We start from the raw sequence: 72,089 nt of genomic DNA on the forward strand, positions 1-72,089 counted from the left end.
AGAAACAAGATTGTCTGGACTGATGAAACCAAGAGTGAACTCTTTGGCCTGAATGCCAAGTGTCACGTCTGGAAGAAACCAGGCACCATCCCTACAGTGAAGCATTGTGGTAAAGGCATCATGCTGTGGGGATGTTTTTCAGTGGCAGGGACTGGGAGACTAGTCAGGATCGAGGGAAAGAAGAACGGAGCAAAGTACAGGGAGATCCATGATCTCAGCCTTTAGAATAAGGCTGTAATGTAAGAAAATGTGGAAAAAGTCAAGAGGTCTGAAAACCTCCTGAATGCACTGTAGCTAGTTCGAGCAAAGCGTTACTGTATCATCATCTGTTAGAGTCATGATAGCTTGCTCATTAAAGTAGCACTCCACTTTCTCCCTTGAACCAAGAGATAGAAGTCAAATAAGAGCATTTTAAGCCCACAATTACAGTAAGTTATTGCTTGATTATGTCTTAAAGTGATATGATCCAGAACAGATAAAACACTGTTAGTAATAAAGCTACAAACATTTTACCAGGAAAAGGATAGCACATGTTGGGCAAAACAGTAGTAGCCAATCGTCATCTCCACACCGTGCCAGATTAGAAGCCATTCATGAAAAATTATGAAAATACTCCATATTAATGTATGTACCCTTAGAAATAAGGTTAATAAAACAGAGAGGTCTACATTCTTGGGGACCAGAATATTGACTGGTTTTCATCAAGCTGTCCACTCAAGAGGAAGCTTCTCACTGTAACCAGTTCCTGTAATCTGGTTCAGAGTATTAATCAACCTACCAGGGTGTTTACATACACTACAGGAAGAAGATCATCCACATGTATCGATCACATTTTTACTAATACTTCAGAACTTTGTTCTAAAACTGTATTCGTACCCATTGGATGCAGTGATCACAATATAGTGGCTATATCCAGGAAAGCTAAAGTTCCAAAAACTGGGCCTAAAATAGTGTGTAAGAGATCATACAAAAGATTTAGCGGTGACTTTTATGTGGATGATGTTAAACATATTTGTTGGTCTGAGTGCATCCAGACGCTGCACTTGATGAATTTATGAAATTGCTTCCTCCAATTATTGATAAACATGCACCTGTTAAGAAACTGACTGTTAGAACTGTTAAGGCTCTATGGATTGATGAGGATTTTAAAAACGGTATGGTTGAAAGAGATGGGGCAAAAGGAGTGTAATAAGTCTGGCTGTACATCTGACTGGCTGTCTTACTGCAAATTGAGAAATTATGTGACTAAACTCAACAAAAAGAAGAAGAAACGGTATTATGAAGCCAAGATCAATGATATAAAGAATGACGGAAAATGAAAATGATGGGCAGAAAGACAAATTCAACTCCATCTTTCATCGAATCAGATGGCTTATTCATTACAAAACCATTTGATGCTAATTATTTTATTTATTACTTTATTGACAAAGTGGGCCTACAGCTTGCTGCCAGCTCTTAGCAAACTGTTGGAGAAAAATGTGTTTGACCAAATATCTCTGTAAACAAATTAAAAACATACTTTAAGCATGCTTATAGAGAAGGGCACTCAACATGTACTGCACTGACACAAATGACTGATGACTGATTGAAAGAAATTGAGCATACTGTTAAATTTCAGTGCAGCCTTTGATATTATTGACCATAACCTGTTGTTGAAAAAACCTACAGTTGAAGTTGGAAGTTTACATACACTTAGGTTGGAATCATTAAAACTTCATCATTTAAAATGTCTTGTTAACAACTATAGTTTTGGCAAGTCTGTTAGAACATCTACTTCGTGCATGACACAAGTAATTTCTCCAACAATTGTTTACAGACAGATTATTTCACTTATAATTCACTGTAATTCCAGTGGGTCAGAAGTTTACATACACTAAATTGACTGTGCCTTTAAACAGCTTGGAAAATTCCAGAAAATATGTAATGGCTTTAGAAGCTTCTGATGGGCTAATTGACATCATTTGAGTCAATTGTAGGTGTACCTGTGCATGTATTTCAAGGCCTACCTTCAAACTCAGTTCCTCATTGCTTGACATCATGGGCAAATAAAAAGAAATCAGCCAAGACCTCAGCAAAAAACATTGTAGACCTCCACAAGTCTGGTTCATCCCTGGGAGCCATTTCCAAACACCTGAAGGTACCAGGTTCATCTGTACAAACAATAGTACCCAAGTATAAACACCATGGGACCACACAGCCGTCATACCGCTTAGGAAGGAGACGCATTCTGTCTCCTACAGATGAACGTACATTGGTGTGAAAAGTGCAAATCAATCCCAGAACAACATCAAAGGACCTTGTGACGATGCTGGAAGAAACAGGTACAAAAGTATCTATATCCACAGTAAAACATGTCCTAATATCGACATAACCTGAAAGGCCGCTCAGCAAGGAAGAAGCCACTGCTCCAAAACCGCCATAAAAAAAGCCAGACTAACGTTTGCAACTGCACATGGGGACAAAAATCGTACTTTTTGGAGAAACGTCCTCTGGTCTGATGAAACAAAAATAGAACTGTTTGGCCATAATGACCATCATTATGTTCGGAGGAAAAAGGGGGAGGATTGTAAGCCGAAGACTACCATCCCAACCGTCATGTTGTGGGGTGCTTTGCCGCAGGAGGGACTGGTGCACTTCACAATAGATGGCATCATGAGGGTGGAAAAGTATGTAGATATATTGAAGCAGCATCTCAAGACATCAGTCAGGAAGTTAAAGCTTGATCACAAATGGGTTTTCCAAATGGACAATAACCCCAAGCATACTTTCAAAGTTGTGGCAAAATGGCTTAAGGACAACAAAGTCAAGGTATTGGAGTGGCCATCACAAAGCCCTGACCTCAATCATATAGAACATTTGTGGGCAGAACTGAAAAAGAATGTGCGACCATGGAGGCCGACAAACCTGATTCAGTTACACCAGCTCTGTCAGGAGGAATGGGCCAAAATTTACCCAACTTATTGTGGGAAGCTTGTGGAAGGCTACCTGAAATGTTTGACCCAAGTTAAACAATTTAAAGGCAATGCTACCAAATACTAATTGAGTGTATGTAAACTTCTGACCCCCTAGGAATGTGATGAAAGAAATAATAGCTGAAATAAATCATTCTCTCTACTATTATTCTGACATTTGACATTCTTAAAATAAAGTGGCGATCCTAACTGATCTAAGACAGGGAATTTTGGATTCAGAGCTATTTATCTAATAGAACTAATATGTTTTTCTTTCTCTCTAATGCCAAATATATACAGTGTGGTGTACTGCAGAGCAGCTCTCTAGGCCCTCTACGCTTTTCTATTTTTTACCAGTGACCTGCCACTGGCATTAAACAAACCATATGTGTCCATTTATGCTGATGATTCAACCATATACGCATCAGCAAGCACAGCCATTGAAGTCACTGAACCTCTTAACAAAGAGTCGCAGTCTGTTTTGGAATGGGTGGCCAGTAATAAACTGGTCCTGAACAGCTCCAAAACTAAGATTATTGTATTTGGTACAGATCATTCCCTAAGTTCTAGACCTCAGCTGAATCTGGCAATGAATGGTGTGGCTGTTGAACAAGTTGTCGAGACTAAATTGCTTGGTGTTACCTTTGATTCTAAACTATCATGGTCAAAAACATATAGATCCAATGGTTGTAAAGATGGGGAGATGTCATGCCTACTCTCACTCTCCCTCTCTGGTGGTCGAGGGTGCAAGGTTGCCCTTCATTATGCACACCTGTCACCATCATTACGAGCAGCAGCACTCATTGGACTCATCTGGACTCCTTCCCTTTGTTGATTGCCCCATCTGTATGTGTCTGCTCCATCGTTTGTTCTCTGTGTCTGCATTCATGTCGTTATGTGTTCATGTCCAGACGCTGTTCTGTCCTGTTCCATGTCCGTTGCCATTAAATGTTCACTCCCTGTACCTGCTTCTAGTCTCTACCAACCATCGATCCTTACAGGGAGAGGTCTGTCTGTACTAAAGAGATGCTCAGAGTTTTGAACACCACACTCCAAAAAGCAAATCCTGCAAGCTTTTGTTTTTTCTTATCTTGATTATTGTCCAGTTGTGTGGTCAAGTGCTGCAAGAAAACGACCTAGTTAAGCTGCAGCTGGCCCAGAACAGAGTGGAACGTCTTGCTCTTCATTGTAATCAGAGGGCTGATATAAATACTATGCATGCCAGTCTCTCTTGGTTAAGAGTTGAGAGAAGAGACTGACTGCATCACTTCTTCTTTTTATAAGAAACATTCATGCGTTAAAAATCCCAAATAGTTTGCATAGTGAACTTAACACACAGCTCTGGCACACACACTTACCCCACCAGACATGCCACCAGGGGTCTTTTCACATTCCCCAAATACAGAACAAATTCAAGAAAACACACAATATTATATAGAGCCATCATTATTGCATGGAACTCAATTCCATCTCATATTGCTCAAAGTAACAGCAAACCTGCTTAAAAAAAACAGATAAATCAACACATCACAGCACAATGCCTCTCCCCTACTTAACCTCGATAGTTTGTGTGGATATATTGATATGGGATCATGAGTGGCGCAGTGGTCTAAGGCACTGCATCTCAGTGCTAGAGGTCACTACAGACCCTAATTTGATTCCAGGCTGTATCACAACCGGCCATGATTGGGATTCCCATAGGGCGGTGATTCCCAATTGGCCCAGCATCGTCCATGTTAGGGTTTGGCTGGGCTAGGCCGTCATTGTAAATAGGAATTTGTTCTTAACTGACTTGCCTAATTAAATAAAAAATATGTAGGTTGCATGTACCTTTTTTTAAATAGATGTAGTTCTGTCCTTGAACTGTTCTTGCCTATTAATATTCTGTATGATGTCATGTTTCATGTTTTGTGTGGATCCCAGGAAGTATAGTTGCTGCTTTTGAAGCAGCTAATAGGGATCCTGATAAAATACCAAACACCAAACCCTTTACCTGGCCATTCTCTGAATACCACGCGTTGTCTGGATCTCAGGGAACCAATCCCTTGGGTACTAATATCCGTCTTTAAGTTTAACCCACACAAACCTACAGAGAACGGATGCCCTCTGTACCCTCTTAGGATCTCTGACACCAATGAATTATTATGGGACTTTATCCCATCGCGCTCCGTTGACTGGAGTATCATCGGGAGTCATGAATAAATCACACTTTTCCCTCTGTGAAGCGAATTCCAACTCCTCGCCAGCTTAATGAACACATCCTCCACTCACTGTACTGGCCCTCACTAGCTCCCAATTAGGCCAAGAGTTGGCATGTCGAGAATAAAGAACCCTGGCCCTCCTAATTCTCAGGGAACACTCCAACCTCATCCCCTTCATTAATTCCAAAGCGCTCAGTCAGTTCCTCTCCTTTGTCTCCGCACTCCAAGTGCGCACGCCTTCCTGTGTCGTCATGAAGATAAACTTTTAGAAAAAAAGGTGCCTTCTAAAACCATAAAAGCAGAACCCTTTGAAGAACCCTTGTTGGTTCCAGGTAGAACCCTTTTTGTTCCAGGTAGGAAGGTTCTACATGCAAGGTTCTACCTGGAACCAAAAACAGATCTCCTAAGGGGACAGCCAAATAACTCTTCTGCCCACTTGAGAGAGAGAAAAAAAAGACACGATAGAAACGTTGTTGAGGAGATTCAAAGGTAATGAAATATTTTCAAAGAGACCGATTCATCTTTCTGGGTCAGAACAGTGCCAGTTAAATCAGCAACTTGCACATAGGCAGGCTAGCGAATCACCACCGCTGTCTGAGACTGTCCAAGTACCAAGACAGGGTAGTCACGATTTTCAATCACAGCACCAGTTCTTTCATCGTAGAAAAAACAATCACCTCTCAGTCACTGCTGTGACTGCTTTATTAGAGTTGTTTGTTTAATGGGGACCTCTGCTGTTTGTTTTATGGGGACCCTGATACGAAGCAATTATATTTTTTTAGTTAGAATTCTGGCACCAGAACTGTCAGTAAAACTGTAAATATTGCTTTTTGATAGAAATGCCATCTCTTACTGTGTACAATGAAGTATTTTGAGAAACAGTGGGGAGTTGATTACTGTAGCGTGGGCTTACAAAGTGGATTGAAACCGTGAAATGGGAGCTTATGTGTGGCTTTGGGCTTTTTGGCCCACACATACAAGGTTGAAACACAACTCAATAGCCGTAAATGCCTCGGCTGTGGGTTGAGACCGTAACCCATAAGAGTCTAAGCCCGGGGGGACGGTTTAATGTGGATTTTTTCATTATGCTAATTAGATTTCCGCTGGGGCGCCGACATCGACCTTAGGGGGGGATAAAGGCCAAGTCCTGCAAAGAAAAGCACTGGGTTATTTTGTTGAGAATACGTTGTAAAAAGGTGATCCTAATTTATAAAAAACAGTGTACATTTTCCAATGGTGTTAGACATCATTTTTTAAAGAGTTAGTTGAAATGGTGAGACCAGTCATAACCCCAGGAAAATGAAAACAATGATGAGCATAATGGTCGGAAAATGCTGAGCTCACATAAAGTTCAATACTCCATATCAAATCAAATCAAATGTTATTTGTCATATATGCACCGAATACAACAGTGAAATGCTTACTTTACAAGCCCTTAACCAACAATGCAGTTCTAAGAAAATACCCCAAAAAAAGTAAGAGATAAGAATAACAAATAATTAAAAAGCAGCAGTAAATAGCAATAGCCGGGCTATCAACAAGGGGTCAAGGTAATTGAGGTAATATGTACATGTAGGTAGAATTATTAAAGTGACTATGCATATATAATAACAGAGAGTAGCAGCAACGTAGAAGGGCCGGGGGGCAATGCAAATAGTCTGGGTAGCCATTTGATTAGATATTCAGGAGTCTTATGGCTTGGGGGTAGAAGCTGTTTTAGAAGCCTCTTGGACCTAGACTTGGCGCTCCGGTACCGCTTGACGTGTGGTAGCAGAAAGAACAGTCTATGACTTGGGTGGCTGAAGTCTTTGACAATATAAGAAGATGCTGAAGACACATGGAACATTTTATTTGCCAAAGAGAATATGAGAGGAAAAATGTGTAGATCTGCCGAATGACTCCAGCTTTGACGTTAGCATGGAAATGGAGTGTCACTTTGGTCCAGAGGGCCTGTTCAAATTGCTACCCTGTTAGGATTAAGTCATTATTTTGTGAAAAAATGTCAATACCGTGTGGTTCTGTTGGTGGACCATGGCACTTTCAACACCAGGTTTGTGTCTTCAATTCCTATGGGGGACCAGTATAAATAAGAATGTAATCACTACTGTAATTTTCCCTGGATAAGGGTGTCTACTAACATATTAAAGAGAAATAGCTTTTAGATTCGTGCATTCACATACTTATTAAAACCGAAAAGTAGTTGAGTGATGATGTTACGCAAGCCGCAATTTACATTAACACTAATTTTGAAACTTTGTTGTCATGAGTGAGATGCCCTTGTGAGTTACAGAGGCCTAGTTGGAACAGGCACATTAAAGCTTACAAAAAAATGATGTGTTGCAGCCTTTGTATGTCTCTCTGGAATACTAAACTAGCCTTCACTTGACATTTTTAGCTGAGTGCAGTTGCCATACTCTGGAACACAGTGCAATGGTGTTGAACAAAGAAAAGCTTGAACGTTGCGAGCTTTCTAGGTCAAAGAGCAGTGCGTGTCTGCATGACACTCAGGACCTGGGGAAACTAGTGCTGGCAGATGTACACATGAAGAATAGCAAAAGCTAGTCCTAGACATTCCGTCCTGTTGATGTGTTTCATGTGAATGGAGCAGGTAAAGGATTTTCAAGGATCTCGTAAAGGGCTTGTGAGAAAATGGTAAGCCAGAACAGAAAACGGGAGACCTTTCACTATGATTTAATAAAAGCTGCGCTTAGGATTCATGTAATTCTCCCAGACGCAGGGACTCAACTAAGAATGGCAGAATCAAAGGAGGCATAACTGAAGCCTTCTGAGATAACATGACCTGTGTCTCCCCAAAAAGTCTTCAACTCAAATGAAGCTGTTACACTGGTGCATCCCACAGTTGAACAAAAATGGCTCCAACATCCGTTTCAGGCTCCACTTCTATTGCAGAACAACCGTTTACAGACGAGGATTATGGCTTAATTTCATAACACAACCTCCGAAAGGAAATAATGTGTATTCAAAAAGACATTGTCTTCGTAAACGTCACAAACGTTAACTAAGTCAAACGTATGACTTATAGGACCTAGAAGGGTTAACCTGCTGTTCACATTTAGACTATTCAATGGCAAAGGACCTTGTCTATTGTGATTAGTAACTGTTAGTTTCCTGTGTGTTTACATCCATATATCACAAGGCCTTTCCTACTAATTGACTGTCTTTCTGCGTTCCTCTACCGCACATTGAGAGATATAGCTGAAAAACGTATGATTTTGAGATATTTACTACATTTCCCCTCCTTCTACAGTTTGCTGCATTATGTTTTATATTTCAAAACCACCCACAGTTCCATATGACTTTTAACATGGACCAACGGTGCAGAAAATGGTGTCATAAAACCAAATCTGCAGAGGTGACAGACGGACTAAATAGAACAACCGGCGTTACTTAAAACATCCCCCAAAAATGAGAAACGTGTCTGTATGCCGGTATTCAACTCCGTGTTTGACAAATGAGGTCGAAAATCAATGACAACATTTGGCTACTTGTTTCTCTTTTGATACAGTACATGGCAGACAAATAACTGTTTTGTCTGAGTGAGGAAGTACTTTGAAATTGTGAAGGGCTCACAGGCTAACATGTTTGTAGTACGACTCTTTCCTTTACTTGGTTCATTTCCCCTCTAACTGATTGGAGTATTTTTCTAATCTGAACTCCCTTAGCCACCACCAGTTTTAATGCCTTCCTTTGCCTTATTAAGACAGTCCTTATCTCTGCCTCTTTATTAATGTGGGCTAAAATTCACTATATGAAGACAGATAGAGGCAGTGTATCAGCCTGCAAAATACGCATCTAATGACTATGCAGAAAGGGAACTTCATATGGCTGCAAGCTCTAGTGGTTTGTTGCACACATTTACATAGTAGCTTGTGTTATTATTGATAATGTTCCAGTCCCAATAGGAAGCAGCCACTCAAATATTTCCATTGAAGTCTCCGAGGCCCAGATCTCTCTCTCTCTCTCTCTCTCTCTTTCTGTGTAGTCTGTTTCTCTCTCTCTCTCTTTTCCTCTACCTCATTCTCTCTCTCTCTCTCTCTCTCTCTCTCTCTCTCTCTCTCTCTCTCTCTACCTCTCTCTACCTCATTCTCTCTCTCTACCTCATTCTCTCGCTCTACCTCTCTCTACCTCATTCTCTCTCTCTCTCTCGTGCGACTTTTTATGTGTAGCACAACACAAATGGCTGCTTGCAAACTACATATGCCCAAAAAATACATAAAACGTCATTATTGTGGTATCTAGCAGTTGTGACATTTTATTTAAAGCTGTTCAATATATTCTAAATGCTTTATGAGAGAGTTCATGCAAAGTGTGCGTCCATGAAATATGGGCAGGCCAATAACATTTCCTGACAGTGCAGCAGAAAGACAGATGGACTGCTGGACTGAAGATGTAGAAATGAGTCTCTTCGGAGGACTGCATTATTATATGTCACACCGTAGCAACTGCCTATATAAGACACACTACAGACCCTACAGTCCCTTGTGACTAGACAGGCAGGCTTAGAGCCAAACGATATGGCGAGTATCAGTGCATCAAAACTGCCTGGAGAGACTTTGCAGCTGTGTCCGTTATTAAATAAGGAGTTGAATGTCCGTTGGGCAGGCAGATTGAACTGTTCAATAGTAATATAGTGAGAAATAATGACGATCCTTACATTCAATTCCAGGCATGATTTTTCTGGTTTGTACAAAAGAAGAAATCAATTTTAATATGCAAAAGTAGAGGCTTGGGGAGGTCTAATGGTCTAAGCAGCTGCCTCTGGAGCACATGTACAAAGTACAGCTGCCAGCATGGCTTCAAATCCGACCCACTGCTCTTTCAGCAGTCTTTCACCTCTGTCTCTCTCTCTATCCAATAAACATACAAAATCCTTAAATATACAATACCGTTCAAAAGTTTGTGGTCACTTAAAAATGTCCTTGTTTTTGAAAGAAAAGCGATTTTTTTTGTCCAAAAGTTGAGAACTTGTGAGGCATCTGTTCCTCAAAATTAGACACTCTAATGTACTCTCTTGCTCAGTTGTGCACCGGGTCCTCCCACTACTCTTTCTATTTTGGTTAGAGCCAATTTGCGCTGTTCTGTGAAGGGAGTAGTACACAGCGTTGTAAGAGATCTTCAGTTTCTTGGCAATTTCTCGCATGGAATAGCCTTCATTTCTCAGAACAAGAATAGACTGACGAGTTTCAGAAGAAAGTTCTTTGTTTCTAGACATTTTGAGCCTGTAATCGAACCCACAAATGCTGATGCTCCAGATACTCAACTAGTCTAAAGAAGGACAGTTTTTTTCTTCTTTAATCAGAACAAATGTGTTCAGCTGTGCTAACAAAATTGCTAAAGAGTTTTCTAATGATCGTTTAGCCTTTTAAAATGATTAACTTGGATTAGCTAACACAACGTGCCATTGGAACACAGGAGTGATGGTTGCTGATAATAGGCCTCTGTACGCCTATGTAGATATTCCATTAAAAATCTGCAGTTTCCAGCTATAATAGTCATTTACAACATTAACCATGTCTACACTGTTTTTCTGATACATTTGATGTTATTTTAATAGACAGAAAATGTGTTTTTCTTTCAAAAACAAGGACATTTCCAAGAGACCCCAAACTTTTGAACAGTAGTGTACAGTGGGGCAAAAAAGTATTTAGTCAGCCACCAAGTGTGCAAGTTCTTCCACTTAAAAAGATGAGAGAGGCCTGTAATTTTCATCATAGGTACACTTCAACTATGACAGACAAAATGAGAAAAAAAATCCAGAAAATCACATTGTAGGATTTTTAATGAATTTATTTGCAAATTATGGTGGAAAATAAGTATTTGGTCACTTACAAACAAGCAAGATTTCTGGCTCTCACAGACCTGTAACTTCTTCTTTAAGAGGCTCCTCTGTCCTCCACTTGTTACCTGTATAAAAGACACCTGTCCACAACCTCAAACAGTCACACTCCAAACTCCACTATGGCCAAGACCAAAGAGCTGTCAAAGGACACCAGAAACAAAATTGTAGACCTGCACCAGGCTGGGAAGACTGAATCTGCAATAGGTAAGGAGCTTGGTTTGAAGAAATCAACTGTGGGAGCAATTTTTTTTTTTTTTTTTTGTCTGTCATAGTTGAAGTGTACCTATGATGAAAATTACAGGCCTCTCTCATCTTTTTAAGTGGGAGAACTTGCACAATTGGTGGCTGACTAAATACTTTTTTGCCCCACTGTATATATATATAAACAAATCATTTAAAAAAATACATAAATAAGGAGTTGATGCTTGAAATCAGTTGTTGTCGTGATTAAAAAAAAAGAATCTACAGTTGTCATCTCATCAGCCCAAGTTAATAGAGGTTGTTGAAGGTAGTGCTTAGCGTTAATGGCAGCCCCATGGCACTATGGCCGGTTGCTGCTAGTGCCCATGGCCAGGGATGTAACTGGAAGACAGGCGGATTGATCGGAACACCGTTCTTCTCATGACAAGGACATTAAAAGCCATGAGGTGTTTCTGACCATGGCTGCGTCCCAAATGGCACCCTATTCCCTACATAGGACATTACATAAGGAACATGGTGCCATTAGGGGTGCAACCCGTCGCTGTCCTCTCTGTCCTTTGCACCCCCTGGGAGATGGATGAATGTCATATATAAGAAATGGTTCCTTTCTCTCTTTTTTCTTTATTTTCTATTGGCCGATTGTGATTGATTTGACAATCTGTTGGATCATGTGCTTGCTCTGACGTGAACATTTTAACATGTGATTGCTCTGACGTGAACATTTTAACATGTGATTGCTCTGACGTGAACATTTTAACATGTGATTGTTCTGACGTGAACATTTTAACGTGATTGTTCTGACGTGAACATTTTAACATGTGATTGCTCTGACGTGAACATTTTAACATGTGATTGCTCTGACGTGAACATTTTAACATGTGATTGTTCTGACGTGAACATTTTAACATGTGATTGCTCTGACGTGAACATTTTAACATGTGATTGCTCTGACGTGAACATTTTAACTTGTGATTGCTCTGACGTGAACATTTTAACATGTGATTGCTCTGACATGAACATTTTAACATGTGATTGCTCTGACGTGAACATTTTAACATGTGATTGCTCTGACGTGAACATTTTAACATGTGATTGCTCTACATTGCTCTGCATACATAACAGTCCTGACAGCATTATGTCACCTATATAAAGAATGGCACGTATTATCTCAACTACCTCCTTGGTAATATGGCTGTAAGTATTTGGGCTGCTTGATGTACTGTCATCTGTATAGTATTTGATGTGATGACTGCCAAGCACAGTTACTGCAACTGTGGAGGAGCACATTTCTGTCACTGGAAGGAAAACATAGCATTTTCATCATACTTACCAGTGGTGTATAGTGCTTAAGTAAAAACTCAACTTTTTACTCTGTACATTTTACCTGACACCCAAAAGTACTTGTTACATTTTGAATGCTTAGCAGGACAGGAAAATGGTCCACTTCACGCACTTGTCAAGACAACACACGGTCATCCCTTCTGCCTCAGATCTGGCGGTCTCACTAAACACAAATGCATCTTTTGTAAATAATGTCTGAGTGTTGGAGTGTCCCGCTTGGTTATCCATAACTTCTAAAAACAAGAAAGTAGTGCTGTCTGGTATGCTTAATATAAGGAATTTTAAATTATTTATACTTTTACTTTACTTTTGATACTTAAGTATATTTTAGAAATTACATTTACTTTTGATACTTAACTATACTTAGAACCAAATACATTTAGACTTTTACTCAAGTAGAATTTTACTGCTTGACTTTTACTTTTACTTGAGTAACTTTCTATTAAGGCATCTATACTTTTACTCAAGTATGACAGTTGGGTACTTTTCCACCACTGATACTTGCTATACTATTTAAAGACTCCATTCTACATGTTCGAATATTATATGCCAGTCATTGTATTTGTAGGCAAATGCAGCACTCCAGAAAGTTTATTTTAAAAAAGGACTTAAAGACGTCTCCTCATTTCACCTATTTATTTTTCCTCCGGAAATGCGTTTCGTCTGTTACTGTATGCCTTCATCAGAGCATTAAAAAAGTGCCAAAGCCATTGTTTTTTATATTCAGGTGCCTATGTGATAATTACAATTGCCCACACCTGTGGGAGGGCGGTACATAATGGTAATTTTTAAAAAGCATTTGAAAGTATTCAGACCCCTTGACTTTTTCCACGTTTGTTACGTTACAGCCCTATTCTAAAATTGATTAAATACAACATTTTCCTCTTCAATCTTCACACAATACCTCATAACAAAGAAGTGAAAACAAGTTTTAGAAATGTTTTGAAATGTATATAAAAAATAAAAAAACAGAAATACCTTACTTACATATTGATCATCCTTGAGACGTTTCTACAATTTGATTGGAGTCGACCTGTGCTGAATTCAGTTAATTGGACATGTCAATATGCAATCCCACAGTTGTCAGAGCAAAAACCAAGCCATGAGGTCGAAGGAATTGTCTGTATAGCTCTGAGACAGGATTGTGTCGAGGAACAGATCTGGGGAAGGGTACCAAAACATTTCTGGGGCATTGAAGGTCCCCAAGAACACAGTGGCCTCCATCATTCTAAAATGGAAAAAGTTTGGAAGCACCAAGACTCTTCCTAGAGCTGGCTGGCCGCCCGGCAAAACTGAGCAATGGGGGAGAAGGGCCTTGGTCAGGGAAGTGACCAAGAACCCGATGGTCATTCTAATCAGAGCTCCAGAGTTCCTCTGTGGAGATGGGTGAACCTTCTGGAAGGACAACTATCTCTGCAGCACTCCATCAATCAGGCCTTTATGGTAGAGTGACCAGACGGAAGTCACTCCTCAGTAAAAGGCACATGACAGCCGCCTGCTAGGAGTTCACGAAAAGGCACCTAAATGACTCTCAGACGATGAGAAACAAGATTCTCTGGTCTGATGAAACCAAGATTGAACTCTTTGGCCTGAATGCCAAGCGTCACGTCTGGAAAAAACCTGGCACCGTCTGGAAGAAACCTGGCACCATCCCTTCTGTGAAGCATGATGGTGGCAGCATCATGCTGTGGGAACGTTTTTCAGTGGCAGGGACTGGGAGACTAGTCAGGATTAAGGGAAAGATGAGCGGAGCAAAGTACAGAGAGATCCTTGACGAAAACCTCCTCCAGAGTACCCAGGACCTCAGACTGGGGCAAAGGTTCAACTACCAACAGGACAACGACCCTAAGCACACAGCCAAGACAATGCAGGAGTGGCTTCGGAACAAGTCTCTGAATGTCCTTGAGTGGCACAGCCAGAGCCCAGACTTGAACCCAATCGAACTTCTCTGGAGAGACCTGAAAATAGCTATGCAGCGGCGCACCCCATCTAACCTGACAGAGCTTGAGGTGCTTCAACAAAGTACTGAATATAAAGTCTGAATAGTTATGTAAATGTGATATATATATTTGTTTTATATAAATTTGCTAAAGTTTCCTAAAACCTGTTATTGCTTTGTCATTATGGGTTATTGTGTGTAGATTAATGAGGGGGGAAAAAAAACGTTTTAATCCATTTTAGAGCTTTGGTGCATTTAGTTACTTCCTATTGCAAAGTAAAGCCTGCAAAAATAGATGCTTGGGGGAATAAAAAATAGACATCTGGATAGAAAGATTGTAATTGAATTTAGGAATATATATATACATATATATATATATATATATATATATATATATAAGCATTCAAAATACAGCACAGCCATATAATCTACACGTAGGAACCTCTGTAATCCTATGGGACGGTAAAACAGCCTTTTACAGTAGGAGTGGCATATTAGAAAGCAATTGAAATCTTTAGAAAAAGGCTTTACTCGGTTCTTTAGAGAATACTTCCAGTTGCCTTACGTGTGTGCGCGCGTGTGTGTGTGTGTGTGTGTGTGTGTGTGTGTGTGTGTGTACATGTGTTTGTTAACATGCATAAGTATGTGTGTGTGTTTTTTTGTTTTAGACGTGTGGAAAAAGTACAGCCGACTGGAGCATGGTTCTCTAAAGGGGTTTTAGTCTGCACTTTTCAACTTTGTTGAAACACTCATCTGGTCCCTTTTAATCATATACTTTGGTAATACCTGGCATCGTTTGGTAAATATGCACTCTTATTTTCACATGAAATATGAAAACTGACCTTGTGATCCAAGACACCCACTACCTGTAATTGTTGGCATTGTCTCTCAATTGAGGTGTGAATAGATCATTGGTCATGTTAAACTTGTTTCACACCTTTACTTGACAACTTAACTAGCTGAGTGTTGATAAACAACTTGCAGGAATCTCTATCATTGTCTGACTTAATACTATTTGGGACTCCTTAATTAACATATATTTTAAAGATGCAATAGGTCCGTTTTTTCAAAATATTTGAATTTGTGTGATATCCATAGCTGGATAAATGAAAGGTCATGATTTATTTGCTTCATTTTGGATAGCCTATACATCTCCATAAAAAAGTATATATAGATTTTTCCCCACCAATAAGTCAGATTTGTCCGGCAGACTACATAAACTAAAGATAACTGTGTCATTTTAGGAGAAAAAGGCAGTTAAAGAACTAGCCCCGCCTTAATGATACACAGTCTGAATTTCTGCTCCCAATAGTTGGAGCGACTGTTCCACTGTCAGTCTTGAAGGTTACCTCGTGCGTAGTGGGTAAACGGTGCGGAGAGGAGACGGATATTTCGCTGCTCTCACACATAGGCTACACGCCATCAAAGAGGCTGAATTAAGATAGCCTGAATCTTAAGTAAAATATTTAAGTAAAAAAAAAAATCTGGAGTAGGATATGATAAAACCCATGTTTTTGTGAAGAGCGTTCATCAGACCATATGGTAGTGCCTTTGGTGGCACAACTTCTCCTTTGCTTCTGAACAGCCAGAGTCGGTGAACAATTTGAGAACAGTGAGCAAAATGTTCAAGCCAAACAGAGGACATCAAAAGCGGTGAATTTGGATATCGTTGGATTTAAAAGACGGATCCCTATAAGAGCAGTGATTCAATCAAACTTATGGCGTGAAGGTAAGAGCATATCTTGCTCTGACACCTAAACACAGGTATAATTATCATTCAATTGACACGGTGTCCACATTGAAGAGTAGACATAGGCTACCCGATGCCTGCACTATGAAGGAAAGTGTAGACTAGATCCAGTTGCTTAAAGTGATATTTCAAGATCATAATGTAGTTATTCGTTTTTTTTTTTGCATGTAGTGAATGATTCTCCCACTTAAGTTTTCAATTAGTAACCATTTGCGCACGCCTGAATTTGATAAATTGATGAGGTATGGAGTCATTTATTATGTTAGACCAAATGCTGTATGGCAGTGATCATTTCATGATCAACTAAATTATGTGCTCCAGGCTATAACATTTCACGCGTGCGTTTGCATGCGTGCCTGCGTGCGTTATTATGTGTGTGCTTTTGCGAGTGTGCCTGCGTGCATAAATATGGATGAGTCTGCTTACTTAAGTTTGTGGCGTGTGTGTGCATACGTGCGTGCGTGCGTGCCTGCGAGCGCGTGTGTGTGTGTGTTTGTTTGAATGCTCTCTGCATCAATTGTCTGTAGATTTAGGGATCGTTTCTGTGTAATATGTCACAGGTATAAATACAGCATGACAAGGTTGCCTGTTGGTCTTCTTCAAAGGCCTCGACGAAAGGGCAAAGCAAACGGAGGATTGTACACGCACTCACCACTAGTAAGCCATTTAAAGACTTATCGAATGTTTATGGTCTGCCCTGCTCCATAGATGGTGTGTGTGTTTGTGATCCTATGAAGGAACTGCCTGTGCTTCTCAGGCAACTTCTTGTTCATATCAACAGCCTCTGAGAATAGCAGCACCATCTTTAGTGTTTCTTAAATGTGTTTCCTTAGCATATAATCTATTAGTATATACATTATACAGTAGGATATATCTAAATCAATGAGAGTTATACATGTACGGTGTTGTGTTTTGAGTATACTCTATACTATTACCACTTTTGTATTTGTATTTATTATCTACTAGCCAAGGCAGCAGCTACTCTTTCTGGGGTCCATATAATGTACAATACATTTCACAACAGATTTCACAACACCGTAAGTGTGTGCCCTCAGACCGCTACTCTACTACCACATATCTACAACACAAAATCCATGTGTACATGTGTGTAAGTGCGTGTGTTATTGTGTGTGTATGCATGTGGATGTGCCTGTGTGTATGTCTCTTCACAGTCCCCACTGTTCCATAAGGTGTATTTGATTTAGCTAAAACAGTGTTTTGTCCCTCACAAGTAAATGATTAGATGAGCAATGAAAAATAAGGTGTGATCCACAGCCGGCAGTCATACCCGCGACCAAAGATGACAATGATAATGATGATAATAATTGTTATTTTCATGGTTGCTCATTTAATAATTCACTTTTTTTTGTTGCACAAAATGCCAACAGGCTTTTGATACATATTTAAAACAATTACACAATTACTGAGAAATACCAATTAGCCTGAATGGTACCAAAGATTAAAATGACTCAATACTCTCCAACTGCAGAGGAACATCCTTAGATGCAAACTGCGGAGAGACAGGGAATAAATGTACACACGGTGTGCTCCAATTACTTAAGCCACAGAAAATAACAACCATTACTGCTACTGGATTGCAGTGATTTTTGGTCTTAACAAGCTACGTTATGGTTCTTTTATGATTATTTCTGTTTGTGCTGTCCATTGCCTCGCTTACTGGTAGGTCGGAAGCTTATAGCTCCATACCATCTCAATACGATCCTCTTAGCTCTCTGGTTACTCTGTACTGTATCTCACTCTTGTGCTGCTGATGGCAATCCAAGCTGCTGAAATTACCTGGGGGGGGGGGGGGGGGGGCTGAGTTTGGGACACCCTGCGTATAGATGGCCTACCCTAGCTGTTTCTGAACGAGAATGATTCTAAGAAGTAGAACATTCTGGCTTTGTTTACATGCTTGAGTCATGATTGGTTTGTTTGGAGGTAGACTGTAGGCTTCAGCAGATGTCCCCTGACAGATAGCTAGCTGTCTCCCATTATTTACGAAGAGCTCCATTGAATAGTTGAGACATCAACACACTTGTACTATAGTCTGCCAATACACCATGGCTTATGTTATGCATACCTTCAGTTTCGATAACAACAACCTTAAAATAATAGTACATTAAAGGCATAGTTTTCTGGTGTGGTAGTCATTATGTGACATTGAAAGCTCATTTAAATTGGGGTTTTCACATGTCAATCATTTAAATTGTTTTGGAATTGGAATTTGTAACCAACAACTAGAATGATATGGTATAGCTAGAATGATATTCCCACTTCGAGTCCCTTTTTCTGAGTGTGTCAACTGCCAGACTTTTCTTGTGAGCAATAATCACTGAAAGGAAAGGAGATGGAGGAGGCAATTAAGTCCAAAAACCTATAAAAGAGATGGTCCACTTATGATGGTGCAGATTACAGTCTTCTGGTGTATCTGGTCATTAAGGGGCTGTCGATGTCAACATAATGGAGGGGTGTAAAGTGTCCGACCAGGAATGAGCATGATATGTATTTCACGGCATGTGTGATATGTTCAGGCAAAGGAGACAAGGGGAGAAGAGGGAGGATGCGAGGAGTATGCAATTGAGATCTTCCCATGATAACCTTCCCTACTGTGCAAATGCCTGTATAAATCTTCAGTTGGCCCTTAGTCCCTTTGAACTCTTATCCTAAGCTGATCAAAACGTCATACATCTGGCGTCACACTTGATTGAAATGTATCCTGACAAACCTTATTTAAACAAATGGTCCATGGTGAAATCCTCGCCTTATCGTAAGCAAGCAGTCTAGGTTATTTTGGGTGCTTAGAAGCAGAGATCCTTTCTCCCCCTCTATCTCTCTCTCATCCACTGCAGGATTATAAAGAGACAATGCTCCCCTGGGAGACGTTTTACTCCTTTAGTCAGAGTCAGGCTAAATTGTCAAAGCTCTCTCCACACACATATGCACACGCGTGCGCACAACCATGCTCACAGGCATACACACACATTCATGTGGATGTCCTCTATGGTTACTTCTGCATGGCAAGATGAAGTATCACAGGTACAGTAGTGGTACGTGGGTAAAATCACCAGGGAAGCCAAGCCAGGAAAAAACTAATTCCATTGCTGTTTGCTCTATAGCCTGTTAGTTCATATGCCGTGACACCATTATATACACAGTTGAAGTCGGGAAGTTTACATACACTTAGGTTGGAGTCATTAAAACTCATTTTTCAACCACTCCACACATTTCTTGTTAACAAACTATATAGGAAGTCGGTTAGGACATCTACTTTGTGCATGACACAAGTATTTCTTCCAACAATTGTTTACAAACAGATTATTTCACTTATAATTCAGTGTATCACAATTCCAGTGGGTCAGAAGTTTACATACACTAAGTTGACTGTGCCTTTAAACAGCTTGGAAAATTACAGAAAATAATGTAATGGCTTCTGATAGGCTAATTGACATAATTTGAGTCAATTGAAGGTGTACCTGTGGATGTATTTCAAGGCCTACCTTCAAACTCAGTGCCTCTTTGCTTGACATCATGGGAAAGTAAAAATACCTCAGAAAAGAATTGTAGACCTCCACAGGTCTGGTTCATCCCTGGGAGCAATTTCCAAACACCTGAAGGTACCAGGTTCATCTGTAAAAACAATAGTACGTGAGTATAAACATCATACCGCTCAGGAAGGAGACGCGTTCTGTCTCCTAGAGATGAACGTATTGGTGCGAAAAAAGTGCAAATCAATCCCAGAACAACATCAAAGAACCTTGTGAAGATGCTGGAGGAAACAGGTACAAAAGTATCTATATCCACAGTAAAACGAGTCCTATAACGACATTACCTGAAAGGCCGCTCAGCAAGGAAGAATCCACTGCTCCAAAACTGCCATAAAAAAGCCAGACTACGGTTTGCAACTGCACATAGGGAAGATCTTTCACGCCCTGTTTTTACAGTGCCTTGTGAAAGTTTTCGGCCCCCTTGAACTTTTGGGACCTTTTGCCACATTTCAGGCTTCAAACATAAAGATATAAAACTGTATTTTTTTGTGAAGAATCAACAACAAGTGGGACACAATCATGAAGTGGAACGACATTTATTGGATATTTCAAACCTTTTTAACAAATCAAAAACTGAAAAATTGGGCGTGCAAAATTATTAAGGCATTGTATTCTCTATTTTGGTTAGGCCAGGGTGTGACTAGGGTGGGCATTCTAGTTTCTTTATTTCTATGTTTTCTATTTCTTTGTTTTTTTGCCGAGTGTGGATCCCAATCAGAGGCAGCTGTTTATCTTTGTCTCTGATTGGGGATCACATATAAGTTGTCATTCTCCTTTTGGTGTTTGTGAGATCTTTTTTTTGTTAGCTCTGTGCAGCCTGCAGAACGCGGCGTTCGTTATTCTTTTGTTGTTTTGTTTGGTGTTCTGAGTAAATAAATAATTATGAACCCTTACCACGCTGCACCTTGGTCTCTTTCTGACGACAAACGTTACAAGATGGTACTTTTTGGAGAAATGTCCTCTGGTCTGATGAAACAAAAATATAACTGTTTGGCCATAATGACCATCATTATGTTTGGAGGAAAAAGGGGGAGGCTTGCAAGCTGAAGAACACCATCCCAACCGGGAAGCACCTGGGGTGGCAGCATCATGTTGTGGGGGTGCTTTGCTACAGGAGGGACTGGTGCACTTCACAAAATAGATGGCATCATGAGGGTGGAAAATTATGTGGATGTATTGAAGCAACATCTCAAGACATCAGTCAGGAAGTTAAAGCTTTGCAAATGGGTCTTCCAAATGGACAATGACCCCAAGCATACTTCCAAAGTTGTGGCAAAATGGCTTCATGACAAAAAAGTAAAGGTATTAGAGTGGCCATCACAGAGCCCTGACCTCAATCCTATAGAAAATGTGTGGGCAGAACTGAAAAAGCATGTGCGAGCAAGAAAGGCCGACAAGCCTGACTACATCAGCTCTGTCAGGAGGAATGGGCCAAAATTCACCCAACTTATTGTGGGAAGCTTGTGGAAGGCTACCCGAAACATTTGACCCAAGTTAAACAATTTAAAGGCAATCTTACCAAATACTAATTGAGTGTATGTAAACTTCTGACCCACTGGGAATGTGATGAAAGAAATAAAAGCTGAAATAAATCATTCTCTCTACTATTATTCTGACATTTGACATTCTTAAAATAAAGTGGCGATCCTAACTGACCTAGGACAGGGGATTTTTACTCGGATGAAATGTCAGGAATTGTGGAAAAACTGAGTTTAAATGTATTTGGTTAAGGTGTATGTAAACTTCTGACTTCCACTGTATATGCCAGTTCACAGGTAAAAGATGTACAAAAAGATACATGTTCGGCTCCACAAGTAACTACCTACAGGTTCCAGACAACGATTGTCCAAATGACTGACTATTGTGCACAGATTGACAACGAGAGGGGGAAGAAAGGAAGAGAGAAAGAAAGAAGAAAAGTGCTTGAGAGACATGAAATCTCTCAACAATTATCTCAGTGTGCGACATGTTCAGTCAAAGGACCATTAACTGTGAATGTGGTACTAGATCTGGGCGGGTCCCCTTAGACATTTAGTCAGAAATACTAGCTTTAGTTTAAGCCTTGGCACAAACAGATGTTTGGGGACAATGACAGACCTGCGGTGTGTAGGGAACAACATTTTCCCAGCGTTGAAGTACAGAACCTCTCTTTTTGTGATTGTAGTCGAGAAACGCTTCAAGAAGATCTAAATGTTAGACTACACAGTGTGGCTTAGAGTGTGTATAGTTTAAATAGCTTTTGAATTGCAGTTTGGAATTTTTCCCCAAACTGGTACCAAACCTTACTGTATAACCTTTACTGTGGGCTTTGATACAGTAATGGTCCAATCAAAGAAGTTCTTACTAAAGGTTTACATCTGGAAATAGCATGTACCCATTTTTAACATAACGGGCATTCATTAATTAAAAGGTTTATTGTTGTTAAATCAATAATATCTCTGTAATTACTTCTGTGTGTGATTCATAGTCTCTATAGGCTCTCCTTTCATCATTTTGTCCTTGTTCTCTCTCAGATTGAACCGTCCTACACACAGTTTGAGTTTCACGTTTCAAGTTTTAATGTCACAGGGACAGGTACGGTGAAATGCCTTTCTTGCAAACTCAAAACCCAACAATGCAATAATAAATAACAATGTAATACTAGAAAAAAAACACACGAGAAATAAGAAGAAACATAAAAAACACAATAAGTAAGTAAGTAAGCATATTATATACAGGGTAGGGCTGACCCCATTTAGTCGACTGGTCGACACATGATTTGCGCCTGTCTCAGTGGTCTAAATCCATTGCGGAGGCCATTGGGATGGCACAGTCCATCACTCTAAGACATGATACTGAATTGCACTAACTTAATTAGATCTATAATCAATAGCCTCACTGTTAAATGTGCCTGGCTTTATAAATCATCCATATATATCAACAGAAATAAGACAGATCTCGCTTCTGTTGCCTGTTTGAGTGTTTGTTTAATAGCCTACTGATTCCGTGAGCACCAAGCCTTGTGCAACGGAAGAATGTCGAATAAAGCACTTTCACAGATTTGGTTGTTTTTAAATCTTCGCTACGCTGTAATAAAGGCTTTCCATTTTTTTCCCCCGTTAGAACAGACTGGTATTACTTACAATTGATTTAGTGTTGTTTACACTGTTCCAAACAGTCTAATTTTTTTGTAATCTCACAGCACCTGTTTGTCACACATAATATGCACCTTCCTTTTTCTTGATCTCCTTCTTATTGTTATTATTACAATTATTATTATGATCATCTTTGTAATAATAAGTAATGTCGTTATCATTATTAGTTTTTTTATAGTAGCCTTGTATAACCACCATCGAGCTTTTGGCCTTTTAATAGCGTAACTTCCTTAGGCCTATATTTCAAAATATAGGCTACTGTGTCTATCAATCAACCAATCATTAATTAGTTCATGCAATCACACAGCATATGAGACATTCATGTTTTGAAATGCAATGAAGCATTTTAGTTTTAAAATTAAATAACAAAGGGAGCTTTGTATAATTTGCCTGAACAAGAAATAAACCGCAGTTCGCGAAAGCATGCAACTGTTTTTAGTCTGCTGTAATAAAGGCTTTATATACTTATATATTTTTCATTAAAACAGACTCTCTGGTACACTTATTTATTTAGTGTTTACACTGTTCCAAATGGTCAGAAAAATAATCATATTGTAATCTAACAGGAACTGTTTGGCAGACATAATGCTCACGCAGTGCTTGCTCCTATACCCTTCTTTATCTGGATCTCCAGTAGTTTCCACGACTAAGTCAAATGTCTTCCACAGATCTGACTTCCCCTTTCCCCCCTGAGCAACCAGTAAACATTCACCCCTTTTCGAGTTTCTTTGTCACGTCGTCCGCATCCATTTAGCTGTCACGTGTTACTGTGTTCGGAGTTTGTTATTTATTGATGTGATTGTGATAGGCTGTAGGTCCGGCCCTATTGGTCACATGCATGCTGTGCATACATGTCTCACGTAAAGAGAGCATGGGTTGGGGAAATAGGGAATTTCATTCCTAAACAAATTAGGGATTTGTAGGCATACTGTGTAAGAAACTAAATGGCTGAATGTACGTTGCAGCTTCAGCACAGACAGTGCAATAAACACTTGCTGTGCCGTGGTGCCTTTTCACAACAGTAGGGAAGAGAGCGAGACAACGTGCACCAGTCACACAGGCACTCAATGTCATTTTTTTTTAACACTGTGTGACCATCTGACTTTTTCTTGAGTTATTTGCGTGTCTTAATTATTTAATCAAACAGTGTGCTTAAAGCATCAGACAAGATTAGTGCATATGCAGTTGATTTTAGTCAAACACATAGGGTGTGTCTGTATATATACAGTACATATGGAAAAAAATACGTTTAAACATTTCAACCAATCGATTGGTTGAAAGAAAAGGATGACTCTTGGCCAACCAAGTTTTTTTTGGTCGGGGACAGCCCTAATACAGGGTCAGTTCCAATACTGTATATTTGCTATGTGCAGGGATACTGGAGTGATGTACTGTAAGTAAATATGTATAGGGGTAAGATGACTAGGCAACAGGATATGAGATAAAGAGAGTAGCAACAGCTTGTATGTGAGTTGGTGTGTGTGTGGAGTCAGTATAAATGTAAGTGCATATTATGTGTGAGTGAGAAGATGGAGTGTGTGTGTGTGTGTGTGTGTGTGTGTGTGTGTGTGTGTGTGTGTGTGTGTGTGTGTGTAGGGCCCTGTGAGTGTGCAATAGAGACAGTGCAAAATACTGAAATAAAAGGTCAATGAAGATACAAGGTTAACTCAGATAGTCAGTGTAGCTATTTTGTTTAGATCTGAAAGACTACTAATGACCTTTTAGATATGAGGGACTACGCTGTTCAGTTTAAAAAAAATCTTTGGTGTGGAGAGCACCGTGGCATCAAGTATCAAGATTTTTTTTGGGCATCAAGACAATTGGGTGAGTTTTGATGTACAAAGTTGCCAGATGCAATGAATTTACCATAGAATGCTGGGTATTTATTGAATCTGCATTGGGAAAAGTAGAAACAAACACGGCAAAGGGGAAACTTTAAAAGTTAACAAAGGGAAAACCGTCTTAGAAAAGCTCAACTTTTAAAGGGAGATGTATTGTGGCAGCATGACTACATACACAAATTAAACTCTTTAGTTAAAAAATAATAATAATAATATTCACAAACCCATGGCAAACATTTCAAACAGGTTGAAGGCAAAATGTTAAATAAATGTATGTCATTCTCTGTCTGCTTCACCTGGGTCTCCTATGCAGACAGCTGAGTAGGAAAGTAGGCAAAGGACCTCACCAGAGACATGGCTTGTTGTTAGGAAAGAGCATCCTCACAACCTAATGAGGCAATTGGAGGCTTGTTAACGTCCCCCTTCTCTGCTTCCTCCAACAGACAGATGCTCCACAGCTTCCCACATTACTTTATTTGAGTAGCTAGTTGCTAACATCAGTAGAACAACTACCTGGTTTCTAGTACATTCTGATAGCATGTCTGGGCATGCCTAAAGATAGGATTGTTATTGGTTCCCAATGCTTACATAGCAGTTTATGGATGGACATATAATCTGGGTCAGTTCAACTGGTGTGAACTTTGATTGTTGTCTTCTCCAACCCATCTGGAGGTTCGTAAATATTTCATTAGTAGTTTTCTATCAAAAGTGCAGGCCTTTTATTCCTATATTGTCTTCTCACAAATATGGTCAAAATCAAAATGTTGCTGTCAGTGTATAGGAATGTTTACTGTCTTTTACTGGGGCACACGTTGTATCAATCGTGAGTAATGTAAAGCATTCATATGAGCATTTCTCTTCCTCAATGTTTGCAGCATTCACCAGTGTTAGCAACTCGAACAGGTAAACAAACAATTGCCCCAGCTGTAAAATATGTGACCTGCGAATCTCTTCCATAAACATTTTATAGGGTGATGAAGTGATACTTCATGCTCAACATATCAAAGGGAGGTTTGTTGATGTTATGAAACGGTCATTTGAATCACTCCCTCAAAACATCCCCTTAAACAGTTTGCTCACCCATATCACGACCACCTGTACACAGGAATACCTCTTGGATCCCAATCGATCCGTGAGCCATACGCTTTTGGACCTTGGAAGAGCGTCATTGAAATTGCAGGTCGTATTTTAGTTGGAGCCTGAGAAATGCTGAATTATTATCCCCGTCCTTGTGGATATCGGGGCCCTACTGTTTTAGAAAATGTTACGGTGAATTAATTTTGTATCTGGAACAGCTTCTATTATTTGATTAACTTGATCAATTCTCTATTTTTCAACATTTTTCATTTAACATTTTATCTGGGAAAAGTTCCAAACAGAAATAGATTCACATTTAGAGGGCAAGGATGGTAATTATTCTTAGGGGTGTAACTATTGAAGGAAATAATTGCAGTAAGGAGATAAAGAAGAAGATAAAGGGAAGAGACGCTGTAAGTGCTACTGTATGCAGGCCAGGGAGGGCTTTCTCTTCTCTGCACAGTGGAGGTACAATAACCCTGCTTAGAAAATGGCTAAATGATGACTACCTACTCAAAGCATGTCAGTAGGTAGTCAGACCGAGGCAAAATGGGTATATAATGACTATACAGGACAAGGGCGGACTGGAACCAGAAATCAACCCGGTCATTTCTAACACCCATTTCATTACTTGAGGCACTCACACAAGTTCAATTTTTTTTCATTCTGCTGAGAAGAAAAAAAAAGATCAGCCCATATGGCATTTGCCCTAACTGCCCTGCAGCCAATCCGTTTCTGTGAAAAAGACTGCGTTCTGTGTTTGTTTATGCTCTACTGTGAAATTCAAATGTGCATGGGTCAAAGTGTACGGACGCTTCCCTCTCCACATTACCTACAATACTTATGTGTCAGTAGGTACTTGGACCGTGACAACAGATGCCAATCAAGGATTCACAGCCTGTAATTGGCTAGTTGCCATCAAAGATTTCGACCAAGCATCAGAGGCCTACGGCAGATAGAAAACAAATTTAAAAAATAGCTGCTAACACCGAATAAGATCAAACACTTTTACTCCAGATTGACAGAGGTGGTATCTACTGGAGGTTTCTCCCAGTCTCAGACACTTGTATTCCATACACACACACAGACACACAGACAAACAGACAGACAGATATTCCAATCATCATCTTCCATCTAACCTTCAGTCAGCTGTGCTGCTATGGGAGTATGACGTAGGCTATGCAGGGCGTATTGAGGCTTGTGGCTAGATGGGGGTTGTTGAGTGTTCATCCAGGTCTGCACTTCAGGACAGGTCACCTGCTCATGGATGATGGAAGTGAGGGTTATAAGGTCAGCTTATGATTGGATATGGAGTAATGTGACGTCATACAATGCCAGAGAGAAGACACTAATAACCTCTCAGTGAGCTGGCAGACAGGTAGATAATAGGCTATTGTGTAATGTGTGTTTCCTATAAAGGTTTTCAGCAATACAGTTCAATAGGATGTATGATATTGTATCTCTGTGGTTTCCAGCCTGTGTTTTTTAATCATTCTGTAAATCCATGGATTGTCAATCGTCATATCTGACTTGGCTTATTCATTTGAGCTCCTAGTGGAGCATAAGGCCTCAATACCTGGTTATACCTTGACGCAATACAAACTCCACTAGTTTCCCCTGTATGACCTGCAGGAGTATCCCTCCGCCTTCAACTTCTCAGCACACCCCGAGCTCGATATGTCTCCGAAACTTTGTATACGATCGGGCGATAGCTAGCCGTTGCTCCTATCTCGCATCTTGGGATAAAGCGTACGTGACGCACAGTGGGTATAAGGATAAGGCTGGTACAGCCCCAGTGAGTACTGCGAGGACAACCAGTTCCAGCACAAGCTTTCAGGACAGCAGTGAGAACAATCTCACATAAATAAAGAATTGGAGCGGGCAAATAAATGAGCTCAGACATCACAGGGCATCTGCGGGGTAAAGGCACAGGGCCTGTGTCCCCGGGGCAATACTTTCAGATAGGCAGGAGGCTGGAGCACGTGACGAAGGGAGCGAGAGAGGGGAGATAGGAACCCCATGAAGAAAGTTCCTTGTGTACAGTGCACACCGTCTTAGAAACAGACGGCATTCACGCAGACACGAATGCACGCACATGCACACACACTCGCCCCCCCCCACCCCCCAAAAAAACCCGCAGACGCCCATAGAGAGATAAAGACAATCATGTAAATGCACAATCATCAATAATGTATTTTAGCTGACACACACACACACACGCACACACACACAAACACATAGCTCTTGTAATTAAAGCTGAATATGTAAATTCTCTCTCCCTTTTTCTTTGTGTCCATTTCAGGGCCCGTTCTCGGCCTTCGTCACTCACAGCTAATGGATGTCCTCACACAGTATGCCTACAATGAGAGTTTCTGGGACAATGGGAATGGGAGCTTCAATGAGACGGAGAGCGGGCAGAAGCACCCGTACAATTACTATGCCATGCTCCTGACGCTGCTCATCCTCGTCATCGTCTTTGGCAATGTGTTGGTGTGCATGGCCGTGTCCAGGGAGAAGGCCCTCCAGTCCACCACCAATTACCTGATCGTCAGCCTGGCCGTGGCTGACCTGCTGGTGGCCACCTTGGTTATGCCCTGGGTGGTCTATCTAGAGGTAGGTTACCTACACACTCACCCATGCTCTTTCATTGGCAGAAAGGCTTAAAGCTAAAGATACAGTGTAGTTTTTCTTTTTTACCCTACCTGGAGGTAGGCTACCTGTACAGCCAGGCACCTTTGTCATTTCCTGAAAGGCTTAAAGGTGCGGTGTAGTTGACTTTTCCCATGAAGTTGCACAGCAAATTGCGTACATAATCATAGCTGAAGCAAAACAGGTTGTTTGATTACACTTGTGCCAATCAGGGTTCCTTTTACCTTTCCTCTTTGATTTGCCCTTTGCATTGACCCTCTCACTCAGTCCTCCAAAATGAAAACAAAACCGTTAGGGCCACATTGTTGATCTGAAAAAGAATAGATTCAAAGTTCTTCTTTATTAATGGTCTGGTTATGGAACGACTTTCCCAAGGTGTCTGTCATTGAAGCATTTAGCATTATGCAAACAGGAGCCTGATTGTTTTGACAAGAAATTGTAAATGAAAGGATAAAGGCAACAGCTATAAGTGCTGGAACAATGTGAATGCAATGTGTGTCTATTTTCATTGTGCATCTTCTCCACATAACTGGTTAAAGATATTAATTTGAACTAAATTAATTCTAAATATATTTCAATATATATTTAAAAAATGTACGACATGGCTTTAAAGTGCACGAGAAATAATAGCTCTGGCGTAAAGAAATGGTGCCAATTTACCACGCGACAAAATATTCAAGTTTAAATCCATCAAACAGTTTCCCCCTGTCAACAAGGACATATCTTGTAAGTAATTATGGTTCCATGCAATGTAACTGTGGAATTTAATAGATAAGATGGCATCAGCATTAAATTGTGGGAAATAGCATTGCATATTATAACTGACAGTTTAACGAGTCACTCAATAAAAAAAGTAATCGCTCTAGCAAATCGGCCGTAACGTTGATACTGTAGACAGGAGGTCAGACAATTAAGTTTGAGCAAAGTGAGGAAATTAATAAATTCACATCATGAAAATAAATGGCGCTGTACCTACAAAGCTATCTAGCGTAGTATGTGGAGCAGCAGTACTGGCAATGTCAATGTAAAACGTATGTACTCATTCCCCAGCTATACTGTAGCTAGGCTAGACAACATCGGTGAATTATTATGTATTATCTTGTGATGTGACTTTTAAAACTGTCTTGTGTGATCTAGGTGTGTGCTGTGAAGAACCACGTAAGGTTGAATCAATGCCCAGTGACATTTGCGATGTAAAGCAGCAGAACGGTAGCCTTGGGCAGCAACACAATCAACCTCAGTCAAGCAAATCAATTGAGAGCAGGACTTAGAACAGGTTTAGGATGTTATATTTGACCATGGTCTTTGGCCAGTGAAATGAGAGGCCATCCAAGACTGCAGTTAAATAATCATCCTGTGTGTGTATCAATGAGCCTGCCTCCTGATTACCAGGGCTATCAAATTACACTAAAATCTATAAAGTCTGTCATGTGCTTTGGAGAAAAACTGTGACTTGATCTCTTCGTTTAGCATCGAAGAAAACCAGAACGATTCTCCTGCGTTTTATATGCTGTACTTTCATTTGACATTAAAACATATGTTTTTTTGTCATTTAGCAGATGCTCTTATCCAGAGCGACTTACAGGAGCAATTAGGATGAATTGCCTTGCTCAAGGGCACATAGGCAGATGTTTCACCTAGTCGGCTCAGGGATTCAAACCTTCGGGTAGTGGCCCAAAGCTCTAAACCGCTAGGCTCCTTCTGACAAAAGGTTGAGAAATGCCACATACAGTAGGCTAACTCGTTACACAACCTTTCCACAGTGACCCTCAGCTCTCTTCAAACAGGCCTCTCAATTGTATTACAAAGGATACCAAGTTTAAGGTCATGTGTCAATTAGTACACTCTTAACAAGAAGTTAAGGATATAACGAATGAGCTTTGAATGGTTTGTTGTGCACGAATCCCATTCATTTTGTCTTACAGACTAATAGTAGCATAACCAGCCTTTGGAAATGGCACAAATTAAAATATGTGCCTCTTACACAGTAGGCTGCAGCTTGGCAACATTATAAGGGCTTATTGTTAACATGAGAATAAGCACTGCCTTCAAGTGAAATGGGTGGATTTGCGTTTGTTTGGATGATTCACACTCTTGAAACATTCGATTTCTAGCGGAGAAAATAGATGTTATGTAGGATTATGCTATGACACAACAAAAATAAGCACATTGATCTTTTGCTATTACAACGTCATGTTCGGATTATCGTCTCTCTCCCAGGAAACCATTGCAATTTGCTGCGAGACCATTATCTATTTTTTTTCTTCTCATTTTGGTGAGATCTTGTTCAGCTAGTCCAATAACAAGCCGTGGTAATGTGCTGGTCACAGTCTGCTGCAGGAGCACTGTTGCCCTTTCTTGCTAAATGCTAAATTTGCATTAATTATGAATACGTTTTGCCTTCATGCGACCATGCCAAATGTGCTATATTGAGAGCCTCTTCTTGGCATATGCTAGATGACCTTAGGTCTTGAGATGTTTATTGGCTTTGATGAGCAGCTGTGAAAGATGCTTAGCCTCTCTCCTCCCAGCCAGCCTCACAGTATGTTAAACAAAGTGTCTGTGCAGATAGCAAATGAAATGTTGGCATTTCTGAGATAAGTGTGATATCTAATGTACAATCTCAATGCAAAATGAGAAAAACAAAACACCAGCAATTGGGTTTCTTGCCGTGTTGCATTTACAATGTCACCAATGTCAGGGCAGTCCTCCACTAACATCATGGTGGAGGTAGATATATGTTTCCAATAAGCCCTTACCATGATCCATGATGTCTGTGGGTGTTAGCCATGAGCTCCATTCCCACGAGTTAGGGAGGAGTGTTAATAGGCCGATGTGTGGAGCCTGGTATAGAGGAGCTTTCATTAGGCTTGTCAGATCATTCTTTAATCACTGGCAGGGCTGCAGACAGACAACCAGGAGCAAAGACACAACCCTCTTCAAGCCTGAGCTTGGCATTATTGATAACACACTGCCTCAGAACAGAGATTAATCAGACAGGTCTCTATGAGCCCAGCTTCGGAGCTCTGGCTGTTTGAAAAAAAAAGAGGTGAGATGCGGATAACTCTGTGCTTGACGACTCCAATCAAATTCAGTGAGAAACTGAGTGAGAAGCAAAGCACCACTCTCAGTAGTGGTGTAAGGGGAAACGAGGATCTGCCACGATAGGCGGGCTTTGAAGCGCACTGTCAGTCATGCAGGGATGTTATCTAGTAGCTACACCACGGGAGCCCTGTTCTTGTGGAGAGCGGAGGTGGTTTGTTAATAAGAACGGGTTCCTCAGGCTCTTGAGAACGAAGAAGAAGCATATGCTACTCGTTATACGTAAAAAAAATATTTCTCTCTCTGTTGTGAGTGGAAGGGTGAGGGCTTGGTGTATGTGTTTGTAACCAGAGGACGAGGCAAGGCAAAACTCTCGCTAAAATATGTTGAAAATAAAGGCCAATGCGTTTCTATGGGCTTATTGTGGACCTAAGCTTGTCGCCTCTCTTCCCTCCTTTGGGACAACAACTCCCATGGTTCGGGCGGAGACATGTGCATCTCGTCATTATATGCAGCTCTCTGGTGTAAATGGGAAAGTGCAAACAGCACAGAAGGAGCGAAGGAGACGAGACTAAAAAGACAACATGAGAACAAGTGGACATAAAAGCTCATAAAAAAAAATACAAAACGAGGTTCTTGCGATACAGGTATTTGGAATATTGCACAAAAACATAAATTAGAATTAATCAAATTAATTTGATATTTTGCCCAGCCCTAAGCCATGGTTGACACAATAATGGGCAACTTTGCATTGTTATGACCCTAAGCATTATGGGATATTAATTGCTTAACTAACTCATTAACCACACCTGTTTGGAAGCACCTGCTTTCAATGTACTTTCTGTCCTTCATTTACTCAAGTGTTTTCTTTATTTCGGCAGTTCTCTCTCTCTCTCTCTCTCTCTCTCTCTCTCTCTCTCTCTCTCTCTCTATACATACATACAGTGCATTCGGACAGTATTCAGACCCCTTGACTTTTTCAACATTTTCTTACATTACAGCCTTATTCTAAAATTGATTAAATTGTTCGTTTTTTCCCTCATCAATCTACACACTATACTCTGTAATGACAAACCAAAAACAGTTTTTTTGAAATTTGAGCAAATATATTACAAATAAAAAATGGAAATATCACATTTACGTAACTATTCAGACCCTTTACTTAGTACTTTGTTGAAGCACCTTTGGCAGCGATTACATCCTCAATTATTTTTGGGTATGACGCAAAAAGCTTGGTACACCTGTATTTGGGGAGTTTCTCCCATTCCAAGCTCTGTCAGGTTGGATGGGGAGCCTCGCTGACCAGCTATTTTCAGGTCACTCCAGAGATGTTAGATTGGTTTCAAGTCTGGGCTCTGGCTGGGCCACTAAAGGACATTCAGAGACTTGTCCCAAACCCACTCCTGCATTGTCTTGGCTGTGTGCTTAGGGTCATTGTCCTGTTGGAAGGTGAACCTTGGCTCCAGTCTGAGGTCATTACATAGACAGGTGTGTGATTTTTCAAATCATGTCCAGTCAATGGGATTTACCACAGGTTAATAAGGTCCACTTAAGTTGTAGAAACAAGGATGGTCCATTAAAACAGGATGCACGTGAGCTCAGTTTTGAGTCTCATAGCAAAGAGTCTGAATACATTTCCCAAAATTTATACTAACCTGTTTTCGAAGTGTCATTATGAGGTATTGTGTGTGAGGAAAAATGAGGCTGTACATGTTTTTATTTAATACATTTTAGAATAAGGCTGTAACATAACAAAATGTGGAAAAAGGGAAGGGGTCTCATTCCAAAATCGCCCAGCATCCACTAGATGTTGGAACATTGCTGCAAGGACTTGCTTTCATTCAGCTACAAGACTATTAGTGAGGTCGTGCACTGATGTTGGGCGATTAGGCCTGGCTCGCAGTCTGCGTTTCAATTCATCCCAAAGGTGTTCGATGGGGTTGAGGTCAGAGCTCTGTGCAGAGCAGTCAAGTTCTACCACACCGATCTCGAAAAACATTTTCTGTATGGACGTCGCGTTCTTCACAGGGACATTGTCATGCTGAAACAGGAAAGGGCCTTGCCCAAATTATTGCCACACAGTTGGAAACACAGAATTGTCTAGAATGTCATTGTATGCTGTAGCATTAAGATTTACCTTCACTGCCGAGCCCGAACCATGAAAAATAGCCCCAGACCATTGTTCCTCCTCGACCAAACTTTACAATTGGCACCAATGTTCCCTCTCGCGCAGTAGCACGAGACTGTCGTGCAGCTCCCTCCGGGATTGCTGTGCAGAAATATCAGCCCACAGAGACAAGCACGAGATTGAACTTCACTCTAGTTTCTAGAGCAGTGGTCACCAACCGGTTGATCTCCAAGGCATTCCTGGTCGATCGTCAAACATTTCTGTAAAAAACCCAATGATAAAGCCTTGTGTTCCTATCTTTTGTTGTTGTCTCAGGCGGTAGGTGCACCCGATTCAGCTGCCCTGCATCCCTGGTAGGCAAACTGTTGCCATTTCTAACCATTTCATGTGTCTGAAAGCACAAACTCTGCCTTCCCGGAGGGCCTAGAGAGAAAATCAAGCGCACTATAGACCTATAGTTGGCCAATCGGATGGCTGAGATGACCGTGTCTGTAGTAATGTAGCAGGCATGACAGAAAGCTACAGCGAAGTTGATACTGTGATATTTCTCAACTTTAAAACCATGACTAGAGAGAGACTGTCAATGAATACAACAAAGAGTGGCAGTTTTTCCAAGTGAGTGATGTTTAGCTTCTTACTCAGCATTGTCAACACTTTGTATTCATAAACCATCAAATGTGTTTTCTTCCTTTTTCCATGAGTAGGAAAGTAGACTTGCGGAATATTTCACTTTCTCTGTTCATAGGAGTAACAAAATGTATTTGTGCATGAGGCAGAAATAATGAGGTGCGACTCGAGTCAGCTGCTCTCTCCCTCCACTGAGACTGACCATCAGATGCAGGCACCATCAGCCCAATAAAATAAAAATACACTGAACAAAAATATAAACGTAACATTTTTCCCAAATTTCAAGAACAAATAAAAAATCCCAGAAATGTTCCATAAGCACAAAAATAGTATTTCTCTCAGATTTTGTGCACTTATTTGTTTACATTCCTGTTAGTGAGCATTTCTCCTTTGCTAAGATAATCCATCCACCTGACAGGTGTGGCATATCAAAAAGCTGATCAAACAGCGTGATCATTACACAGGTGCAACTTGTGCTGGGGACAATAAAAGTCCACTTTAAAATGCGCAGTTGTGTCACACAACACAATGCCACAGATGTCTCAAGTTTTGAGGGAGCATACTGACTGCAGGAAGGTCCACCAGAGCTGTTAACAGAGAATTGAATGTTCATTTCTTTACCATAGGCACCCTCCAATGTCGTTTTGGAGAATTGGGGCTTAAGGAATTTATTTCAATTGACTGCTTTCCTTATATGAACACTAACTTAGTAAAATCTTTGAAATTGTTGAATGTTGTGCTTATATTTTTGTTCAGTATAAAAATTAAATTATTTAAATGTATGCTCATTCAACTGTGCTTCACAAGTAATACAATAACGGATCTACTACCAGTGTGATCTTATAGTCTACCTCAAATTTTCAGATGTCCCAAACAACAATGCATTGGCAGGGCAATTCAAGCAAAGCCAATATGCAGTGATAATTCATTGGGCCTATAGCTTACTGCACAAACCTCATTGCTATAGCACTGTTTTTAATTGGTTAATGTTGCATACGCTTACGTTTTTAAATCATGTTAAAAAAAAATCTGAGCTGTAGATCTCGGCTTGCATTTTGGCTCAAAGTGATCTTGACTCAGAAAAGGTTTGTGACCACTGTTCTAGAGTTTCTCTGTTAACACTATCAGCGTTTCCCTTGTGATCGAAACAATGCAATATTAGCCACTGTTAATGCAACATACCAAAACAAAATGAACTACGCAAGAGATTTTGTTGTAGGCAGAGCGCATCAGAGTAGGATTCTATTGCATTGACTACTCATCCCGTACTCTACACAGACCCATGCGGCATAAACAATCAGAGCTGCATTATGCATATATGCAAATAGACCATTGCCATATATGGATCTGTGACATTTACTCTGAACTGGACTGTGTTTACAGCATGAGTGGTGTGAGTGGATGCGCTTGTTTTTAGATCAAAGCGAGAGCTGCATGAAGCCACGTGTTCACATTTTGTTCATATCCTTTGCAAGTTAGTGAGTTATTATCCCAGTTATAGATCATTTGTAGTCAGCAATAGGGGTGTGATTGCTTCCTACAAGAGCACAAAACATATACATTTCTAAACATCTTTTGAAAAGGGAGACAGGTAAAGAGCTTTTTATTGTCTTAAAGCGGCAGTGTATTTTGAGACAGTGTTGAATAAGATAAGTAGCCAATAGGCAGAGGATAGCATAATTTGTCTGATTCTCTGTAATAATGTATGGGAATAATGATGCATTTTATTTTGCAAAGTGGTTTCTTGCATCAAACAACACAACAACATTTTCAGTCACCTCCTTGTCAGAAGGACAAGTGGTTAAAGAGGTTAATGTCAAGCCCTGCATGTTTTTCAAAAGTCTCATGGAATATTTGTATTTATTTGTATTTTTATTTCACCTTTATTTAACCAGGTAGGCAAGTTGAGAACAAGTTCTCATTTACAATTGAGACCTGGCCAAGATAAAGCAAAGCAGTTCGACACATACAACAACACAGAGTTACACATGAGGTAAAACAAACATACGGTCAATAATACAGTAGAAAAATACGTCTATTTACAATGTCAGCAAATGAGTTGAGATAAGGGAGGTAAAGTCAAAAAAGGCCATGGTGGCGAGGTAAATACAATATAGCAAGTAAAACACTGGAATGGTAGATTTGCAGTGGAAGAATGTGCAAAGTAGAAATAGAAATGATGGGGTGCAAAGGAGCTAAATAAATAAATACAGTAGGGGAAGAGGTAGTTGTTTGGGCAAAATTATAGATGGGCTATATACAGGTGCAGTAATCTGTGAGCTGCTCTGACAGCTGGTGGTTAAAGCTAGTGAGGGAGATAAGTGTTTCCAATTTCAGAGATTGTTGTAGTTCGTTCCAGTCATTGGCAGCAGAGAACTGGAAGGAGAGGCGACCAAAGGAAGAATTGGCTTTGGGGGTGACCAGATAGATATACCTGCTGGAGTGCGTGCTACAGGTGGGTGATGCTATGGTGACCAGCGAGCTGAGATAAGGGGGGACTTTACCTAGCAGGGTCTTGTAGATGACCTGGAGCCAGTGGGTTTGGTGACAAGTATAAAGCGAGGGCCAGCCAACGAGAGCGTACAGGTCGCAGTGGTGGGTAGTATATGGGGCTTATATAGGCCGAGGTAGTATATAGGCCTACATTGAACATCACACATGTGATACTGTAGGCTAAATGATAGAACAGCTATTTGCATGTTAAAATGCTATGCAATGCATTTTCTCCATTGTATTTGATGGAAGTCCACTCGGGTAGGTCTACATTATGATCAAATAGCCACAGTAGCCTACATGGCCACTATTAAAACTGTAACTTAAAGCGGGTGCAGCCTCACTGTTCACAGTAAACGCACGCTGAAAGTTTCACAGAATTTTCATAAGTTCGAGTTTGCGCTCAGCGGACCTGAAATTTGCTTAGTGCCGAAAAAAAATGAAAGGGATTATTGGTTGGCACATTGCATTGGTGCAGGTTGCATTCTCTTGGCATCCACCAAACCCAGATTCGTCCGTCAGACTGCCAGATGGTGGAGCGTGATTCATCACTCCAGAGAGCGTGTTTCCACTGCTCCAGCCAACACTTGGCATTGCGCATGGTGATCTTAGGCGGTCCTGTTCTGTGGGCTTGTGTGGCCTTCCACTTCGCAGCTCAGCCGTTGTTGCTCCTAGAAGTTTCCACTTAACAATAACAGCATTTAGAGTTGACCGGAGCAGATCTAGTACAGCAGAAATTTGACAAACTGACTTGTCGGAAAGGTGGCATCCTATGACGGTGCCAACGTTGAAAGTCACTGAGCTCTTCATTAAGGCCATTCTACTATCTACTATCTTTGTCTATGGAGATGTTATACACCTGTTGCTGAATTAGTCACATCCACTCATTTGAAGGAGTGTCCCCATACTTTTGTAGTGTATATACACAAATAAAAGTTTTTAAAAAACACACAAAAAACAGGTGGGCCACAGACAGGCAAATAACGGCATAGTAGTGTGCAGAACGGCATCTCGGGACGCAAAACTCATCGGTCCTTGTCACGGGTGGGCTATTGCAGCAGACAACCATTTTACTCTTATCATCTAAAAACAAGAAGAAGCGGCTCCAGTGGGCACAAGATCACCAACACTGGACAATTGAGGAGTGGAAAAACATTACCTGGTCTGACGAATCCCGGTTTCTGTGCGTCATGTTGATTGCAGAGTCAGGATTTGGAGTACATAACCCCATCCTGCCTGGTGGCAACAATAGAGGCTGGTGGCAGTGGTGGGGGGAATGTTTTCCTGGCACACGCTTGGTCCCTTGATAGCAATTGAGCAACGTTTAAATGCCACAGTGTACCTGAAAATAGCATCCATTCCAGAAGAATTCAGGCTGTTCAAATCTAATTTTATTTGTCACATGCTTTCGTTAATAACAACAGATGTAGACTAACTGTGAAATGCTTACTTTACGGGCCCTTCCCAACAATGCAGAAAAAAAATAGTAGAGAAAATTGCATTTTCAGATGGATAAAGGGATTTTCAGATGCCATAAAGGGATGCACGTGATTGGCAACGATGTTCAGATATCCTGTGGCATTCAAATGTTGCTCCACTTTAATCAAGGGGTCCAGTGTGTGTGCCATGAAAACACACCTCACACCATCATACCACCACCACCAGCCTGCAATGTTGACTCACAGTATGATGGATGCATGTACTCATGTGGTTTTCTCTATACCCTTGTCCTCCCATCAGCGTGAAACAGCAGGAACCAGGATTCATCAGACCAGGCAATGTTTTTCCAATTCTCCAGTGTCCAGTGTTTTTGTTCCTGAGCCCACTGCAACCGCAGATTCTTGTTTTCTGCTGAAAGAAGAGGAACTCTGTAAGGTTATCGGCTGCCATTCATATCAAGGTACGACAAGTTGTGCGTTTTTTTTATGGGTCATTAGGCACCAATGTTTTACTGGACTGTCAGTTGACTAACTGCTCTGCCCAATTCGTGTCAGCCTCCTTGGTCCTTTTTCATCAATGACCCATTTTCAACCACTAGCCTGCCTCTGGCTGGATTACCTTTGGGTGGTGAACCATTCTTGATACACACAGGAAACTGTTGAGCATGAAAAACCCAGCAGCTTTGCAGTTCTTGACACACTCAAACCGGTGCGCCAGGCACCTAATACCATACCTCGTTCAAAGGCACTTTAATATTTTGTGTTAACCATTCACCCTCAATGGCACACCTATACAAACCATGTCTCGATTGTCTCAAGGCTTAAAAATCCTTCTTTAACCTGTCTCCTCCCCTTCAGCTACACTGATTTGAAGTGGATTTAACAGGTGACATCAATAAGGGATAATAGCTTTCACCTGGATTCACCTGGTTAGTCTATGCTGTGGAAAGAACAGTGTACACTCAGTGTATACATTATCTACTGTATACACTGTTTTATTTTATTGATTCCGATATAAGTGACAGGGAAATTGTGGTTAATGGAGCAGGCATTGGAAGATTCATGAGAACAGATGAAAATATAAGAAAATCTATTGAGGAATATGTAGGGCGGGATTTTTAATGTCTGACTGAACTGCAACTGAAAAATATTCAGTGCTTGAGGGAGATAAAACTGTTGTCTCTAAATTTTGAAACATCTTTCTTTCAGGTGGTGGGAGAGTGGAGGTTTAGTAAAATCCACTGTGACATCTTTGTCACCCTAGATGTCATGATGTGCACTGCAAGCATCCTCAATCTCTGTGCCATCAGCATTGATCGGTAAGTGCTCATGAAATTGTTGAATCCTGGCTGAATCCTTGTCAATGGATTGAAAATCTTTAAGAAAATTCAGTGCCGTCTGGTCCTAAAAGGCCTTCTTGCAAACCCATCTGATACTTTCTATTGAATACCAATTCCATTATTTATGGACTATGCAGTATGCCACTTTCATTTTGCATGATTTTCCACTTCACTGATTTTTGTGTCACTCAAATGCCTGAACAGAACAAATATTCACCTTGGTTATGTGAATACTTAGCTCAGAGGTAATTTAAATAGTTACTGAAGTGATTTGTATTTAAATACAAAATGTCTGTACGTTTAGTATGTATGGAGAATATCTTTGAGTTGTTTATACTGCAGATGCTTATTTTAGGTTATTAAGATAAGACGCGTGCACGTTTCATCATTAAATCTGTACTATTGAATAAAGAGTACCCTTAAATCTAGAGTCCTTCATTGAAACAATAACAAAGTGGCCAACTGCCTCTCTTTTGGTCAACAGCTGATGGATGGGCCTGGAAATGTAACCACTGTCAAATGCATCGACAGAGCTATGGATGCAAGGACTGTCCATCCAAAATTATAGGGTTTTGAGGCCACATAGTGTTTGTTTTTCAAACGTTGGAGCTATTAAACAAGCTTATAGTTTGGGTTCTGTTTCCTGAATAGCGTTTATGCACCTGTTACGCGAAACTATGATTTTTCTATGCGTTTACTGTGCGTTAGCCGTCTCCCGTCATCTCAAGAGTTTACCCACCCTTTTTTTTTACCCCAGCATCCCTGGTGTCCCTACTAAGAGAATACAGAGAAAGGTGTTTGCTGTCACTACACGTCTAGTCTGCACAGTTGTAAAGCCAGAGTCAAATGTGTGTACAGTTTGTCTAACTCTACAGTATTTGTCCCTTGTCTTTCCTCACCCTCTGCTTCCTTCCACGACAGATACACAGCAGTCGCCATGCCCATGCTGTACAACACGCGCTACAGCTCCAGAAGACGAGTCACTGTTATGATCTCTGTGGTGTGGGTTCTGTCCTTTGCGATATCATGCCCCCTGTTGTTCGGCCTAAATAACACAGGTAATAGCAGCAACTGTGGGCTCCCTTGCTCTGTTGCACTGTGATCTGTGCTATTGCTCAGTGCTTCCACAGTATTTAGGCTTTTATGGGACTAAGGAGTAGACTCCGTATGACAGCGGTAGGTGATACTAAATTGTATGACTGCTGTGAATGGGGTAAACAGTGTGGTGGTGAGTTTGAATGCTCCTTTTTCATACACATTGTATATTCATCCAAAACGGCCCTTTTAGGCATTATGCCCTGTATCGACCAACTCAGTGGCCTTGCGGTTCGTGTCCACGTTGAGGTCGAAAGGTTGAGTAATTGATCCTCGGCCTTAGTCACACTAAAGCCTGTATGAATGGGACCCGATGCTCAGAATTAACGAGGTACAATTGGGGATGAATGGGACCCGATGCTCAGAATTAACGAGGTACAATTGGGGATAAGACTCTGCAATAGACTAGCGTCCTGTCCGGGGGTTGTACTTGTACGTCAAGCTGCGTGTCATGCTACAGAGCATGGCTCCTGCTCCAATGAGCTGTTCCTGCTCACTCGTGCAACTGGGCTACTGGTTTGGCGGGTATTGTTGTTTTCTGTATTGACCGGAGCGCAATTTTGTTTTCCTCCCTAGCGACTCGCGACGAGTCCCTGTGCATCATCGCCAACCCGGCCTTTGTGGTGTACTCCTCCATTGTGTCCTTCTACATTCCCTTCATCATCACTCTGCTGGTCTACGTGCAGATTTATGTGGTGCTTCGCAAGCGTCGGAAACGGGTGAACACAAAGCGCCCGTGTCAAGGGACAGGCGACCACCACGCAGGCGCCACGTTAAAGGTGACTAGGCTGCAAGTCGTGTTTTTCAAAAATGAAGTGCTTGACACACTTAGGGAGAGACAATTCAATTAAATCCATTGTCAACAACATGTCATGTGTTTTTGGAGAATGGAATCAAACATGAGGAAGCTAAATATTGTCCATAAAGTGCTTGCTATTCCCAGAAATGAGATGCCGAACACACAGATAATGATTTTGTGTGAGGGGCAAGAAAAACACAGTAGATAGAATTCTAGCCAGGATTGAAAAGGGCACACGCAATTATCCTAAGGCATTTAAAGAGGGTTCTCTTCGCGTATTGAGATTATTAGCAACATATTCTGCTGTAATTGGTCATTGTTGGCCATTGTTCATTGGCCTACTAGAGCTGAAATGCAACAGTAATTATGATGTACCTTTTCGTGACCTTTTCATTTTCTGGATATTGATGTTAGTGACATTAATGCGGATCAATACAGGAAAAGAAGCCGTGTATCTCTACATTGCTCATGTACATGCATACTTTTTGTCTTGGTGCGGGGAAGGGAGAGAGCAGATGAAATACATTCAGAACGTACTATGCAATTGCAGGGCAAATAGTCCTCATCACTTTTATACTGTGAGACAATAAACTATTTCTGAATCCACATTGTCAGTTTAAGTCCGTGACTTTTTATTTCTGCGCTATTGAGTGTTATGGAGGTAATGATTCGATAACGGCGTACGCTCAATAGAATTACAATTTGTTTAGTTTATTGTTCATTGTTCTTTACAATTGTGCCCTCTCAAAGAGCGACTCGGAGACCTTTTGGTGCCTGTGCAGTGACTGTGTGCTAGCTTCTCTCCCCTGTTGTTGTTTCAGGAGAAGTGCAGTCACCCAGGAGATGTGAGGCTGTGCACTGTGATTGTGAAACCTAATGGGAGCTTTCCTGTCAACAAGAAAAAAGTGGTGTGTCAAGTATTTGTTGTGCTATTTTTACAGAGTAACTCTCAGAAGGGAATGTCTTTACTTTCAAAGGCAGTTAACAAGGTGTCACCTCTATTGTTCCCATTTCTCCCTGTAAGCAAGCTATAGAAGTTACATTACTACTACTACTGCTGCTGCTGCTGCTACTGCTACTACTACTACTACTACTACTACTACTCCTACTACTCCTACTACTGCTACTACTACTACTACTACTACTACTACTACTACTACTACTACTGCTACTACTACTACTTTAACATTGTTGTTGATCTCTGTCAGCAGATCTTCATCAAAGAGGTGGCCCACGAAGGGGACGACATAGAGCTGGACGAGATGACCAACCGCAACCCTCAGAAACAGAAGAATGTGGACAATGCCACCGCCATGCCTGTCAGCCACCAGCTCCTGCTGCCAACCAAGGCCAACGCCAGCCCCATCTCCGTGCCCCCCTCCCCGCCTGGGAGCTCCTTCAAAGTGGAGAAGAACGGCGACTCGAAGGACATATTGGTAGAAGTGCCCAAAGTGACTAAAGCGTTTCAGACCGAGGCCTTACCCAACGGAAAAACCCAGACGTCTATCAAGCAGCAACCCACTCTCATGAGTAAGAGGAAGATCTCCCAACAGAAGGAAAAGAAAGCCACTCAAATGTTAGCCATAGTCCTGGGTAAGTTGTTAGCATGAATACCACTTTGAATGTTTGAAAGTACTGTTGAACTTTTCAGGAGAGAGGAGGGATACAGAGACATTGGGGGTAAAGTCTATTTTACTTTCACACATCATAAGCAATAAGACAACTCAATAAAATGTAGCTGATATCTTTATTTTACTAGCTGTAGTTTTCTGATGGCCTGTATAGGTATATTGTATTCACTTAGTAATCTTTAACTTGAAAATAGCTTACAGGCAGAAAGTCAGACAAGGAAACATTTTTTATTTTCATTGGGGAGAAATTAAGATTTATCAAGTTTATCTTCAGGACATGGTTCAATGTTCACATCAATCCAGTAACATGGTACTAGCTGGTTTCTCCGATCTTTTCACATTTTGTCTTCTCTCTCTCTCTCTCTTTTCAGGTGTATTTATCATATGCTGGCTACCTTTTTTCATCACTCATATATTGAACACCCACTGCACCACATGCAAGGTTCCTGCGGAGATGTACAATGCTTTCACGTGGCTGGGGTATGTGAACAGTGCCGTGAACCCCATCATATACACCACTTTCAATATAGAGTTCAGAAAAGCTTTCATCAAGATCCTGCATTGCTAAGGTTGGCATTTGAGAAGGGAGCTGGAATGAAGAAAAGCATCACTTATAGCCTACTAAAATATACCTCATCCACGTGAGGACAGTGCACATGACCATTAGTCTCAGTGATGATCAATGACAAAATGGAGAGACTGAGTAAAATGCCACACATGAAGTCTTGGGGACTTTTGTGGATTATTTGGTGGACTCGTGTTCTCCCACATGAATGTATATCGAGGAGTAACGTCTTTATCAATGAACTGTTTCTTGGAAACGTCATATTGGTCTTAACCATCTTGCTTGTCACTTAAGAGCCATCCATGTAAAGAAATGTAAAGAAAACACAAGAAGATGTTTTTTTAAATGCTAAAGCAAGCCACCTATTTAATCTGTGTATAAGATGTCTTTTGATACTGGCTGAATCCCGCAAAGAACAACTAGATATCAGCAAATCAGTGTTCATCTCAGTATTAAACCTAATAATATTAAACTGGTCATCCATGAGCTCTGCATCTTTAAACCACCCACAGAATGGAATGTTGTGTCACATAGAGATAAAACATTTTGACTCGTAGTTTTCTCACTGGTCCGCTTGGCAAGAGAGGCAGCCACAGGTTTGTGCTAAATTGAATTATTATTAATAATAGTATGATGATTATTATTATTGTTATTATTATACAAAAAAAAACTCTACAGCCACCACTGGTCAATGGTTCCTGTCTGGCTCGGAAGGACCATGAATAAGGTTTTTGTACAATTATTATTTACATTTCCTGTAGATGCTTTTTATAAACACATTCTATGTGATTATATGCCTGCAATGAAAATGTGATGCATGTTACATTGCTCCTTTACATGGATTCTCATGAAATGTAAATAAAAAAAATAATATGTCCAATAAATTGAGTTATGAGACATGTGCTGTGCCATGTAAATGTCTTATTCTTTGACGCTCTATACATACTGTTTATATACTGTAATACTGTGTAAATCACTAATACAATAGTACAATGCAAAACGTTGTACCACTACTAGGCCGAATACTCTAATATAATTGGTCGAGAGGGTGTTGATAATTATCCTGGTAATACACTGCGAAACAATGATATGGCAATGAGGTAGTTTCAACAAAGAGGTCTAATGGGTTCGCACTCCAAAATATGTTGTATAAAGCTTATTTTTTTAATCTTTTTTTTAACTGCATCAGGGATAGTTTACACAAACGTGTTTGGCTTTACAGCCTTCTTCAGTGTGTAGGTACAATTATCTTCAATTCAAAACAGCATTTGTAAAAAAAAATATATATATATATATATATATATATATAAAGGGCCTCACGCCATTCCATATTGATGTTTTCTGTAAACGATTGGATTGTTCTCTGTGCAGGAAACCACACTAAACATGTTTGACTATTTCTTGATTTCCGTTATAATGGAACATCGCGTACGATATATCCAGTTCAAAAAAGAGAAATCAACAACAAGTCTTTAGTTTTAATGCCCTTCAGGCCCTGCTTATGGTTTATGTGGTATGACACACAGCTTGATAAACAGGCACCATCTCCTAGGATATTATATCATTAGCCCCATGGTAACCATTATCAGAGAATGTGGTTCGAGTCTCTCCACAGAAGGTCAAAGCCATAGGTTCTGATGACAGAGCAAAAATATGTATGTCTTCAGTGTAAAAGGGATGCCACTATTCCCCTAATCATATGTCATCTTAAACACTCCGTGGATTTTCTGCCCCGTAGTTACCTGTTTTGACATATCTAGTACCTCATCACTATCCCATGAGATGTCTCCCCACTTCACTGAAAGTATACCCTGGCTGTCTGGCCTGATACCACCAACAATGGCAAAGAATAGAGCTATAGTAGCTTTCACATACAGAACCCCATTATTGTACAGGTAGGATAGTATGCCAATTACCAGATCCAAATGTACTTACAGTACAATGAGTGCATTCACTTTTAGAATGTCTTTGTCATCCCTGTGGGACTTAAACCCATGACCTTGGTGCTGATGTTTTTTTTTCTGACCAAGTGATGTGCTTTTGTATACCTTGTCTGAATTTGTTTGGCATTCGGACCTATCCTGACGCCACAGTATACGTCTCATCGCAGGCTGTTGGGTAATAACGGGAACTTTGATTTACACTTTAGCCATGGTTCCTCTGTGCCTGAGCCATTTGACAATCTACCTCTCTCTTTCCTCCTGCTTGCTCTGTAGCAAGGTTCCTTTAGAAACGATTTTAAACACTAGACGTTTGCTACAACCAACCCCCTGGCGCCATGTCACATTCCCCAGAGCCCCAATTCAAACAGCACCCTGAGTCTTCAAAATCCTGTTCTTCAGATGCTATGTCACCTTCAATGACCCCAATACCAACCATACATGTACTATCCCCGGTCACTGTCAATCTGAATGTCCTCCCCTCCATCCGTGATGATGACACAGTCAGGCCCCCACAGTGTTGTCTACACTTTAAGGAACCGTCTGTGACATTGATTCTCCTCAAGTTTCCTTCATATCAACTGTAACTTTTGACAAGCACTTACCTCGAGGGACAACTGGAAACACTGAATAATCTCTGCACCGCTCTAATGCAAACCATCAGTGGAGGACAGGGATTGGCCTCCTTCCAGTGTATATCCCTCTTCCTCTGATCTCTGAAGCGACTTTTCTCCTTTTCCTCGCCTGCTATCACCCTAAGGCTTGCCTGAGCCCCGGTGATTGGCATGTTCAAATAAAGTAGTAGTGGTGGTGTGTGTTCCAACACTGGGGCCCTTTAAATGAACTGAGTCAAGATGGCTTGCCAGGCATCGCATTATTGAAAAGCTTCCACACCCGAGCTGTGATCAGGCGGCCTGAAAGCCTCTTAATGGACTTGGTGTCAGAGCTTCCAATGTGATTGTTAGATCATCAGCCATTGCCATTTACCTCCACGGTGAGCTGTGAAGTCGTGCCACTCGGACGAGTGATTTCTGTGCTGCAGGGAGCATGGTGGATGGATGATTGCCTGTCAGAGACGGAGCATCCTGGTTACTGCGTTGTGGAAGTCAAACATAACAGGATGTTTTGAACTGCAACTGACTTCACCTCTCTGTCTCGTCTCTCCTCATTAACTGAAGAGCACATATCTACATCTATGGAGTTAGATCCAGTTCAGACCAGTTCATCAGTAATGGTGGCCTAGACATGACTTTGCAACGACAGGGTTAGACAGGGTTAGCTGAAATATTACAGTAGATATAGAGATATAACAGAGGTACAGGCCCAGCTCGCTCTTCAGAAAAACACTAAAGATTACTTAAGGCTACTGTGCATTGCAAGTCACAAAAATTGAGTGGATACCATTTCTCATCACACTGTACGTATCAATCTTAGTCGGCCAGGATCCCAGGACATAATCTTGGGAATGTTTGTATCACTGTTTTCTATCAGTAATGATAAATGTTGTTTACTACCTGGACTTTTAGGGTTGTTATTGTACTGTCTTCCTGACAGAGATGGCACAGATTAAAACGTAATAAAAAGAACAGAGATATTAAATACAGAAAACACTGAAATATGCAAATACAGAATTTCAGATACTTTTTTTTCTTTTCTCCCAAAAACCCATTATTTCTACTGCTGTACGCATTCACATTGTATTGAGTCACGGCATAAGCCGCATTTAACATTTATTTGAAATACTTTCCTCAGTATTTCACCCCAAATTGCGTGGTGGAGACAAAAAGTAAACGAAAGGTGATATAGAAAGCAACAGAACTGTAATGGTATAGCGCTGCACATTTGGGCCATTTGAGAGTTTATTTGAGAGTCTGAGATGGTTGGCCCAAGGTGGTCAATTCCATTAGGAGGAATACTGTAGCAGTTCATCCAGAAATCAATTTACTGGATACCGATATCCTGAGAGAGATGTAACTTTCGTCATTAGAATTGCGCTCTATTCTGGATTACTGCTGTGAAGTCTAAAGGGTTTCAAGAGAAGAGCACTAAGCAAATGGGCCGACAGTGCCTTCGGAAAGGGTTTAGACCCCTTGACTTTTTTCACATGCTGTATTACATTTCACAAATGTATTACATCGTTTTTCCCCCCTCATCAATCTACACACAATACCCCATCATGACAACGCAAAAACAGGTTTGTTCAAATGTTCGGCTAATTTATAAATAAATACAAATCTGAAATGTCACATTTACATAAGTATTCAGACCCTTTACAGCCTCGAGTCTTCTTGGGTATGACGCTACAAGCTTGGCACACCAGCGTTTGGGGGAGTTTCTCGCATTCTTCTCTGCAGTTCCTCTCAAGCTCTGTCAGGTTGGATGGGGAGCGTTACTGCACAGCTATATTCAGGTCTCTCCAAGTCTCTCCAGCTCTGGCTGGGCCACTCAAGTACATTCAGAGACTTGTCCCGAAGCCACTCCTGCATTGTCTTATCTATGTGCTTAGGGTCGTTGTCCTGTTGGAAGGTGAACCTTTGTCCCAGTCTGAGGTCCTGAGCGTTCTGGAGCAGGTTTTCATCAATGATCTCTCTGTACTTTGCTCCGTTCATCTTTCCCTTGATCCTGACTAGTCTCCCAGTCCCTGACGCTGAAAAGCATCCCAACAGCATGATGCTGCCACCACCATGCTTCACCGTAGGGATGGTGCCAGGTTTCTTCCAGACGTGACGAGTTCAATCTTGGTTTCATCAGGCCAGAGAAATGTGTTTCTCATTGTTTGAGAGTCTTTAGTAAACTCCAAGTGGGCTGTCATGTGCTTTACTGAGGAGTGGCTTCTGTCTGGTCACTCTACCACAAAGGCCTGATTGGCTGAGTGCTGCAGAGATGGTTGTCCTTCTGGAAGGTTCTCTCATCTCCATAGAGGAACTCTGGAGCTCTATCAGTGTGACCATCAGGTTCTTGGTCACCTCCCTGACAAAGACCCTTCTCCCCCGATTGTTCAGTTTGGCCGGCTGGCCAGCTCTAGGAAGAGTCTTGGTGCTTCCAAACTTCTTCCATTTAAGAGGAACTGGGCCAGATTTGAATTTGAGAGGCCCGAGTGGCACAGCGGTCCAAGGCACTGCAAAGGATTTGAATACTTATTAAATAATTAAAATATTATTAAATACTTAGTCATTATGGGGTATTGTGTGTAGATTGCTGAGTTAAAAAAAAAAATGTAATCCATTTTAGAATAAGGCTGTAACGTAATAAAATGTGGAAAAAGTCAAGGGGTCTGAATACTTTCCGAAGGCATTGTTTACCCCTCAAATCCAAGTAATTTTACAATTCCACAACAACTAGGCTCTGAGGGGAGGAGGAACCAGGTTCTGAGGGGTGGCCAAGATGTGCCAGGTAGTCCCGAGGCATGGTCCTAGGGCTCAGGTCCTGAGAGAGAGAGAGAGAGAGAGAGAGCGAGAGAGCGAGAGAGTGAGCGGGTACAACATCTCCTATGCACTTCCTTATAAACCCACACATTCCTTGAGGGACGTCGTGGTATCGGCTTGAGGGGGATATACACAGCTGTGACAATAACCGACGAGAATTCTCTTGGGAGATAATACGGTCGGCATTTGATTGTGAGGAATTCTAGGTCAGGTGAACAAAAGGACTTGAGTTCCTGTATGTTGTTACAATTACACCATAAGTCGTTAATCATGAAACATACACCCCCACCCTTCTTTTTTTCCGGAGAGATTTATTTCTGTCGGCGCGACGCACAAAGAATCCCAGTGGCTGTACCGACTCTGACAACATATCCCGAGAGAGCCATGTTTCTGTGAAACAGAGTATGTTGCAATCCCTGATGTCTCTCTGGAAAGCAACCCTTGCCCTAATTTCATCTACCTTGTTATGTAGAGACTGGACATTAGCAAGTAATATACTCTTAGGCGGTGGGTGGTGTGTGCGCCTCCGAAGTCTAACCAGAAGGCCGGTCTGTTGACCTCTTCTGTTCAGATTCCCTGGGTAGTGCTCGTAAGTTGACGTCGCTCTGATATCCAATCGATCTTCCCGGCTGTATGTAGTAACACTTAAGATTTTCCAGGCTAACAAAGTAAGAAATAACACATTAAAAAACAAAATACTGAAAAGTTTCCTAAGGACTAGAAGCTAAGCGGCCCTCTCTGTCAGCTTTAGCTGGCGTAGACAATCCCAAAGAGCAAATACCGTGACAGATCCTTCTGACAGGTCCCTCCAGTTTATGAGAAAAACTCCAGTCCACCCACACTAGTCGGTGCTCAGCTGCATCGTAAATCGTGGAGTTGAGTTAAGTTTTGTTGGCTATTACCCCATGTGGGGGGTTGGGCTAAGCTGCTGACATATGTAATTGTTTTAAAGATGGTCATGCTATGGATCATTTAGCTATTTGATTTAGAATTTTAGGACCCCTTTAGGTATCAGAAAATGTTGAACCCCAGCCTCCCGGGTGGCGCAGTGGTTAAGGGCGCTGTACTGCAGCGCCAGCTGTGCCACCAGAGACTCTGGGTTTGCGCCCAGGCTCTGTCGTAACCGGCCGCGACCGGGAGGTCCATGGGGCGATGCAAAATTGGCCTAGCGTTGTCCGGGTTAGGGAGGGGTTGGCCAGTAGGGATATCCTTGTCTCATTGCGCACCAGCGACTCCTGTGGCGGGCCGGGTGCAGTGCACGCTAACCAAGGTTGCCAGGGGCATGGTGTTTCCTCCGACACATTGGTGCGGCTGGCTTCCGGGTTGGATGTGCGCTGTGTTAAGAAGCAGTGCAGCTTGGTTGGGTTGTGTATCGGAGGACGCATGACTTTCAACCTTCGTCTCTCCTGAGCCCGTACGGGAGTTGTAGCGACGAGACAAGATAGTAGCTACTAAACAATTGGATACCATGAAAATGGGGAGGGGGGGGGGAATTGTTGAACCCCTTTTGTGGGTAGGCTCAAAACTACATTCATACTTCCATACATTGTTTTTAACCAGTACTGGTTACATTTAGATTAGTTCTGTGACAATTGTGGGGGTTGTAGAGCAAAACAGAACACCATTGTCTTTGTGAGAATCTCCTGTTTCCACAGTGGGGTCACATTAGTTTGTAGCCCAAACAGTTTCGACGCTACAAACAGAAGTTGGCACATTGACGGTATCGACTTCAGGCGAGTCCCCTGACACTTGTGAGGGTTGTAAAGCAAACCGCCACAGTTGTTTTCGTGAGAAGACTGATTTTCAGGATGTCTCATGGTTTGACAAACACCACTGAGTACCGCAGATTAGGAAGTGTGACACTGCCGGATGATATCTCTATCTTAAACAGACATATTTTGATGGGTAAGTCTTTGTTATATAACTTAGAGTGATGCACCCGACTCTAGAGGGTTATTAGATAAGCATACTATTGTCCTTAATGTCTGCATATGTAAGGTCTTGGTAGATAAGCATGGAGGACAGATTTTGTGGCTGATATACAATATTGGCAACTTGTCCCTAAGCTTTAGATGCTCGACCCTTACTTATAAGGGAACAATTTCTTCAATTCACACAATTAGTCAGGACGGAGTCGTTTGTAATAATTTATCCCTCCCCGGCACAGTATCAATCTAAATCTTGGTACAATCTATCTCATTTGAGGCTGGGGATTGCAAGATGAGTTGTGGAGCCTGTTGTTAATTGTGTTGGGAGTGTGGTGGAAGATTGGAGAGCTCTGAGAGCTCCCAAGGCGTCCCGGCCATAATCACATGCTTGGTGAGACAAGCTGAAAGCCGCCTCCTCCCTCCTCCAGAGTCAGGGTGATGGGGAGAATAAGGCTGCCACAGCTGAGCCACTGGCAGATGTTGTGTTTGTTTTTCTAATGTGTTAATAAGACTGTTCTAGCTGGGCCCCAACCGGACACTAAGCCCTCTGCCTATTCACTAGAGCTGGCTGGTTGATTACCTTCATGCATTCATTTTTCACATGTATAAATCAATATTGTCAAGTACCTGGGCTGGGCTGTGTACGAGGTGCAGCCTCTGTTGTTTACTGAGGCTGGGGATAAAAGCTCTGCCACAGTCTGCCATCCTCTGGAAATAGCTATATTTAAGTGGCACCAGCTGCGACAAGTGTGTCATTTCCATCCTAAATGTTCCCTCTTATTCCAATCATTTCCCCAGAGATTTGATTATGTTTGAGGAATCTTAATACAATTCCACATAATCAGTGGAGACTGTTAGTTAAATAACAAGGTGGATACTGTCCAAATAGCTGATGAATGGTTGAAATTTGACTCCACTTCAGACATGACATTTTTCACCGCAATGGGAGATGTCTTTGATTACAACTGATGCATGTAGTTCAATTCATTCACATGCAGTTCATTAACATGCTCCGTCTCCGTCACAAATGTGTTTCTGAGACAGAAGTTATGGTTTCACTTTCACAGGGGAACCTCTTTTGAAGTCACTTTCCTGTTCCTCGAAAGGCCTCGAAACGTGATCTTCCACATCAATCAAAACGATATTGAGGACGATCAATGGTAGCCTATCTAATATTGAGGACGATCAATGCTATCTAAGGGGATGTCTGAGTATGTCTGAAGTTTTCAGGCTGCTCCAGCATCCAAAAGCCTTCCATAATCCATAATTTGCACTTATAGGCCTATAGCCATCTAGTTATCTATGTATTGATTCAGTTTAGGGCTACATTACACTATAGGCCTACAGTAAAATAGCTGGGAAAAGCAATCCGGCAAGTTCATCGGATCTTATCATAACTTTTTTCCATTCCTCCTGCAAAATACTATTTTGTAACTTGCTGAATGGCTTCTGGGAATTACATTACAATTTCAAAAAATATATATTGTTGGAGAAGTAGAATGGAAGGACTTTGGGGTTAGTACAATTATGGAGGTCTGTTTGTTGGGGGACTAAATGACAGCGGAACTAAGATTAATGTTGTATTGTGTATGAAGTACAAATAGCCTTGGTGTGCTCTGTGGTTTTAGTGTTACCTTCATTCTTACTTTCCATTGTGTATCTTTAACCATCGGTTATAATATTACTGTATGGGGGTTTCATCCCGCCATGTTTTATAGCTATCTATTAACCAAGCAGTCAAGTCACTTACCCTTGCTATGTCAACAAATCACGTTTTTGACATGCGTAGTGAATGACTATTTTCTAATAGGATATTTGGTAACACTTTTTAAGGGGTCCTTATTACAGTGTAATTATATATGTAATTACACTGTAACAAGTATTGTCTCAGTGGCAAAAACGGTTCACAAACGGTTCACATCAACAAAAAAATACTTTAACTTATTAAATCATTAAACTGTGTGTTTGACAATGGGTCAATGACTTTAACCATCAATCCCAAAATAATTGACACATTAATAAAAAAGGTTATGGTTAAGGTTGTGAGATAGTCATGTGCTTGTCAAATTGTAAGCCTATTAAGCTTGGTTGAATAATGGTTTATAAATGCACTTAAAACGGTGAATAGTCAAATTCATTTCCTATAATAGAGGAAAGGGAGAGCGGAGGGATATTAATAAATTCTTCTTTTTCTTTTTTTTTTCTTTTTTCTCCATTTCCGCCTGAATGACGTGCCCAAAGTAAAACTGCCTGTTGCTCAGGCCCTGAAGCCAGGATATGCATATAATTGGTACCATTGGAAAGAAAACACTTTGAAGTTTGTAGAATTTTTTGTTTAAATGTAGAAGTATATAACACAATAGATATGGTAGGAGAAAATCCAAAGAAAAAGGAGTAGTAGAAACATATTTTGACTCATTGAAACAAATTTTAAGGGTAGATTTTTGGATTCCTTTCTCTGCATGTTGAACGAGTGAATTGCTCAAATCGATGGCGCCAACTAAACAGACTTTTTGGGTTTCAAAGAAGGATTTTATCTAACAAAACAACACTACATGTTATAGCTGGGACCCTTTGGATGACAAATCAGAGGAAGATTTTCAAAAAGTAAGTGAATATTTATTGCTATTTGTGAATTTATGAAACCTGTGCCGGTGGAAATATATTTTGATGTGGGGCGCCGTCCTCAAACAATCGCATGGCATGTTTTCACTGTAATAGCTACTGTAATTAGATTAACAAGAATTTAAGCTTTCAACCAATATAAGACACTTATATGGACCTAAATATTGAAACATATATTTTTAAATTGTCTGAGAAGAACAACACTGCATTGGCAAGGCAATTCAAGCAAAGCCAATATATGCAGTGATGATGTTTTGGGCCTATAGCCTACTGGACAAACCTCATTACCACAGTACTGTTTTTGATAAGTTAATGTTGGATAGGATGTAAAAAAACAAAAAAAGTAATTTTGTCTTAGAAAGTGATCTCGACTCAAAAAAGGTTGTTGACCACTGATCTACAGAATAGACTTGCATGAAATCTGGTGAGTTTTTGGGGATTTGCTAGAACACTAGCTAGCAGCTAGTTTTGCAACCTTGACTAGCTAGGGTAGCAGGTAGCCTAGTGGTTAGAGCGTTGGGCCAGTAACTGAAAGGTTGCTGGATTGAATCCATGAACTGACAAGGTAAAAAATCTGTTGTTCTGCCCCTAAGCAAGGCAGTTAACCCACCTGCTGAAGACACTGTGGCCCCATTCGATGAGACCCCCGGACAGGGCCAAACAGAAAGGATATAACATCACCCACTTTGCCAAAGCTCTACACAATATTGTGCTGCTGAGGTATAATAAACAGATATATATATAGAGTACAGGGAACATAAGGTTGAATATATTATTATAGACCTGCTAGATCTACTGTCTCTTTTATATTATGACATTTCAGCTAGATCTACTGTCTCTATTATATTACAACAGACCAGCTGTATCTACTGTCTCCATTTCACTTTGGCCTTTGTTGTGGGCCTACCCTCCCCTCAACACATTTGTGTGGGCGGCAGACACATTTCATCACTTTTCATTACATTTCATTACATAATTTCATCACATTTCATTACATTACATTTTTATATATTGCTTCTAAAATTAAAAAAAAATCACAAATAATATTTTATATTATTAATTTCAAACAAGGGCATTAGCATGAGAAGAACTTACCAGTCGAAAACGGCAACATTGTTCCTCTTCTGCAGGCACTGTTACAGATTATACACAGTGGCTACAACGGAGTCCTCTCCGTTCAAAAAATATTCCTCCACTTGGGAATCGCTAAATTAATCGTCCTACAACAATCTCTGTCTCACTTTTCCGATCAATTTCTTCACAAATGGTGTGTACATCTGTATATCTAGACTTAGATTTAGCTTTCCATGACTTAGTCGCCATACTGATTGATATATAAACAGCTGAATCTGCACGTTTACCAAAACAACGCTGTGCGTAAAATGCCTAGCTCCTTCCGGAATAAAACTTCAATAGCGAATGACTCTCTTTACGCCGGAGTTTACGACATGGGTTGGTCTTCCAACACACAACCATTGCATATTGCCATTTACGTCAGCTCATTGGCTATCTACCCAGCTAGATTTCAAGACGATCAGTGGTCATTGGGTTAAAATACAGTCAAGACAGACATGTGGCTGCTTACGCAAGCTAAACCCTCAACCCTGCTGAACATAAATACTCAGACTGCGAAAAAGTGCTGCCGTCGACAGTCTGGGCAGTCAAGCACTTCACCAGTTACGTTGGCAGACCAAAAGTGATCATAGGAGCATGTCACCAATCGGGGACTTTTCTGATGAGCCAACGACTCCGGGAGGGAGCGGTACACAACAGCAAGATAGCGGCTTGGCTAATGACACTGCAGAGCCATGATTTGGTAGTAAACTACGAAAAACCTGCTTTTGTGAGGGGCTTGGCGGTGTGTCAAAGCTGGGGAGACGATGACACCGACTTCAAATCGCCCCCATTTGACGTAGCTCCGCCGTTGCCTTTGAACCATCACTACTTCGAAGAGCACGTATGTCTTGGCATGCCGATGGCATTCATTGATGGCTGTTCTTACTGTCATCTAGACCACTTGCAAGCTGGTGTGGAATTTGTATGGCACAACGACAATCAGTGCAAACCACTTCAATTTCAACTGGGCAGCAAGAACAGCCAGTGTGCAGAATTTTCTGGTGTACTTATCACCCTGCCGATAGCATGGCGAAATCTGGTGCACTTCATGGCCCTCCTTGGGTGTTCGATGCTGGGGACACACTGATCACCGGTAACCCCATGGTGTCTGCGGTCACGCGTAGCCATGTAGCACCGTGGGAAACATCTTCGCACGAACATAATGTGTTTCTAACTCATTCTTTCCAGAAGGGTGACCTGGTAGCAATGCAACACCAAGATGAGACCATCGCCACTTTGATGGCTTTCTTGTCTGATCCTGTCAATCACCCAGTGACCGAGCTGGCTTTGGCAGGCTCACATGACATGCGTTCGCTGTACGCCACTAAACAGCGCCTCACACTTGTAGATGACCTACTGGTATATGTTTCAGGAACTGACGCCACACAATGGTGGATGGTTCCCAAAACACAGAGGGGGATAATGATAGCTCATGCGACGAGCCACGTGGAGGCCATAGGGGGGTCAAGGTTACATGCGAAGCATTGCAACAGGTGACCCGCTTGCCTCACATGAACAAGATGTGGTACAATACGTGAGGGGGTGTCTAGTTTACTGCCAGCAAATAGTGACCCTATGGCGACACCTATTGAGAGTAGCGCCCCAACAAATTGTTTTTCAAGCCTGGGCTCTGCTAGTCTGACTGGGTTACTGTGACCTTTTGGAGTTGGGCCAAAATATGGGCAGTGTCCAACTGGGCGTGTTTACCTGCCTGTGTGGTCCAGTCAGCCCTGGACCAAGCGCAATCAGTCTAACCACAGTCAAAATAAACATTAGGGAGATTACAGAAGAGATTACACTTAACCAGCAACAGATGAAATCACAGGCATTCAGGTTGCAGCATTTGGGAAGGTCTCTCCAGGACACTATTCTGGTGGTAAACACGCAAATACTCTCCTGAACAAAACCCTTCTGTCGGTAGGAAAAATATTGGAAAATTGGCAAAAGATTCTGAACCCCCTCACATGATCCATCCACGGCATCCCTAGCATCTTTACCAGAGTTTGCTAGGTCAGCCCTGTAGTGTCACCAATGTAAGCCTCGTCACTCAGGTTGCCATTTTAGAGACTGTCTTAAGCCACACACCGTCATGTCTAGGGCCGCCCTAGACGTCATGATAGAGTCATTTAACCACAAGCAGGGACGTATAGAGAAAGTTCCAAGTAGATGATTAAGGTGTTATATCATTTAGCTTTCTTTTTATATAAATGTTTGGGGGACAATAATACGGCCTTAAAACCTCTTCGGGCTAGGGGGCAGTAATGTAATGATGTATTGACATGAGTGTTTTATGAATGTTTCATGAGTGGATTATTAACGTCTGCCTAGATCCACCAGCCCGGACAACCGGACGACGCATCCGGAAAGACAAACCACAACCAGGACATCCCATGGCCATTCTTGTGGTGGTCTGCAGCTTGCAGAAATCCTACCAGGTTAAACCACCAGAGGGGGAATGTCACGACGATCCTCAAACAGGACATTCCATGGTCATTCTTGTGGTGGGCTACAACTTGCAGAATCCTTCCAAGATAAAACCCACCAGAGGGGGACTGTCATGAGTGTCCACGAGAAGTAGGTCAGACCAGGTTTCCAATTAATAACTTAAAGCAGACCCCTCTCACCCTAGAGGGGGAAGGAAATTGAGGGAGAAGATTCAGGCCTGCGCTCTCAAGATTCACCAAAAATAATGTACTTTGTTTCAACAGACTTTTCCCGCTGAAACTCGCAGACTTTTCCCGCTGAAACAAGTTCAAAAGAGCTTATTTGGAACAATATTTCTAACATAGAACGTGGGGAAAGGTCAAAGGCGGTCTACAGAACACCAATGTCATTTTGTTTGTTATTTTGTGATGTCATAAAAAAATTTTATAAAGGAAACACTGTAACTTAGAAAGTATACCCACTACATATATGAAGTTTCCATTCTTTGCGTTGTGAATGTCATATAAAAAAATGATGAAAGTGTTTTTGTTAATAAGAGAGGGATGTGATTTGAGAAGCTATAAGAGATCCTTGTTTTACCTAACTTTGCACAGTGAGTAGTTACCACGGGGAGTGAGATCAGGGAGTGTGCCAGCCTGCCGGGACTGCCCCTTTCCAACAAACTGTATAAGTGACGGGTTAAGAAATAACACATCAGACCAGAAAAACGGGAAACTGCAGCTGCACGTTTAAAGTGGTTTGAACTTTGAGTAGAGATGACGAACTCACCTTTCGGGACAATCATTGATAGGCTGATTAGCTGTCCTAAGTAAAGTATCTTCGAAAGCGAATTTAAGTAGGACCATCCTGTTACTCTGCTCAAACCATCGATATGGCTGGCTAGCCTATCTTCAAAGAAGCCTCTTCAAGAGTGAATGGAAGGAAAGTCAACTCTTAGTTCTGTACAGGACTACATGACAAGTCACCGGATAGAGGACAACTACAAAGAAGGACAACAATAGAAGACTTGTTGGAACCATTTTAGACAATCAGAGCCTTACAAACGTGCCGTGAAAAGGCCCAAACCCCTTTTCAAGGCTGCCCGGTTCACCGAGAGACCCCTGGCGATCCCAGACATTTCACATAGGTACATTCATGATTTCTTACTCAAAGCATGGGGCAGTTCGTGTTTAAAGTATATGGTTACTGTAGGTGAGAGTAGTTTCTGAATGTACCAATGTTAAGTGTCTCTGTCCCTCTCTATCTCTTATTTAACAAGCATCAATGTTGTTGTCATTCCGCTAGGGACCTGTTTTCAGCGTATTGTGTCTCCAGTCAATAACCGGTGCAGAGTGTGTATGTTTAAAAATAATAAATAATGAAACCAATTTGTGTAGTACTGAATCATAAGTAAGGCTCTGGTTTTTACAGATGCAAGGAGATTACGACTGTTCAGAATGTAGCACTGTCTTCACGACTATGTGCGTGTGTGGATATTACATGAGCTCTGTGATGTATTTATAGGATTTTCAGGTTGTCATAATGGGTGATTTACACATGAATTATAAGTATTTTTTAAATCATAATCTGGATGGAACCCGTATGGTAAACCCCATTCAGTGAGGTTGACCTACACTAAGTGTGCAAAACATTAGGAACACCAGATCTTTCCATGGCATAGACTGAGCAGGTGTCACACCCTCATCTGTTTCACCTGTCTTTGTGCTTGTCTCCACCCCCCACCAGGTGTCTCCCATCTCCCCTCATTATCCCCTGTGTATTTATACCTGTATTATCTGTTTCTCAGTTGCCAGTTCGTCTTGTCAGGTCTCCCTGCTTTCTCAAGTTCTGTTTCCTAGTTTCCCCAGCTCTGACCATTCTGCCTGCCCTGACTCCGAGCCTGCCTGCCGTTCTGAACCTGCCTGACTCTGACCCATTTTCGAACCTCTGCCTGTCCTGACCCCGAGCCTGTCTGCTGTTCTGTACCTTCGTGACTCTGCCCTGGATTACGGACCTCTGCCTTCCTTTGACCTTTATTTTTCCTGCCCCCTGTTTGGGTCAATTAACATCTGTGACTCTGGCTGTCTGCATCTGGGGCTTCCCTAAAACATGATACCAGGTGAATCCAGGTGAAAAGCTGTTAAACTGTTAAATCCACTTCAATCAGTTTAGATGAAGGGAAGGTTAAAGAAGGATTTTTAGACATGGATTTGGTATCAAATCAAATCAAATCAAATTGTTTTTGTCACATACACATGGTTAGCAGATGTTAAATGCGAGTGTAGCGAAATGCTTGTGCTTCTAGTTCCGACCATGCAGTAATATCTAACAAGTAATCTGACCTAACAATTTCACAACAACTACATTATACACACAAGTGTAAAGGAATGAATAAGAATATGTACATACAAATATATGAATGAGTGATGGCCGAACGGCATAGGCAAGATGCAGTAGATGGTATAGAGTACAGTATATACATATGAGATGAGTAATGTAGGGTAAAGTGGCATTGTTTAAAGTGGCTAGTGATACATTTCTTACATCAATATTTCATTATTAAAGTGGCTAGAGATGAGTCAGTATGTTGGCGGCAGCCACTCAATGTTAGTGATGGCTGTGTAACAGTCTGATGGCCTTGAGATAGAAGCTGTTTTTCAGTCTCTCTGTCCCCGCTTTGATGCACCTGTACTGACCTGGCCTTCTGGATGGTAACGGGGTGAACAGGCAGTGGCTCGGGTGGTTGTTGTCCTTGATGATCTTTGGCCTTCCTGTGACATTGAGTGGTGTAGGTGTCCTGGAGGGCAGGTAGTTTGCCCCCGGTGATACGTTGTGCAGATCTCACTACCCGCTGGAGAGCCTTACGGTTCTGGGAACCCAGTTGCCGTATACAGCCCGACAGGATGCTCTCGATTGTGCATCTGTAAAAGAGTATTTTTAGTGACAAGCCAAATTTCTTCAGCCTCCTGAGGTTGGAAAGGGTTAAAGATTTAAGTGCCTTTGAACCGGGTATGTCAGTAGGTGCCAGGCGCACCGGTTTGTGTCAAGAACTGCAATTCTGCTGGATTTTCCACACTCAACAGTTTCCCAAATCAAGAAAGGTCCACAACCCAAAGGACATCCAGCCAACTTGACACAACCGTGGGAAGCATTGGAGTCAACATGGGACAGTATCCCTGTGGAACGCTTTCGACGCCTTTTAGTCCATGCCCCAACAAATTCTGGCTGTTCCGAGGGCAAAAGTGGGTGAAACTCAATATTAGGAAGGTGTTTCTAATGTTTTTTACTCTCATTGTATATCTGATCTGTTTTTTAAAAACTCAACCAAGTTAACGCAGATGGTACGCTTTTTGGGGGGCAAGTGCAACAACACTCAGTGGAGATTTTGAAGAGTGAGCATTCACAAGTAAGCCTATTGAGCCGCCAACATCTGTAACCTCGGACAACCAGCGCATCTGTCCACAAGAGACTACACCCTTGTGACTGTTATTACTGAATTGGATGCGGCTGAGAAGAAATTCAATTATTTGAACACGCATTTGTTGTTACACCTCTGTTGTTACACCTTTTTCACATCCTAATTGATTTGCTATTGATTTGTGGAGCCTCTAATCCTCAGCTTCCTCTTCTCCATTCCCAAAGCTTCTCCCATTTGCAAGTAAGAATGGAAACACATTCATATTTGAGTTGGTTACAGACATTTCCATATGACAGTTAACAGAAGTCTAGGATGCATTGCCTCAACTGTAAACATGTCTTAAGTTGTCATGCCATCTTCCCATACAGTACTGTCGTGTGACATCAAAGAGCTCCCAGTTCTAGACAGTCCAGTGAAATCCACAAGCCTTCCAGATCCAGACTACAAGGCATGTCTGATTGCCATCGTGCAGGGGCCCACTCAATGTGTGTGAATTGTGACAGGACTGTGCGCGGAGGATTTCTGGAAAGGTTGTGGATGTGATATTTAAAGGGAATTGGCAGTCCGTGGTGCTATCTCCTCTGAAGCCTGAAGGACATAGAGGAGAGACAGAGGAAATGAAACAGATACATATCTATGTGTTGTTTGATTCAATCCTTCAGAAGAGACGACAGAGACAGAGAAAGGAGTTTCACTTCACCATAGCCTGTGTAACTCACTGTACAACTGTAGAAATACATTGTTGAAATGTCTTTGAGCCTTAAGAGCCAGCCACAATATGTGTGACACACAAAGGTTTGGGGGGTAAATCACGATGCATTCCTATTACAATAACAACAATTTGACGAAACACATCCTTTATGCTGTAAACATGTCATTATAGACCATTGGCTGGATAAAATGTTGACCAATGTCAGTGGGAAAACATAAAGAGTCACGTGTTGCCTTGACTTGCGTGCATCCCTGTGTGCGCGTGTGCATGCGTTACGCCCGTGTGTGTGTGCACACGTGTGTGTACAGTATGTGCATACACATCAAGCATGTGTTTATGTGTGTGTGTGTGCATGAGTGCATGTCTCACTTGTTCCGTTCCCCAATAAGAGACCAAGTGGATTCTGAAAGGCATCCATGGGGGGGCTACAGAGTGCTGGTCAAGCAACTCCAGTTGGGTCTTAAAATATCTAGTTTTCCAACTGAAGCACTGGGCCAGCAGTCCTTAAATATCAGCGGTGCTAGCACAGGTGAAGCACCTTCTGACTAAAGAGGACAACAGGTGCAACACATCCTGGTCAATGAGGATGACTCCAATCATCCTCACACACCAGAAAGGAAGAGGCGAAGTGAGAGGGCTAACTGGGCCCAAAATCTGTTTTCTCCAGCAGGTGCTGTTATTTCAGGGGTTTTTTTCCTGCTCACCAATCGAGGAGTTTTTGTATAGAGGTCAATTAGAGTGTCAAATTTGGTTAACAATACATCGAATGGATTTTTTTTGCTATGTGTGACTTATTTGATAGAAGTCTCATGATGATTAAGTTGTAAGAGTGTGCTGATTTCAGTAGGACACGTGACATCCCGGCAACTTTGAGAAAAACCACTAGTTAGCACAACCACAATGTTATGAACCCAGACTATTTCTAAAATGTATCTTCTGAAAATATGATTTTAAACATAATCCTAACCATAACCACACTTCTAACCCCTGACCTTAAATTAAAACCATGAATTTTTATGATATAGACAACTTGGTAACTAGTGGAAACAGTTGTGACTGTTGTTCACACACACATATCTGACCTCTCATTGGTTGGAATGGTCCCACCCGATCTTGCCTCCTGCCGACTGCCTACCATTTTTGAAGGCATTTATTTGTATTGGGCTGTAAAGCAATTCATGTGAGGTATTCAAGTTTTTTTTTTTAAAGAAGCTTAATATAGTATGAGAAAATAATGTTTGTTTCCCAGTGTTGAAAATTCAACTAGCATAGTTGCTCACTAAAATGCTATTTGATACCTTAAATTCTATGTGAATGTTTGTGGTTGTTGAGCCTATACTGAGAGAGCCAGTGAACCATCGTGCCCCCTCCATCCACCCTCAAGTGGAAAGCAAAATTAATATTTTATTAAGGTCCGAATTTTCACTTTTGCAGAAAGGTAGGGATTCGTCAAAGGGTCCAATTCTGGGGAGCTCTTTCCGTTATCACCCATGGATCTGTCTGATTGTTGCTATTCCACTAACATATTGTATAATGGGAAATGGCCCTCAGTGCATGGTAGCCACTGCAGCTATAGCTCATACTGTACATATACATGTCTCTCATCGCACACAACAAGCCAACCTACTCAGAAAATGTCAGGAAATAGTAAATATCATGACTTTAGATTGATAAGGGGTATAAATGGATGGGTAAAACCATCACAAAGATATAGACGAGCAAGAGAGAGAGGGGAAGAGAAAGAGAGAGAAAGTCGGGGGCTGTGCACTTTGTTGAGGAGCTAGCAGTAAACTGAAATATGAATCATCATAAAAGGGGCATGCATGATGACAAGAAGACTAAGGGCAATAATATACTGTATATTGATGAAAACAAGGGCATGGAAAACTAGCTTTGGGTTAATGCAGTTCTGCAGTATATATGCTGCTTATACTTAGACTACTCTGGCTATTATATCTTTGGCTGAGCAAGTGGATGTCTGGTGAAAGTATTTCAAACTCATCAGCCTATAAAATAGTTGTGACTTTAACCTGTGTCTATACTGACAGGTCTGCTAGAAGAACGACGTAATGATAATTGCCCAAATAGTAACCTTGAGCAGCAAAAGGGATTCAACTCGGGGGTATTTTTTTAAATACAGGTATACTGAGAGGCCAAGTGGTGGCTAAGATTACATTTACATTTAAGTCATTTAGCAGACGCTCTTTCCACATCATCACCCTGGAGACTTGAAAGATCACTCGCCGTCAATTACCTGGGCAAGACCAGAGGTGCCCGGACAGAGGAGACTTTCTTGGGGGGGGGCTGTTGAGGCGGCACACCTGGGTCAGGAGCTGGTTCAGTGGCTGAATTAGTCATGTTTGCAGTTGCTAAGCACCACAGGCCTCTGTGGATCATTTAACCCCGTGAGAGGCTGTCTCAACTCAAAGATATCCCTCTAGCCTGCTGGGGAATTAAATACACCACCGACCATTGTAATTGTAGTTTGGTGTACTATTAATATCCATAGACTGTGTAAAACATATTGCATTCATTAATAATGCAACATTTTGTCTGAAAGTAGTAGGCCTACAAGAAATGTCCCATGGGAAAAAGAACGACAGCAAGCTTTCCTTCTTCTATCTAAACTCCTGTTGTTAACTAGCATCCTTTGCTGTGATGTAATGCCCTTAACGGCTTGCCCAATCAAAACTGGCATTAGCTGCTGTTGCACGTCGTCTCCTGACCTTCCTCAGAAATTCTGTTAGGGATTTGCAAACTGAATTATAGCCCGATGGAAACTGTCAAATGTGTCACTGTGGGTGTAAAAGGTTGTGCCGGAGTCATTGATTCAGACTAACTTTGATTAGACGGTGAGGATGAGTTACATTTTTCAGGAAGTCTGCTGTAAACTATTGTGGATGGGAGTGGCACACAGTCTTTTATGAATGAGGAGGGTTGATCAAATCCTGCAGATCAGGGAGAAATGCACTGGTGTCAGAAAGAGATCATCATATTGCTTGGGGAGAGAGAAATGCTGTCAAACGAGTTCTCTTCTCGCAGGGAGGGTGGCAGTGAGAATGATTAGAATGCTTCACATTGATGTTATTCCTATCTGGTGAGATAGACGTTGTGGGAGGGTTTTCGATTCCATTGCACACAGGTTTCGGGTCACTTCCACCTGTCAGTGAAGCATTAAGTTATGTAGACACAACAGATCTGATATGGTATGACTCATGGGATATGTTACGGCTACTATGCTGGAGTATTTAATTTTTATTAAACATTTTTTTTTTTTAAATGTTTGGTCACCTGTGCCATGGAAATGGGAACATAAGTATATGCAAATATATTTCTCAATGCATTTCAGTTCTATTCAATATAATGTGTCAACCTGGCAGCTTAGTCTTGCACAAGATATAGTGCTCTTGGTTGGTCACCACAGTGAGTAGAATGAAAAACCTTCACTATTTGCCAGCTAATGAAAAAATGATTTTATAATCCACTCATGGTCATAAATACATATTTATAGATGTCGACAACAGACAGCAAGGTCATCCTTACAATTTAAATTAACATAACAATGTCATATAATATTGAGCTTTCAGAATAACATTCCTAATTACAGCGTCGATACCGTAGAGACATAAATCAATAGAGTATCAATACACTTTTCCCAACAGTGATATACTGTACTTCTTAGTCACTAAGCCTGACATCAGTGTTACCCTGTCCAGAGTTATCTTTCAACACGCCTTTCTAGTACCCTTTTTACACTATCTTGCCAACCCGAAACAAATTGTACTGGCTCGGATAGTTTCTTCTCACATTACTATTTTTAGCACAATTCCAGCAACAACGGTGGATATGTAACCAGACCAGCTCAGTACAGCTTGGTTTGGTGCGGCTCGGTTCGGCACAGTAGTGTGAAAGGCTCACTAACTGTCCTCCAGTAGCTGCACTACCTCCTCTTTCTGACACTTCCTGGCCAGGGATAGCGCTGTGCAGCCTGTCGAGTCCTTACTACTCCTCTCTGCCCCGTTCATTAGCAGGGCTTTGATAATGGGAACACTGCCGTTCTGGGCAGCCAGATGTAATGGGGTGGCCTGACTCTTGTTCAGAGCGTTGACGTTGGCCCGATGCGAAATGAGCTGGAGCACACTGGAGAAAAGGCCGCCGTTACACGCCAAGTGGAGCGCAGTCCAGCCGCTATCCTCTGCCATGTCGGGATTGGCCTTGGCCGACAGCAGCTTGGACACCACTTCCTCTTGCCCGTGGTGGCAGGCCAAATGGAGGGGTGTCCAGCCACCCTTTCCTGGCAGGTCCATAGAGCACTGGTGGGCTTCTAGTTCCAGCACGGTGGTCGCGTGGCCCTTCAGCGCCGCCAAGTGCATGGGCGTCCAACCCTGGAGGGTCCTGGGGTCGGGATTTGCCCCGTTGCCCAACAGTAGCCTGCAGATGCCCGTGTGTCCCTTGAGGGCGGCAAAGTGTAATGGGGTGTAGTGCCGGCTGTCCAGGGAGTTGACATCGGCGCCAGCTGTCACCAGCTGCCTGGCTACCCTGTTGTGGCCCTCCTCGGCTGCCAGGTGTAGAGCGGTGGTCAGGGAGTGGTCGATCCCGTTGGGGTCAACTCCCTTACTGAGCAGGAGCTTGGCGATGCCGAGGTGGCCGTACACACTCGCCACGTGGAGCGCCGTCCTCCCGTGGACCTCCTCATGCTCTTCGGCGCTTCCCATCCGCGTCAGGAGGAGACGCACAACGTTCTCGTGGCCGTTCTGAGAGGCCAGGTGAAGCGGCGTCCACCCGGCTTTCTCCTTAACGCTAGGCTGGGCGCCACTGTTCAGTAGCAGACGGACAACTCTGCTGTCGTCGCTTTGAGCGGCAAAGTGCAGAGGAGTCCACTGGTCCCCATCTCCAAGTTTAACATCTGCCTCGTGCTCCGTCAGTAAGGAGCATATCTCGTGGAACTTGTGGAGCACAGCCACAATGAGAGGGGTGTATCCTTTGACGCTCTGTGAGTTTACCTCCGCACCAAGACTCAAGACATGCCTCACACTCTCCGTGTCACCACTAACCACTGTGTAGTGGAGAAGAGTGTTGTTGTCTTTGAAGAGCATAGACACATGCTCCTTCCTAAGGGCCTGTCTGAAGGTTTCAAAGTCTTTCCTTGATAGAATATTGAGAATGTCATCCCTGGTGTTGCTCGTGTCTGTGAATGTAAAAAAGCAACATAAACCAGATAAGACACAGAGGCAGAGGTATTGCCAATGCAAATCAATCTGATACAGTATAACAATATGTCTGCTGCCTCATTTGATTGTGGCAGTAGCCATGGTTAATTGAAGAGTGCATGCATTTGCATACAAGTTGGCTTTGTCTAAAGAGACATGGCTTTCCTCCAATGCATTTTGTTCAGTCTAAGAGCCAGAGCTAAATAAGCATTTTTTTTCACATGGTCCAAAGCTACACCTTCTCCAGTTTTCAATACGTGGAAAACACTTGGTAGAATTGCATTTTAAATGTCAGCCCTAGAAGCACTGAGACACACGGAACATGAGTTTTCCCCATGCACTCACCTGGAGGGTTGGCGAGTGAGCACGTGGATTTCTTAATGGAGATATAATGAAAAAGGGTTAATGGTAGTCATCATAATAGCAGCACATCCACAAGTTAATGTTGTTATTAATGGGGCTAATGACAACTGTTTATAAGACGCATACATAGTGGCATAGTCAAGGTCTTCTTTAACATACATTCACATGGGAGAGAGAGACAGACAGGCAGACAGGCAGACAGACAGACATACAGACAGACAGACAGACAGACAGACAGACAGACAGACAGACAGGCAGGCAGACAGGCAGGCAGACAGGCAGACTTTGTTTGAGAGTTTTGTATCTGTTATCTCAACATTGATGGTGGATGCTGTATCTGTTATCTCAACATTGATGGAGGATGCTGTATCTGTTATCTCAACATTGATGGAGGATGCTGTATTTGTTATCTCAACATTGATGGAGGATGCTGTATCTGTTATCTCAACATTGATGGAGGATGCTGTATCTGTTATCTCAACATTGATGGAGGATGCTGTATCTGTTATCTCAACATTGATGGTGGATGCTGTATCTGTTATCTCAACATTGATGGAGGATGCTGTATCTGTTATCTCAACATTGATGGAGGATGATGTATCTGTTATCTCAACATTGATGGTGGATGCTGTATCTGTTATCTCAACATTGATGGAGGATGCTGTATTTGTTATCTCAACATTGATGGAGGATGCTGTATCTGTTATCTCAACATTGATGGAGGATGCTGTATCTGTTATCTCAACATTGATGGAGGATGCTGTATCTGTTATCTCAACATTGATGGTGGATGCTGTATCTGTTATCTCAACATTGATGGAGGATGCTGTATCTGTTATCTCAACATTGATGGAGGATGCTGTATCTGTTATCTCAACATTGATGGTGGATGCTGTATCTGTTATCTCAACATTGATGGAGGATGCTGTATCTGTTATCTCAACATTGATGGTGGATGCTGTATCTGATCTGTTATCTCAACATTGATGGAGGATGCTGTATCTGTTATCTCAACATTGATGGTGGATGCTGTATCTGATCTGTTATCTCAACATTGATGGAGGATGCTGTATCTGTTATCTCAACATTGATGGTGGATGCTGTATCTGTTATCTCAACATTGATGGAGGATGCTGTATCTGTTATCTCAACATTGATGGAGGATGCAGCACTGAGCACTCACTCTTCTGAAGATGGGCGACAGCATGGTATAATCAGGTTTGTGTGTCTTATCCCCGTTGCTACATCCACCTATTCCCAGGATGTCGCTCAGAGCTTCTGTCTTTCGAACAGTGTCTGGAAATAAACAAACAGACAAAGAGGTTTGGTCATTAAAAACGTATTCTCAAATTCAGAGGGATTTGATTGATGCAGTGCATGCATCCGTCATACTCAAAATGTTAACAAGATGTGTAAACGTGTGAATAATGTATGCTATTCTTTTACAATTCTGTTTGTAAAATCCATGAGGCACTGTAGTTTTATTAAAACTTGTCATATTATACAGTAACTGCTGTAGTCAACACAATACTAAAGGGCACTGAAGATGAAGAACAATTAACCTGAAACGATTGCACACTTTTGGTCATACAGATTTACGGTGTCCATTTTATGACATGTGAAGTAAAATGCAGATAACCTATTCTTATGCGTAATAATGCTGTAATATGGAAAATTGCTTAGTAATGTTGCTCATTTCGATGCGGCAGTGTATGCATACATACACATGGTGTTTATTAGTATTCGTTAACATGGCACTTTAATCCTTTGCCTTAATTGCTTGCCTACAGCTTTTGTAAATGATCCAATCTTATCTGAGTTTATTTTAGAATATTACAATAAGGCATCTCACATCAGTGAGCATTACATTGAACAGAGCATGTGCTCTCCGAGTCTCTCTGAGTCTCCTCAAAGTCTACAATCAGAAAGCTGACAGAGTACAAGCCCTGGACAGGATAATTATGATCTTCATGCAGAAACAGATGCAGAGTTACTGAGTGCTGTGCATTTCAGATCTGAGTGATGTCTGAGCACTTGGTAAATAAACTACTGGTAATTTACCAAAGTTACCATCATTTTCTGTAATTTTGGTAATTAACAGGACATCTATGGCAATCTATGGTAACTTGAGTGCTCCCGAGTGGAGCATCGGTCTAAGGCACTGGATCTCAATGCTAGAGGCATCATTGCACACCCTGGTTCAAATCCAAGCTGTATCACAGCTCGATTGGGAGTCCCATAGGGCGGTGAACAATTGTCCGTGTTAGGGTTTGGCCGGGGTAGCCGTCAGCGTAAATAAGAACTTGTTCTTAACTGACTTGCCTAGTTATGTAAATAAAATTTAAAAAACTTTGTACCTTAATACCTTTTTAAAAAATGCATTCATATAAAGTATTCATTTTTTTTTATATATATCTGTGTCCATTACAGCTTTGTCGCTCCATTTTTTATTTTAAAATCGTCTTATTTTATAATTTTATATATTTTACATGTGAAAACCAAATAGTGAAGGTGCTGGAGGCAAAATACAAAACTGGAGAAACTTCCAGTCAGATGCACATTTATTTTAAGCCTTCAGTCAGTCGACCTTCATCAGAGCATAACTCCACAAACAATAGTGGGACAGATAAGGCCCCACAGTGGGCCAAAGTTAATTAAAGACCCTTGTGATAATCTAAAGTACCCAAAAAGGCCACTTGGTGTCATGTGATGAAAATTCCATAACATCCTTGAAAGTTACCAACATTCTGGTAGTTTACTGGAAATTGACAAAGTTACCAGTAATATACCCTCCCTTTGCGACCCGTCTGAGGATCTGGCCTCAGCATTGGTGACCCGTCATTCAGGGCAGCTGGGTTAGAGCTCCACATTTTGGGCTTGCCTCTTTTGCATCTTATTTTGGCATTAATACGCGTCACATATCAGTTTGCAAACAACGTTAAAAAAATCATTAAGTTAATAAAGCCGCATTCAAATATGGTCTCTTTTTTGTTAAGCAGCTCCAACGTGCAGGTGTTTCAGCCTAGCTCAGTGCTTTCTGTGGTGGTGGGGCAAGCCAGCAAAAAATATGGAACGTTGCACCGTGATTGGCTCAGTGTTCTGTCACTCATGGGGATACTACGTTACCACAAAGTCTAAGGGGAGACCTCGACAATTCTAGCCCTTTGGGTGCTGACATAGAGTTACATTAGAAGTGCCCATCCAAGAAGGCTCAAGGTCATTGGCCACAGATAAAATGACATCAAATGACATTATATATATATACAGTAGCTTTGATTGGACTGATCATGATAACATCAAACTTTCAAAATCTTAGCTAGCAGTCTTCATCATGAATCAAGTTAAATATCTACTGGCAAATCCTTTTAAATTCTTGTCTAATAATGAAGAGAAATGATAGATAAAATGTATTGGTGCTCATCGGCCATTTGACACAAACGTTACACAACAAGTTGAAAATGTCAAATTCAACGATGAGTGGCTTGGAAGGAAGTGAGCACAGCACAACAAGTCCAAAATGTATTGTATGCTGCTGCATAAATGATGTAATATGCCAGGGAGATATGTATACTGTAGCTAAGAAAGTAATTCCAAGTGTATGTTTTGTAGTAAGCTGTTAGTAGCCCATGTACCTCACACTAATAATCTTAATTTTGCCTACTGTTCTGACTTGGTGGTGCACATGCACATGTAGCCTATAGCCTGTTTTAGAGAAACGTAATCATCTAATATTGTAAGAGCTTTCATTGTCTGCATATATGCCCGCGTTATTTATCCTACAGTTCTGACTTGGTGTACAGGGAGAATTCTGTAAGAACGGAACATGTTCTGAATTCTGTTGCTGTACATTTCAAAAGTGCTGAACAAATAGTTATATTGACAATGTCCGTCCTAGCTTGCTCATTAATGTCTTAATCGAAATTACAGATTGCCTCTTATTTGCTCGTCATTCCCTTTTGTCATAGATTGTACATCTCAATTGTCAGTAGAAACCACATTTGTTTAAGCAAGTCAGCCATATCAGTTGTGTTTTTTTAAAGCCAGTAAATGAGGCTGAATGAACTGTTTCGCTGCCAGACAAGGCTCCGCTGATAGCCAGGTGTAGCAGTGGACTATGTAGGCCCTAATAGTTTGTGGGCACCGTTTGTTACGGTTGTAGTATGGAGAGTGACACACAATGTTATCTAGCCTGATCTAAGATATTTTCGTATGTCTGGCATTGATGACAATGACCATAGGAGTTGGTTGGCAGTAAGTAGACAGAGGTGGACCAGTAACCAAAGTTTCCAGGCCGGGCAATGGAAAAGTGTGAGCTGAATTGGCTACTGGAGGGCTGCTGCTGTCAGATCATTACCATTATGCCATTGAGTAAGCCACGTAGCCCCAAAAATATCTCTCCATCTTGCACTGCACAATGGCTGACCATGTGCCTCTCAACATGTGGGTGTGTCTGAGGTAGGGAAAAAAGCAGAATACTAATTTTCTTTTTAACCAAATGGACAATAACGCATCTATTCTACTCTACAGTATTTTACAGCACTAACAGATCTGGAATCAGGTGAAGTGTTACCTGAGAAGTCTGGCCTCTCTCTGGGATCCTGATCCCAGCACTGTTGCATTATTGTGACCATCTGCTCACATTCTTGTGGCTTGTCATCAGGGATATTTTCCAAGCCTGGCCTTCTACCCGATGACACCTTCATCAGGACTGTCGTTGTACTGCTTCCTGTGACACAGGAAGTTATATGTTTTGTCAGATGAGAGATGATTTTCAAAAATGACCTCTCAATGTGATTATAAGCTTGTATAGTTTAACTACCTGAACTTTGTCAAAGACTACTGTGTATGTGATTAGATTTTTTTAAAATCTGATACTTGAATCAGAATGCATTACCACTACTCACGTTTCCCAGCTTGATAAGGTCTCTTCTGGGTCAGGATTTCCCACATCACAATAGAGAAGCTAAATTAAAACAAGGAACACGTAAGACCTCTCTGACCGGACAGGATAACTTCAATGTGGTTCTTTCTCCATGTATCTAATAACACCGAAGAAAAATACAAACGCAGCATCAACAATTTCAACGATTTCACTGAGTTACAGTTCATATAAGGAAATCCGACAATTGAAATACATTTATTAGGGCCTAATCTATGGATTTCACATCAATCAAATGTATTTATAAAACCTGTTTTACTTCAGCCGATGTCACAAAGTGCTGTACAGAATCCCAGCCTAAAACCCCAAACAGCAAGCAATGCAGATGTAGAAGCACA

General features: G+C 41.5%; 2 protein-coding genes across 3 annotated transcripts in view; one reads left to right on the forward strand and one right to left on the reverse strand.

The window, feature by feature from the left end:
* The first annotated feature begins 16,081 nt into the window (after positions 1 to 16,081).
* drd2a (dopamine receptor D2a) lies at positions 16,082 to 44,541 on the forward strand. Of its 2 annotated transcripts, XM_029673224.2 has the most exons (8): positions 16,082 to 16,222; positions 28,146 to 28,456; positions 39,431 to 39,540; positions 40,483 to 40,619; positions 41,233 to 41,435; positions 42,277 to 42,363; positions 42,667 to 43,048; positions 43,458 to 44,541. In XM_029673224.2, exons 2-8 carry the CDS (start codon positions 28,178 to 28,180, stop codon positions 43,652 to 43,654), a joined length of 1,395 nt encoding a protein of 464 aa, XP_029529084.1. In that variant the 5' UTR covers positions 16,082 to 16,222; positions 28,146 to 28,177; the 3' UTR covers positions 43,655 to 44,541. The 2 variants fall into 2 exon arrangements, with proteins under 2 accessions (XP_029529084.1, XP_029529086.1); XM_029673226.2 differs by lacking the exon at positions 42,277 to 42,363 and having other exon boundaries at positions 16,145 to 16,222.
* A 20,189-nt stretch (positions 44,542 to 64,730) lies between these two features.
* The window catches only part of ankk1 (ankyrin repeat and kinase domain containing 1), a 10,214-nt gene continuing 2,855 nt past the window's right edge, over positions 64,731 to 72,089 (reverse strand). The window contains exons 4-8 of the mRNA XM_029673229.2: positions 71,717 to 71,775; positions 71,383 to 71,538; positions 67,996 to 68,108; positions 66,795 to 66,825; positions 64,731 to 66,427 (exon numbers count right to left, since the gene is read on the reverse strand). Coding sequence (XP_029529089.1) covers positions 65,157 to 66,427; positions 66,795 to 66,825; positions 67,996 to 68,108; positions 71,383 to 71,538; positions 71,717 to 71,775 — 1,630 coding nt within the window. The 3' untranslated portion in view covers positions 64,731 to 65,156. The remainder of the gene's footprint in view (positions 66,428 to 66,794; positions 66,826 to 67,995; positions 68,109 to 71,382; positions 71,539 to 71,716; positions 71,776 to 72,089) is intronic.

Source organism: Oncorhynchus nerka, linkage group LG11 (assembly GCF_034236695.1).
Source record: "Oncorhynchus nerka isolate Pitt River linkage group LG11, Oner_Uvic_2.0, whole genome shotgun sequence".
NCBI classification, from domain to species: domain Eukaryota; kingdom Metazoa; phylum Chordata; class Actinopteri; order Salmoniformes; family Salmonidae; genus Oncorhynchus; species Oncorhynchus nerka.

What these genes read in the sequence shown, in the direction of transcription:
- drd2a (XM_029673224.2), top strand. Translation starts at nt 28,178, where the DNA reads ATGGATGTCCTCACACAGTATGCCTACAATGAGAGTTTCTGGGACAAT. An exon ending in ACGCAGGCGCCACGTTAAAG is followed by an intron (nt 41,436 to 42,276) that starts GTGACTAGGCTG and finishes TTGTTGTTTCAG; the next exon opens with GAGAAGTGCAGTCACCCAGG. An exon ending in AATGTTAGCCATAGTCCTGG is followed by an intron (nt 43,049 to 43,457) that starts GTAAGTTGTTAG and finishes CTCTCTTTTCAG; the next exon opens with GTGTATTTATCATATGCTGG.